At 44.8% G+C, this 64,553-nt stretch overlaps 1 protein-coding gene across 1 annotated transcript; it reads left to right on the forward strand.

Annotated features, from left to right (window-relative positions):
- Positions 1 to 18,700: 18,700 nt before the first annotated feature.
- Positions 18,701 to 49,891, forward strand: LOC310771060 (protein NLRC3-like; the record flags this gene model as incomplete). The annotated part of the gene is made up of 5 exons (XM_083663740.1): positions 18,701 to 18,953; positions 37,126 to 38,983; positions 40,627 to 40,800; positions 45,294 to 45,467; positions 49,716 to 49,891. Coding segments are annotated over 5 exons (2,635 nt in total), but the record flags the coding sequence as incomplete, so codon positions are not given.
- Positions 49,892 to 64,553: the final 14,662 nt, after the last annotated feature.

Consider the following 64,553-nt stretch of genomic DNA (forward strand, 5'->3'; position numbering starts at 1 on the left):
TCCTGAACGTCGCCTGCTTTCTGCCTCTTTCTGCATTTGGGTCCACACACCTTTTCTACACAAAACCTGACAGAAAATAAACAAATAAAATAAGATAAATATATGTTTTTAAAGGCTGAATTTGGACAGTGACAATAGGTAAGGAACACGATAAGTTAGAAGAAAATATACAAGATTTAGACAGATAACAGATAACAATATAAACAGTTTTAACAACCAACTGTGGCAAACCAGCAGGTTATATTTTGGCTGATCAACTGACAGCTTTCTTCATTTGCGAGTCATGTGGGTCAGTTCAGGACTGTGAGCAGGTCACACTGGAATCTGATGTTGGGTCAGTTCAGGACCGTGAGCAGGTCACACTGGAATCTGATGTTGGGTCAGTTCAGGACCGTGAGCAGGTCACACTGGAATCTGATGTTGGGTCAGTTCAGGACCGTGAGCAGGTCACACTGGAATCTGATGTTGGGTCAGTTCAGGACTGTGAGCAGGTCACACTGGAATCTGATGTTGGGTCAGTTCAGGACCGTGAGCAGGTCACACTGGAATCTGATGTTGGGTCAGTTCAGGACCGTGAGCAGGTCACACTGGAATCTGATGTTGGGTCAGTTCAGGACTGTGAGCAGGTCACACTGGAATCTGATGTTGGGTCAGTTCAGGACCGTGAGCAGGTCACACTGGAATCTGATGTTGGGTCAGTTCAGGACTGTGAGCAGGTCACACTGGAATCTGATGTTGGGTCAGTTCAGGACCGTGAGCAGGTCACACTGGAATCTGATGTTGGGTCAGTTCAGGACCGTGAGCAGGTCACACTGGAATCTGATGTTGGGTCAGTTCAGGACCGTGAGCAGGTCACACTGGAATCTGATGTTGGGTCAGTTCAGGACCGTGAGCAGGTCACAGTGGAATCTGATGTTGGGTCAAGTTCAAGTTCAAGTTTATTCTGGCAACAATGCAAACATCTGTCACCTGCAATGAAAATCTTATACTCAGCGCTCATTTCAACTTCGGTATTAAAGAGTTAAAAGAGGTATAAAGATAAAAACATACTTAGAAGTAAGTATAAAACAAGAACCCCAATTGCACAGCAATTCACACACGACAGAGAGTATACACACAACAAATTAATAAAGCTATAGTGCTATAGTGCAATACTAAATACGGGAAGGGGGGGGGACAGCAGCTTAACAGCCCGATGGCTGGGGGGGGGGGCGGGGGCAGTCAACAGTTCAACAGCCCGATGCCTGGGGGGGGGGGGGAGAGGGGGAGGGGCACCCAGACAGCTATTTAGGGGCCCTTTACACGAGGACAGTCTCTGGAAGAAACGACACAATAGCGTTTCCTTCACACCTTTTCCCCGTTTACATGAGCGCTGTTGAATTTTTAAAACGCCGTAATGTACATGCCAGGTCGCTAGGTGGCATTGTGATGGTCAACGGGGCGTTGCTCGTCACTCCACGGACACTTCTGCATGACGTCATTTCGTAATCGTCTTTCTGGGTTTTAGACACGGAAGTAGATTACGGCTACCGTAGTAATTTTTAGACTTGCCAAAAAGCTGTTTTCAAGCTAAAAAAAACAAACTGTTTTAATGTTGTAATATTCTTCGGGTGAGAACGTTACATAGATGTGACCAGTTTATCAGAATAAGCCTATTTGGAAATCTTTAACGAGCAGCGAGGATCAGGAGCGCTGGCTGTGCTGACACTGTCTACTGTGTAGGCTGCAGTGAGAAAACACTGTGATGTGCTTGCCTAACGTTAAATGCCGACCGGGTACAGCCATCGGCTCCTCGCAGCAGCAGTAACGCTCGCTATGAACATGTAACTGAAGTCGGCCGCAGTGTAGCTTCTGAATGTTGCCAAGCGTGTGTCGCATGTGCAGGCACGTCAGAGTTTCTGGGAAGACTATCGTTTCTAACCGATTACATGGAGCGCTCAGCGGGAAGCGTCACCAACAATTCCACTCTAGAGGGTGGTTTCAAAATGTGTCGTTTCCTAAGCGCGAATTCGCCGTCGCCGTCTTAACGGGAGGCACAAACGATAAAATAATTCCCCGTTTCCATAGGAAACCGTCCTCGTGTAAAGTGCCCCTTAGAGGCAGAGTTAAGCATCCTGATGGCTTGGGGATACAGGCTGTCTCAGGACCTGCAGGTTCAGGTGAGCTGGTCACACTGGAATCTGGTGTTGGGTCAGAATTCTGGACCGTGAGCAGGTCACACTGGAATCTGGTGTTGGGTCAGAATTCAGGACCGTGAGCAGGTCACACTGGAATCTGACACATTAAAAAACATTGCAAACAAACTATAAATTTGATGTGAGCAATAAATCCGAATTGAGCAGTAAGATTTTAGTGACACAAACTGTCTTGCTCTGGGCACTGCATATGTGTGCAAAGGAGAGACAGAAAGACAGAGAGAGGGGGACATAGACAGAGAGAGAGGGGGAGACAGAGAGAGAAAAACAGAGAGAAAGACAGACAGAGAGAAATACAGAGAGAGGGGCAGAGACAGACAGATTGAGAGGGGGACAGAGAGAGGGGCCAGAGAGAGAGGGGGGACAGAGAGAGAGGGGAGAGAGAGAGGTGGAGGAGACGGAGAGAGCGGGGGACAGAGAGAGTGAAACAGAGAGGCAGGAGACAGAGAGAGAGGGGGAGAGACAGAGAGAGAGAGGTGGAGGAGACGGAGAGAGAGGGGGACAGAGAGAGTGAGACAGAGAGGCAGGAGACAGAGAGGGGAAGAGACAGAGAGAGAGGGGAGAGAGAGAGGTGGAGATGGAGAGAGAGGGGGACAGAGAGAGTGAGACAGAGAGGCAGGAGACAGAGAGAGAGGGGGACAGAGAGAGAGACAGAGAGGGAGGAGACAGAGAGAGAGGGGGGACAGAGAGAGACAGAGAGGGAGGAGACAGCGAGAGAGGGGGGACAGAGAGAGACAGAGAGGGAGGAGACAGAGAGAGAGAGGGGGACAGAGAGACAGAGAGGGAGGAGACAGAGACATAGAGGGAGGAGACAGAGAGAGAGGGTACAGAGAGAGAGACACTGGGGCTTGTAAAAAAGAAACAAGAACAAACAGGAAAGGGAAATGACAGTTAGGGGAGTGCCTGAGCTGCTCCTGGACCTCATAATATACCTCCAAAGAATGTTGTAGACAAGGAAACACACACAGACGCGCGCGCGCACACACACACACACACACACGTCACACACACACACACACACACACACACACACACACACACACACACACACACACACACGTCACACACACACACACACACACACACACACACACACACACACACACACACACACACACACAATAAATCAAGTTTAAACTAGATATAGTAAGCCAACCTAGCCTACAGTAGCTAGCCCAGCCTACCCAAAACTGCCAGCCACTGGCCCCTGGGCAAGTGTTCAGTCGTCCCCAGAGGCTCTACAGGTGAACCAGTGCTCTGGAAGAATGACCTGTGTGAATAGAATACACTTTTGACCATGTTTCACCCCCATTTAGTAGTTCCATGTAGTTTATGACATAAAACAGAAACAAACTCAGATTTTCCTTCTTTTGGTTGAAATAGGCTACATCTTTTTTAATTTTGTTATTTAACCTTTATTTAACCAGGCAAGTCATTAAGAACAGATTCTTATTTACAATAGAGAGCCCCAGGAACGAGTCCAGAAATCATCCATGCTAACACTCCTGATTCTTCACTGTTTTCGCCTATGGGATTTTTGAATGGGTTTTTGCCGCGATGCTTCTAATAAGGTCTCTAGGCAACACACGCTTAATCAAACGCGAACCAGTGTTCAGTAGGATAATCTTCACACATGAGGACCACTTTTATGAGTTTTGAAGCTTTTACGTGCCGTTTAAAGGGCGGCTAGCTAGCAAACGGCTAAATGAGACTACACTGTTGAGTCGACGGGGATATATACGTCAATAACGTCATCACTTCAAAGGACGAACACGGAAATTCTCTTTCCCTCACCTGGTTAAGCCCATTCATTCCGGGGTAATCAGTGCACAGCAGCGCACACATCAACAACAGTCCAGGGTGGAGCACATGAGTAGCACATGCCGGCATTAGAACAAGCAAAAAAACAAGCAAGCACCACAATTTATAAACAGCCAAACAAAACAGCAGAGAGCAGAGATATCAGAGGATTTAGAAGCAGTTGCATGACTCCGAAAGAGAAACCACACTCAAGCGTTTAAATGCTGATTTGGTGATGAGGCCAACTAGTTTAAGTGCTTTTTGTAGATTGTTCCAGTCGCTGGCAGCGGCAGCACGGAAAGCCAACAGACTCAGAGCAGTATTAGTTTTGGGAGCTTTCAACAGAAAAAGGTGCGCAGAGCGGGTGTTGCAGTTTCACCCCACACTGACTACGTTTACATGCACACAATATTCCACTATATTATTCGGAAAATGACAATATTCTGAATTTGATAAGGGTCATGTAAACAGCATATTCCAGTTACATTTTCCAAATTTGCCCTTTTTCCAAATTTAGCATTTTCCGATTAAGACATCTGGGTTATTCCAGTATTATTCGGGTTTTCGGAGGATTCTTTGATCATGTATACAGCGCATTCGGAATATGTGTCTCGATCAGGGTTTTTACCGCAGTTCGCGACGCATGTTGCCTGTTTGTGGTCAACTGATGTGTGCTAGAAAGCTCTAGAAGAGGCCATATAATCATAACAATCCATCATCTCTGGCATACGAAAAGAAAAGCCCACATTTCTGATCGGCTCCGCCTACCTGCATCTCTCTCTCTCTCCCCGCCCTCCCTCACGTGTCGGGGAGGGCGAGCTACGGCTGCATGTAAACGGGAATATTAGTGGATTATTAATTTAGTCGGAATATTGTCATTTTCCGAATATGGGCAAAAAGCGGAATATTGTGTGCATGTAAACGTAGTCACTGAGAGCACGGGGGCTTGTGACCGGGAGGTCGTCGGTTCAATCCCCGGGACTGGCAGGACAAATCTGGGTGGAAAAAGTGAAAAGGCAGCGCTTGCCCCTCCCTCATTACCACCACTGAGGTGCCCTTGAGCAAGGCCCTTAACCCCAATTGCTCCATTGGAGCTGATCAGTGGCAAGCAGATCAGACTGTGGTTGTACTGATCAGCTTCCAGGTGTGAATGTGAACAGGGCGCTCCTGAAAAAGAGAGGAGTGAGACTCCCCCTGTATAAATAATGGTAAAAAAAAAGAGTAAAATTCCTTTTGGATATGTCATTACACACAGCCTTGCGACGCCAATACATCAACTTCTGCTGCTAAAATTGGGTATTAGCAGATAATTCAATGAGGCAATCAACTATAACTCACTGAGAAACTTTTATCACATCGCAAAGAGGGAAATTAATTGGGAAAACTTGTTGGACAAATGGACATAGGCTATTCATCTTCACCAATCCAATAACCACCACAGACGATCTGTCAATAAGCTCTCTCCATCTCTCTCTGTCCTCGGCACGAGTGAGTACACTCTATTATGCATGGAGAGAATTACAGCATATTGCATGCCTCGCGCAAACAGCCATTGCGAGACGGGAATCTGATTGGTTTTGATTGACGTAATTCCCAGGCCACACCTGTGAATAATTCTGGTACTTAAAGTGTAACTAACCCCCAAAACACTTTTTTTCAGCTTTTAACCAATATATATGACTTTGGGGGTGATGTGTGAAGAATGCTGGTCAAAATTTCCACATTTGTGACCAAACTGTTGCCATTTTACCATTTGTATCATTTTTCAGCAGCATAACTGGCATAAGCGCCCTCTAAGGGTGGAACACTGCTTTTTTTTGCCCTCAAATGAATGGGAGATTTGGTACAACCTGACGTCACGTTGTCCCCAAAGACTATGGGATTTCAAGATAGTTACTCCCCTACTCCCCCTGTACCCTTTCGGCTCCTCACAACTCCAAGCCTATTCCCATGATGTCACTTGACCTGTGTTGGGCCAGACATTTTGAGTAAACATAGACATTTGGAGTGGGACATGTATGTTGAATGCAAGACATTTGAGTGAACATTAACAGTCTGTGTGGAGACACAGTGAGGGAACACAACCCCCACATTCCAAGCACCCGGAACCAGGCTAGCTGAGTTCACACACCTATGATAAAACCACAGGGGACCGAGCCGACTCTTTTGTCCCCCAGCAGCGAGATAAGGTGAGCCAATTGGAGTGCCTCACCAACAACACAGACACGCCCTGCACCCCACTATATGCAGGAGAAAGTCAACCAGACTTCAGTTCTAAGTAGCTGCCCGCTGCAACAGGATCATCTGTACCACAGGGAGAGAGGGACAAGGCCCCACTCCTCTGGACCCAAGAATAGCATAGCCACCTCAGGCTAAGGCTATCTGCCCAGAGCTAAGCTAGCTCTGAGATCCTCTCCTCTCCTTCACCGAAGCCGGCATCGCCGGCCCCCAGCAGACCAAAAGCGCCTCAGCTTGGCCCGCAGAGACCGACCGTCTGTTCCTCCCTCACCTCTCCTCTTCGTCTGGACAGCGGACGCGCATCCAGACCACGGTCTCCTCCCGCTTGGAAAGAGACCCCTGCAAACCGAACTCAAACTTGTGCACAGAGTAAGGGACTGGCTCTAATTTTTCCCTTTATTAGTTCGGGCAGAAGTTAGGATTGATTAGCATGAGAAGAACTGTTGTTAATATTGATTTAATATTGTGAATTGATTTAATACTGTGAACGGAATGGTATGACTTGGAGCTATATGTGACTGTATAAATGTGCATGAAACTGTGAATCTCTGAATGCTAGTTAAGACCACCTCCGATCCTGCGTGAGCAGATCTAGGCATTAAGACTAACGGCACAATTCGTCACTAGTTAAACGCCAGCGCACAGCTGTAGTGTTGAATTGTGTCGCGTCTGTTTCCCCTGCACTACTTTCTCATCCAGGTGCACGCTCACATGCACGTGCTCACACACACACACACACACTCACAGGGTCTTGTGTAGGCAGCCATGTTGTGATGCAACCAGTCTGCCCCCCTTTAAGACCTGACCTGAGTCCCCCCCCCCCACACACACACACACACACACGCATTTCCATACCTACAGGTCAATGATTTGGAATGTAACTTAGTTATAGAAGAAATTGATTGTAATGCCCATATCCCTTTTATTTTACATAGAATAAATAGTGTCAACTTTAATTTAATCCAACTGTTTAAATCCAACTGTGCTGCCTGTCCGCCTGGGCCGCAGCAATTGGCCCCTAGCACAACGACCTCACAAGGTTCCTCCTCAGCCAAGTCACTGGGGCAATCCATGCGGCGATCCATATGGTGGAAAGGTTTTCTTGCGTTCACTGGGGGTGAGGGGGTGCCGCTGTGTCCCGGCCTGGCCTTCCCTCCCACGCCATATGTGGGCGGGGGCCGGGTCGGGGGGCATCGGTGCTCTTCATCACTGGTCGAGGGCTGCCGGTTGGTTTAGAACAGCTTAGGTAGGCGATAGATTAGCTACAGCCTAAGGCTGACCTGTTAGTGTTCAGGCTAAAATCAGACTAGAGCAGGGTAGGATAGGCCAGATTAGGCTGTAGATTAGCTAGATACTATGTCCCAGTTAGCTCTGGTTAATGCTTAGAGTAGTCAGTTGTCTGATCTTCTCCCCCCCCCCTCTCTTTCCCCCTTTCCCCGCTTCTTCCCTTCTTCCCCCCTCTTGTTCTCCTCTCTTTCCATGCTCTTTCCTCCCCCACATCCCACCGCCCCCCCCTCCCTTCTCCTGCTCTCTCCTCATTCTCCCCCCCCTCTGCTCCTTCTCCTCTTCTCCCCTATTTTCCTGAATCCCTGCCACTTCCTGCTCTCCCTTCTCTCACATTCCCCCTGCTCTCCTTCCCCTGCACCCTCCCACCTCTCCTTCTCTGCCTCTCTGTCCTCCCCCCTCTCTCACATTCCCCCTACTCTCCTTCCCCTGCACCCTCCCACCTCTCCTTCTCTGTCCTCTCCTCCTCCACATTTCCCATTTTCCCCCCACCCTCGCCCTAATCCGGGCCCGTATCCTACCCCCTCCCTCCACCCTAGACCCTACCTCTACCCTCTGTCCTCCCTCTCTCACATTCCCCCTGCTCTTCTTCCCCTGCTCTCCTTCCCCTGCACCTCTACTCTCTGTCCTCCCCCCTCTCTCACATTCCCCCTGCTCTCCTTCCCCTGCACCCTCCCACCTCTCCTTCTCTGTTCTCTCCTCCTCCACATTTCCCATTTTCTCCCCACCCTCGCCCTAATCCGGGCCCGTATCCTACTCCCTCCCTCCACCCTAGACCCTACCTCTACTCTACCTCCCCTGTACCCTTCCACCTCTCCTTCTCTGTTCTCTCCTCCTCTCTGTCCTCTCCCCTCTCTCACATTCCCACTGCTCTCCTTCCCCTGCGCCCTCCCACCTCTCCTTCTCTGTTCTCTCCTCCTCTCTGCCCTCTCCTCCCTCTCACATTCCCCCTGCTCTCCCTCCCCTGCACCCTCTCCTTCTCTGTTCTCTCCTCCTCCACATTTCCCATTTCTCCCCACCCTCGCCCTAATCCGGGCCCGTATCCTACTCCCTCCCCTCCCCCAACCCTAGACCCTACCCCTACCCTGGCTCTCCCTCCCCTGCACCCTCATCTCTCCTCCCCTGTTCTCTCCTCCTCCACATTTCCTATTTTCTCCCCACCTCCCCCCTCTCCTCCCTCCCTCCCTCCACCCTAGACCCTACCTCTACTCTACCTCCCCTGTACCCTTCCACCTCTCCTTCTCTGTTCTCTCCTCCTCTCTGTCCTCTCCCCTCTCTCACATTCCCACTGCTCTCCTTCCCCTGCGCCCTCCCACCTCTCCACATTTCCTATTTTCTCCCCACCTCCCCCCTCTCCTCCCTCCTCCCTCTCCCTCCCTCCTCCACTCTCCTGCTTTCTTCAAATGTTCAAATGTTATCTTTATTCTGTATATTCTTGTTACTGTGTGTTAGCTAGAATCAGCTAGACATACTTTCTGTGAAGCCCTCTGAGACATGCTTGTGAATTAGGGCTATATAAATAAACTTGACTTGACTTGACTTGACATGGCATTGTGTTACTGTAAATCATTCCCAACCTTTTTCATACTAAGGGGCCCTATGATGAGATTTGGTCTCATGCAAATCTTATTTTTTTATTTTTTATAGCCTAGATATGATTTTGTCCAGAATTCCATATAATTAGGTTGAGAGACAACGAATGCTGGAATCCTCTAAAGGACGACTGGTGGTCTTCTGTGCCCCTTTTCGCTGGGGACACAGAGCTGCTGCACTGACGCTCTGCCCGGAGGGAGGGAGGGGTAATTGTGTGTTTGCAGCAATCAGCTCCTCCGAGCCCCAACACCAAAGTGAGAGCCTCACTTTCATCCCCGCCCATTTCCGCAAACAAATCTCATGCAGTTTAGCGCACATGTAAAATATAACGCTATACTACGACGTGACAACGTGACAAAGCTGCTCTAAATACATCGGCTACTATAATATCGTCACTGTGCAATGAAAGCAACGCAAACTTTTCAGGAAATTAAGTCAGCAGAGCGACTGGGGACTGGGGGAGGGGTGAGCAGCACAGCAGCACACACTTCTGTCTCTGTCTGTGTGTGTGTGCTCCTCCTCCACGTGGACTCGCTGCCTTGTGTGTTTTGCTGCGCTGGGCTGAGGAATGCGCGGAATGGGTTTGATCAGGCAAGTAGGTACGCTAGAAAAAACCTGTGCTCTTAAAATACTGAACACCATATTGTCATATTTGACATATGTCTTCATTGTAGACAGTTTATCGCTGAATGTGTCATTACATTATTAATATCTTACCTGAATAAGCTCAAATGCTGTTACAGGATTATCACACCGAGTCTGGAGCACTTTCTGCCGGCCAGGCAGCAGCTCGTAGGCACCCTGCCTTTTAGAGCGCGAGCACGAGCTGCTGTGCTCCAGGCAGCGGGGACGCGCGGGCGGAGCTCTTCACATGGAGGTCTACTGTCACATACACTGCCCTGCGCTGCAGTAACTTTGAACAAGAATCACAAAAAGCCCATAAACGAAAATTTAAAACGGATTTCATGGCGCGGTTTATAGCAAGTTGGACGAGGGAATGACGTGGAGAAATCTCGCATTGTGATTACATAAGCTGAGAACGGGGCGTTTGTCCTCACTGTGCTGTGTGCTGCGGTAACGAGCCTCGCGTCACTAATCTCTCCTAACGTAACATAGACAAGCCACGCACACACATATGGGAGAAAAATAATTAAATTTCTAGTTCGCCACTGAATGGCCAAATTGATATAACTTTCAACCATTTTGAGCAACGCTGTTTCCATACAGGCCACCAGCGTTGGCTAGTTGTTGATATTTATAAAGATATTGCAGCTCTCAAATAAATTATTTTCGAGGCGGTGGGCAAACTGTAATGGCGTCGATTTCCGGAGAAAAATCCTGGGCTGAACACAGCCAAAGAGTATAGTATAGACAAGAGTATATGTCATTTCTTGGTTTTTTCCATAGGTTTTTTCAAATCACTGTTCTGATCAGTGACCACATCCCCGCCGAGGAATTGCATCCCCACCATATTTCGGGGCTGTTTTAACTTAGAAAACAGGGAGGTCACGTCTACCAGACAATTATATCACTTTTAAACAGTTCCATTTCTGTATAAAAAAATTACAATATGCTCCCGTGAGGTGGGGATGTGTTTAGCTGCTGCCGAGCGGGGGTGAAAAACTCTGCATAACACCTGGACACTGGCGCAAGGTGGACTGCTATCTTCCCTGCCTTAAGGCATGCGCAAACAGATGCGCAACCACAAATACTGTAGGGGATATCACCTGTACCAAGATAGGGCTCAAGATGTTTATTGTAGCAGGGAGAACATGTTGTTGAGTGGGTGGGTTGAGTCTTTGATTATTTTCATGGCCCTCTTGAGGCAGCGATGTGTCTACAGCTCCCGTACCAGGAGGTGAAGCAGCCGCTCAACAGGCTCTCGATGGAGCCTCTGTAGAAGTCTTTTAATATCTTGGGTCTCAAGCCGATCCTCTTTAGTCGCCTGAGGCCGTGCAGGCGTTGTTGGGCCTTTTTGGCAACAGAGGTGGTGTGGCTGGTCCAGGTTAGGTCCCGTGGATGTTGACATCTATAGCTACTTGAAGCTGTCCACTCTCTCTACCTCTGTGCTCTAGATGGTGACCGGGTGGTGGTCCCCCCCCCCTCCTGTAGTCTATAATAACCTCCTTGGTTTTGGCCACGTTCAGGGAGAGGTGGCTGTCCTGGCACCACTGTTCCAGGACAGCCACCTCTTTCCTGTAGGCTGTTTCATCGCCGTTGGAGATCAGCCCCACCACCGCTGTGTCATCCGCAAACATCACGATGGTGTTTGAGGTTTGGGTTGCCACACAGTCGTGGGTGTACAGGTCGTATACCAGTAGGTGCTGGAGACACAGCCCTGCGGCGCTCCTATACTGATGGTCAGTGGGGAGGAGGTGCAGTCGTCTGTGTTCAGCACCTGCTGTCGGTCTGTGAGGAAGTCTAATACATCAGATCTGCAATTAGGCCCCACCCCCTTTTAGGGCGAAAACACAAGCCTCTCCCCGTTGACTTTAATGTAAAATAGCACTACCCCAGAAAATTATAGAAAAATAACAGAATCAATCTCGTTTATTAACACATTCACTGCCAACAGTTTTTTTTTATTACTGTAGGTAGCTTCTGCCAAGTTTTTTTTGGAGGATTCTGGCTCATCTTTCAAGAGCCGAGGATTATTTTCTGCTAGGATTTTGTGAACACAAAATATCTCAAAATAACTAATAGAATGTGTGCTTTCTCTGTCTAAAAGAGTTAGTTTGTAGAGTTAGTACTTATGTAGGCATTAGCAGTTGAATACAGCATGGTTTCAGAGATTTTTAGAGAGTTTTGAGATAAATGGATTTTTAGAACCACCTCACGTGCCTGTGATTATGGGTGCCCTTGGGCAAGTGTGTATACTGTATTGTGTTTGTGTGTGTGTGTGTGTGTGTGTGTGTGTGTGTGTGTGTGTGTGTGTGTGTGTGTGTGTGTGCGTGCGTGCGTGCGTGCGTGATTCGATAGAACAGGCAGAACAGTCACTTTAACCATTTACTTTTGGCATCAGTGAGACATCAGACATCTAAACAATATCGTTCTGAACAGTAATTTCCTCCATAGCAGCACCCGCACCCCCCTCTCCTTCAAACTCCTCCCTCCGTAGGTGTGTCTCTGGTGGCTTTACAGTGTTTGTCACAGGCAAGTTTCTGCTGCCTGCCTGTCTGTGCTGCTGCTGCTGGCGCGGCCGCTCGTCGGGCAAGTCTGGATTAGACTGTAAAATCGGGCTCGTTCGTTTCTGGGTTTTCGGTTGTGAGCTTTGATGAAGCTGCGTGCGATTCTGGGCTTTCTGCTGGTGTTTCAAAGTGTGTTGCACCCATAATCTATTATGCAAATTTGCAATCCCCCACCGCCAGCTCCCAGCGCCAAAGCGAAAGCGTTTTCGCCAATCCATTTTCATGAGAATGGCTTCCTCACGCTGATGTTTTTTCTTGGCTTTCTCTCGTCTGGAGAGCACTGTCGCCACTTAGTGGGTCGGTAAAATAGATTATACACATTCAATACCTCCCATATTTTTATAGGAGATGTAAAAGGGTTTGATCCACGTCCCACCGTCAATTTTTTTTTTTTTTTTTTGACGAGATATCTCGTCCACGGCAGTCAACCGCTGGTTTCTGCTTGACGAGATATCTCGTCCACGGCAGTGAACGTGTTAATGACCCCAAAACACCATGACATGACAATATATTACAACTCGCCTGGCCATAGAATGGGCAAGATACTAGAGCTGCAACTATCGATTCTTTTAGTAATCGAGTATTCTACCGAATAATCCATCGATTAATCGAGTAATCGGATAAGAACCCTTTTTTGTGTTTTCAAAGGCTTATCGTAACTATACACCAAAAAATAAGATAAATATCTTCAAATAAACAACTACATTAGTTTCTTTCTTAGAAAAAACAACATTTTTATTTTTAAATTGCATAGAACTGGCAGTGTCATCTTTTCAACCTGACGTTTGAGTTCTTCCAGTGTACAGCAACCGTTAAATAATATGAATGAATGGCTTACTAGCTAGTTTACATCGTTCATTTACCTTACAGCTGCATGAGGCAACTTCACACATTGCTGCTTCCAAATGGCAGCGGGAGATAACTGAAACATTTGAACTTTAAGACCCAGAAATCCTGTAATGTGATGTCAGTAAACTGTGCACAAGCACACTGGTCGCTGTATGATAGCTTCACAACAAAGGAAAATGGAAGAGTACACACATTAGTGGTTTATATTGGAACACTTTCAAACTTGCATGCAAAAAGGGGGAAACCACAACCAAGTTAAATGGTAGAAAACTGTATTTATTAACTCAAGGTAATTGCACATATTTACTGCTTTAGTTTTAACATGAACCCAACCAGTGCTTTTTTTTTCTTTTTTCTGTCATTATTGAGCGAGGTGACGTAATCTGGGCCTTGCCTTGCTAAGCAGTGCCTAAAAAATAAAACAAATAAAAATAAATGTCTCTACACATACTGGTGTGTATTAAACTAGTGTCTTCTTCAGCTCAAGTCCAAGTCAAGTCCCAAGACTTTGAGGGCTGATTTTTTTATATAAAATATTGAAAAAAAAAAAATCCAAGTCCCTCACAACACTCTCTCTCCTTCACTGCCTACTTCCTTTAGCCCTTCACCACTTCACTTCCTCTCTCCTTCACTGCCTACTTCCTTTAACCCTTCACCACTTCACTTCCTCTCTCCTTCACTGCCTACTTCCTTTAGCCCTTCACCACTTCACTTCCTCTCTCCTTCACTGCCTACTTCCTTTAACCCTTCACCACTTCACTTCCTCTCTCCTTCACTGCCTACTTCCTTTAACCCTTCACCACTTCACTTCCTCTCTCCTTCACTGCCTACATAACCTCTTCAATCCACTCTGCAATATGTGCACCCGTGTGTCTCTCTTCAAGGGGCATGGTTGTAAGGCAGTGGGACTCCATTTCCCAATCCTCTCTCAGAAAGTGACACGTCACCCCCATATAGGCCTCTGTCGCTACACTTGCCCAAATGTCAGTAGTGAGTGCCATCATGTTTGGCGTCTTAAGCCTCTCGATCAACTTGCCTTTGACCTCCTCATACTTTTTTCTCCATCTTATTCGTGAAGAAGGTCCTTGAGGGAAGTGTGTAGTTCGGGTTGAAACTCGAAATCATCTTTCTGAATCCTTTATCTTCCACCATGGACAGAGGGCGCATGTCTGTCACAATCATATTCAAAATGCTATTGCTGAACTCAGCTGCTTGTTCACTTGAACATGATGGACCCGTCCTTATAAAGCTGTCCATTGTACGCTGTGATCCGCTGAAAAAGAGGTGAAATAATAATTAATATTGATATTTATTAGGTAAGTTCATAACAAAACTGGAGAATGCGCATTTACACACCCTAGACCTGTTGCCTATTATTGACACAAATATCAGAATAGCAAGATAACAGGTCAGGTGGTGTAATAATTGGAGCCTAAAATGCACCAATTAAATAGTTGTTTGCAATCATCATGAGAAGAGTCGACCGGTCTAGGGTGTGTAAATGTACATTCTCCACACACACACTCTTTCTCTCACACACACACACTCTCTCTCACACACCAACAGGCTAGTGTGATCACACACACACACACACACACACACACAACGCTGTTAAATTAGCCGCTAACGTTAGGTTAACGTTAGGTTGAGCTTTGTATTTCTCACAGAAAACGGCAAGCCACATCACAAAAATGCAGCGTGAATGCAGTTACTAATAGTCATATTGGCAACGTGGCAAGCCAGCAGCACAACTACTACTAGTCTTAATATCAAGTAGCAATCATTAGCATACATTTACATTAGCGTTGTGTATAGTTAACGTTACGTTACCTTGCTCCGCTCGACGTAGATGCGTTGGTGGATGCGTAATCTGGATGTTTACGGTTCAGGTGCTGAAGCATTGACGAGGTACTGTTGTGATATGAAAGTATCGTTACAGTACTTGCACACCACTGAGTTCGTGTCCTTTTTCAGCGTGAAATGATCCCACACTTTAGACAGTTTCGGTCGCTTTTCGGCCCTGGTTCTTCCCTTCCCGGCTCCTCCTGTCTGCTTTCTCCGTCGCCTCGTTCCATTTTGCGGGTCCGCTCGCTAGTTGCTATAGCTGCTCTCTGGTCTGTCTGTGTCCTCACGTGTTTACACAGGAAGAGCGCTGTGCCACACCAGTAAGCGTCCGTGAGAAACAGTCTCTCTAAATGCCGTGTCGAGGCGAATCATTTTGGCCTCGATCAATTTAATTATTCGAGTTATTCGAGGTACTCGAGGAATCGCGACAGCTCTACAAGATACATCAGAAAAATTACCTTGACCTAAAATCATGTGACTCATGTCACTATTTACATTACAGCCCCGGCTGGTCGTCATAGCGACCACACACCTGCCCTCCGCCCATAGCCAAAGCAGGCTTAAATCCATACACGGACCTTTTAAACTGGTTAGGAAATCCTGTTGCCTCTATATCATATGACCTACATGGGCAATGAGACCATCGGCCAGGGGAATGGATATCAATTTGTTGTTATTTATCCTACATGCATATGCTACGTGCAGAAGGGAAGCCAAGCCACCACGCCGGCTTGTGCTGGGCGGGGGGCGGGAGTTACGCTACGAGGAGAAGGGAAGCTACCACCCCGGCGGAGCTGACGTTACACACAACTACAAGGGGTTCCAGAGCAGCAGAATTTTTCTCTCTCAATACAATTGAAAACCGTCATGTTAAGGCTGAGCAAGGAGATTAATTTTCTTTCACCAGAGCCGAAGGCAGCAACACAAAAGACTGATTGAAATAACAGAAGATAATTAGCAACAGGTGGACACCGTGGTGGTGGTGAGTAGGTCAGAGACTGGTCATGAGTTACATGATTTTAGATGGGTCAAAGTAATATTTCCGATGTATCTTGCCCATTCTATGGCCAGGCGAGTTGTCATATATTGTCATGTCATGGTGTTTTGGGGTAATTAATAAACAAGATATATTCTGTTATTTTCTATATTTTTTCTTGGTTGTGTTAGTTTACATTGAAATCAACGGGGAGAGCCTTGTGTTTTCCCCCTAAAAGGGGGCGGGAACATGTGGCGCCTACAAAATGACGTATTGCCGATCTGACGTATATCCAGTCACATTTCCTGTCCAGCCTGGAGGGCACGATGGTGTTGAGCGCTGAGCTGTGTAGTCCACGAACAATGTTCTTACAGGTGTCCTTTCCCTTCAGGTGGGAGAGGGCCATGTGTAGCACAAGGGCTACGGCGTCTGCTGTGCTCCTGTTGGTACGGTATGCGAATTGCAGGGGGTCGTGGGGGGGAGGAGCAGGGAGCGGATGCATCTGGTGAAAAAAATCCTTCAGCTTTGAGTGACCGTCACAAGTCCGTCTGACAGCACGTGAAGCTCGGGGCAAACTGCTCATTGCAGTGCTTTGAGGCACCAGGCTGGAGCTGTTTTTTTATGGAGCTTTTTCCTGAAGGCAGATTGTTGCTTTTCTCTGCTTGCTGGTTTTGGTGGACAATAACCGTTGTTTCTGGGCAAATCTATCACATGATGGTGAAACCACAGATTGACGTGATATCACGTCAATGGCGGGGAAAGGGTTAAAGGGATAGTTCGGTTTGTTTGAAGTGGGGTCCTATCAGCTAGTTCGATACACTAACTTAATTAGGTACAGTGGTCTGCAGGCTGGGCGCATTGTGGAACGAGACCGCGCACTCAGAGCAGCACCCAAACCAGCCTTTTCTCTGTAAGTACGGGGGTCAACAACTAAAACGTAATTTAGCCACCTAAAACACCTAAAACAACGCCCACCTAAACAAATCGATATCCGTGTACATGCACGTTCTATTTTGACAATTTTCAGCGCTTTACTTTTCCGCAAAACAGCAGTTTCATTTGGCACTGCTTTTTCTCCCAACCGTACAACTACCGCATTCCTCCGCTAAAAGCCAGCACAGAGCACAGAGCCGCGGTTTACAAAACAGGAAGGCTTAGAAGAGAGATAAAACACTGACTTACTTTAGAGTCAGACAACAAGTCACCTGGCCTCTCTGGTCTGGGACGTTTTCCACAATTTATCCTGGGAATGGTGAAAAAGGTCTGCAGGGCACCCTGGCATTTAGGCAGCAGGCGCATCTCTCTGCCTGTTCACTCTCTGCAAAAGTTCCTCTTCTGTATTCTCTCTGGTTCATAATTGTATCCTCTTGTCACCAAGGTGAATGGCATATCATCCTCGCTATCAAAATCACTCATATTTTCGTTCGTGTATTATATTTGTTGTGTCTTCACTAACAAACCGAGAGAAATAAAATACCCCCAAATAACTGCGGAGTAATCCAGTGCTGCGGCTCTGTGCAGGCTTTTAGCGGAGGAATACGGTAGTTGTACGGTTGGGAGAAAAAGCAGTGCCGAATGAAACTGCTGTTTTGCGGAAAAGTAAAGCGCTGAAAATTGTCAAAATAGAGCGTGCATGTACACGGATATCGATTTGTTTAGGTGGGCGTTGTTTTAGGTGGCTAAATTACGTTTTAGTTGTTGACCCCCAGGACTTACAGAGAAAAAGCTGGTGAGGCTGCTGCTCTGGGTGCCGGATCTCGTTCGACGCTGCGCCCCGCTTCAAGACCACTGTACCTAATTAAGTTAGTGTATCTTATTAGCTGATAGGACCCCACTTCAAACAAACCGAACTATCCCTTTATTGGTACTAATTATCAGACACGCTCGCAGTCACACATCAGATTGTTTATTCCACGTGTGAAAAGCGAATCACGCCCCTGATAAATGGAACAGGCTCACGGACTCTCTAAAACTGGAGCGATTTGTCTCTATAGAGTCGTTCAGAGTACTTGAAGATATGTTACATAAGGATTGATCTTGTTTTTCTTCATGTTTTTATCTTGTTATCTATTTGTACTGTAATTTTGTATTTTCTATTTTGTGTTGTTGAAATGTCTAAATGCACTGTAACAGGGCGTCCTTGTAAATGAGAGCTTGCTCTCAAGGGCCTTCCCTGTATAAATAAAGGTTAAATAAAATAAAAATTAATAAAAAATAAAATATTTGTGGGTGGTCATGAGATGATTTTTGAGATAGGGAAATAAACTAGTCTCTTATGTAAATTTGTCACATTTATCATGTCCTGTAAAGGTCCTTACACATCAAGAGCGATGCGAATATACAGCACGAAATTGCGATAATAATTTTGGCCCCCCTATCAATCACAGCCACAGATGTGTACACGTCGGAAGCAAATTTCAGAAAAATCGACAGTGGTTCGAAAAAATAAACACCGCAATAACGTTCAGCGCAACTTCGCCGTTGGTATGCACGGTTGCATTGACTGATATAGGTTCGGAAAATATGATTGATGTGCGAATTAATCGCACGAAAAAAATGCTCCCGATGTGTAAGGACCTTAAAGGAGGTCACATGACCTCACTCTTCAGTTTTAAGTGGTCATGAGCCAAAAAGCCACCAGGACACCCCATGAGTGAAGAAATGACATAATTGTTATTTCAGTTGAAAATAACATCTGATTTGCAGGGAGCCACAAGGATCATCCTTGAAGGATGGCAGCCAACAAGCTGCGAAAAGTTTTGGATGATTTGAACGATGAAGAGTTCAAGACATTCAAGTGGCTCCTGCAGCAGGCGGACTTCCTGGAAGGCTTCCCAGTCATCCCAAAGAGCCGACTATGTAAGGCAGACAGGCTGGACACAGTGGATGAGATGGTCCAGACCTACCATGAAAACTCTCTGGAGGTGACCAAGAGAGTTTTGAGGGAGATGAAGAAGAATGATCTAGTGCAGAGTTTGTCAGAAGGTAAGTCATAGGAAGAGAAAAGTGCGGACAGGTGACAAACCTCGACCTTTTGTTCATATGCATAAATTAAGTATACTATATTATAGGAACAATAGCATGAACTGTTAGCCTATCTTGCTTGCTGATAGATGTGTGAGGAGGGAGTCCGCTAACCGTAAACTTCATGACAGCAGATAGATGTGTGAGGAGGGAGTCCGCTAACCGTAAACTTCATGACAGCAGATAGATGTGTGAGGAGGGAGTCCCCTAACAGATAGATGTGTGAGGAGGGAGTCTCCTAACAGATAGATGTGTGAGGAGGGAGTCCCCTAACAGATAGATGTGTGAGGAGGGAGTCCCCTAACAGCAGATAGATGTGTGAGGAGGGAGTCCCCTAACAGCAGATAGATGTGTGAGGAGTGAGTCCCCTAACAGATAGATGTGTGAGGAGGGAGTCCCCTAACAGCAGATAGATGTGTGAGGAGGGAGTCCCCTAACAGCAGATAGATGTGTGAGGAGTGAGTCCCCTAACAGATAGATGTGTGAGGAGGGAGTCCCCTAACAGCAGATAGATGTGTGAGGAGGGAGTCCCCTAACAGATAGATGTGTGAGGAGGGAGTCCCCTAACAGATAGATGTGTGAGGAGGGAGTCCCCTAACAGCAGATAGATGTGTGAGGAGGGAGTCCCCTAACAGCAGATAGATGTGTGAGGAGGGAGTCCCCTAACAGCAGATAGATGTGTGAGGAGGGAGTCCCCTAACATCAGATAGATGTGTGAGGAGGGAGTCCCCTAACAGCAGATAGATGTGTGAGGAGGGAGTCCCCTAACAGCAGATAGATGTGTGAGGAGGGAGTCCCCTAACAGCAGATATATGTGTGAGGAGGGAATCCCCTAACAGCAGATAGATGTGTGAGGAGGGAGTCCCCTAACAGCAGATAGATGTGTGAGGAGGGAGTCCCCTAACAGATAGATGTGTGAGGAGGGAGTCCCCTAACAGCAGATAGATGTGTGAGGAGGGAGTCCCCTAACAGATAGATGTGTGAGGAGGGAGTCCCCTAACAGTAGATAGATGTGTGAGGAGGGAGTCCCCTAACAGCAGATAGATATGTGAGGAGGGAGTCCCCTAACAGCAGATAGATGTGTGAGGAGGGAGTCCCCTAACAGCAGATATATGTGTGAGGAGGGAGTCCCCTAACAGCAGATAGATGTGAGGAGGGAGTCCCCTAACAGATAGATGTGTGAGGAGGGAGTCCCCTAACAGCAGATAGATGTGTGAGGAGGGAGTCCCTTAACAGATAGATGTGTGAGGAGGCAGTCCCCTAACAAATAAACATTAGGAATATTCAGAATCATTCGCAGGTGGAAACAAGACGCAATTTTGTGGTTAAATAGGTTCTAAACAAACCATCATGACAGGAAAAAATATAGTCAACATCAAGCAGTGATGTCTTGTGAGGAGAGGAAAGAGCATGGAGAGTTCCACTGCTTGGTACACTTTACGCTGAAGAGGTGTGGCACAGTGCTTAGCGCTTTTAAAAAACCAGGCCTTATTCACTGCGCCGGCTCCCCTACCAAAGTCACACACAGACTCACATGTGAAATCTCCCAGCATACATAGAGGCTAATACATTTTGACAAGAAATAGCAACCAAATCAGCCTAAGTAGGCTAAGTGGTAGATATAAATAATATTTATGTTAACACAACATGCAATTCTAGAACATTTCAATATTGGACAAAATGAAACGTAAAAATCAAAACACAACCCTATGTGAAACATATATGTAATCCAGGTCGTATATATATCCGTCGCAAATACAATGTGATATAGACGAGTGACGAGTTGTACTGTGATGTCCGCTCCAACAAGACTTAGTTTACTTGACACATACTTTTTCAATAAAAACACATTTATGCCATGACTTTACATAATGTAGGCTATATTTATGTTGCATCATTTAGCCTGTGCTGTGATGAGCAGGAGCAGCAGGTAGCCTACAAGTTATAAAACTAAGCCTGTCCTGAATGAGCCGAGTGCTTGTTCACTATTCACTAACTATAAAGTTATGTGTATACAACATAAAGATCATGGAATTGGATGCTATCAGGAATGTCACCGATAGTTAACCTTCTATATTGTAGGCTAGGGAGACCGCATCAGCCTTGCTGAACAGATCTGTATTTGCCTGGCTGTAGGTTGAATCGCTTTATTCAGGCTGATCTGTGATGAGATATCCAAATTGGCATGAAGAGATGACAGCATGGAGCCTCAACCCGGACTGGATCGAGTGGATCGTAGTTTGGAAAGGAAGAATGTCATAGCATAACTGCAGTTCACCAGTGACCAGAGTTGTGAAAAAGGCGTGGTTAAGTGGTTAACGCCAGGTGTAGCGCTGAGGGGAAAATAGGGACTGCGCTGACCACGCCCACTAATGGCCCAATTCCACCGCAGGTAGTAGCGCGGTCCCGCTCCGCTCGACTCGATAAATGGTCTCATTCCACCGGTAAAAACCGGTCCAGCCCGGTTTGATTTGGGGCTGAGTCGTGCTACTTTTAGTACCTGCCTCGTCGGGGTTCTATTCTGCGAACCCGGGTTCATACGTTGACGTGAAAACATTGTAGACGACTGATTGGTCAGGCAGAATCGTGTTTACTCTGTCTATCCTACTGACTGTCAATGCAGCGCTGCATACCAGTTTAGTGGGGGCTTACCTTCTCTTCTGTTATGCTTTTCCATCAGTCTTTTATGTTGCTGCCTTCGCCTCTGCTGAAATAAAATCGTGGCGGTGGTTTCAATTGTCCAAAAGTCCGCTGCTCTCAGGAAGCGCTTGTGTAGTTCAGTGCAGCGTCGGCTCCGCTAGGCCGCAGGTGCTTTGGTGAAGCTGCGGTCTTGCCTGGTGAGAGGCCGCCGGGGTAGAGGCTTCACTCTAGCGCAACCCCCGTCCCTCGCGCCTGTCCCTCGCGCAGCGCATGTGAGTTTTGACTAACAACAAAGTGATATCCATTCTCCTGGCTGATTGTCACATTTCCCCATGTACACTGTAACACCCGCCCAACATGCTGTGATGCTATGAGCTGGCTGCTCAGGCCAGGATCAAGGACTGTGGTCATGCCAGCACTGCTCTCTCTCTCTCTCTCTCTCACACACACACACACACACACACACACACACACACACACTGTAGGTCATTTAGAGGCACCAGTATTTCATAAACAGTTTAAAAGTTCTGTGTATGGATTTAATTGTAACGTCGCTATGACGACCAGGTGTGGGCGGGGGCAGATGAACGGCGGTCGAAGCAGAACGTCCATCGGGTTGAAACAAGTAGAGCCGAGTGGTGACGGGCTGTGCAGGGCTGTAAAATGTGGTGGAAATGAGCCATAAATAGCACTTGGCCTGGCGTTAAACGCTACTTTAAGGCCAGGGGGAAGATAGGGCTCTAGGTGTTTGTCTGAGGTCAAAGGTCAGAGCAGAGGCTAGCCGTGTGTCTGATGTCAAATATCAGAAGTCATAACTGAAATAAGTCCAGTTTGAACACAGAGCCAGCTGTGAGCATTTGGTAATATGAGGGCATTTGGCAAGCTGAGTGCCGGTGTTATGCCGAACTCTGGCATCCCCGGCAAGAATTGCATCAATGATCAATGATTTCTATGGCAACGTCCTGTTTAAAATATATAGGGCTCTATCTTCCCAAAGGCGCTAATTTAGCGTTTTTGCTCGTTCTGGGGGGTCAGACCAAGTGTGTAAAGTGACAGGGGTGTTTCACTGTTGATTTATTGAAACATTATTTAATACCTTTGAGTAGAAAATTAAAACAGCTGACCTCAGGCTCATTTAACGTCACAAGATGCATTTACATCTTGTGATGTAAATGCATCACAATGAAATCTAATGTTTTTCTGCAAATAACATCATTGGGAGGTAGATTCTGGCACTCAATATTAGGGGTGGGCAATATATAAATTTTATGTCAATATTGTGATATGAGACTATATATGGTCTTAGATGTTGGATTATGGTAATATGGTGATACGGCATAAATGTTCTCTTTCCCTGGCTTTAAAAGCTGCATTACACTAAGTGAAGTGTAGGCTAGTGACATTTTAAAGTAGAATGTCCTAACTCACTCACTTTTTCATGTATGTAAGTCATGGAAATCCATTGGTCAAAATGTGTATGAACCCTGATAGATGGCACTCTGAGGCCTACCAGTGGGCCACAGCCCAGTGCTTGAGAAACATTAAAATACCTAATTCGACCTCCAAAATCAGATGGACTCTCTACAAAATCACCCCAATCATTATTTTCTTTAAAATAGAGCTATTCTGGTCATCTGGTGAAAATCTCTGTATTTTTTCGAAATTTTGACGTCAATATTCACAGTTGCATTGATTGATTATAGGTTTGAAAAGAAATATGATTGACGTGTGAATTAATGGCACACGGAATTACTCTTGGTGTGTAAAGGACCTTTATTCACCTTTATTCATGTGAGAGACTCAAATGAAAACTAAACATGATGAATGTTCACTTCCTTCAGTTCTTCAGTATAAATGTAAAGAGTTGTGGGATGAATAGGAGCTATTGGCTGGTTGGCTTGTCTTAAATTCAAGCCCTTTTAAAGTTTCTCTCTCTCTCTGTCTCTCTCTCAGTGGATGTCAGTGATGTCGGGGAGCCTTCAGAGAACAGAGGAGCTTCTCCTCGTCCGCAGCCTCCCACTGACAGTCAGACTGAAGGTAAAGCTATTCTCTGGCTCCCCCTGGCTGCCATGTTGGTCTTCTCACTGACCATTGTGTGTGGCTGTTAAAATGATGAACGATTTAAGGCGCTGACAGGGTTCTGCGCACCCTCGACTTGGAGCCTTGCCGCCGACTAGAGGCGACCGCGAGACTGTGCATACTCGAACGTAACTCGGCGCGTTGGCTGCGGTACACGTCCAAAACACTAGGTGGCTTGTGGTACACTTATGTCCATTACGATGTTATCGTGTTGTTTACCAAGAACTTGCAATCATGTCGGTGGGGGGACATTTTATTGTCCCTCCATTTCAAAACTCATTCCGGTGAGCCTGCAGAAGGCTTTGCTAGAAGAGGGACAAGCACTGTTAAATAAGGAAATGGAATTTCCTCATTCCTCACAACAAGTACTTTATGTGCGCGGCCCAAGGCAACGGCCAATCACAGCTCTCGTGCTGGTCACGTCACGTCCGCGTTGATGCCACGGAGTCACATTTTCGAGGAGCTGCACCCCTCCTCCACCAAGCTGCGCCGATAGGACGCCCAGCAGCGGCGACCCCCTCGGCGCAGTTAGCGCCGGCGATTTCGCGTGAGCATAATTTGCGCTTTAGTTCATACAGTATGTTTCTTTTACTTGATGTCACAGCTCCTGAAAGCCTTATAAACTACATAAGATTATATGACCCATGAGAAGGCGGGTATTATGAACTATAGAGACACTGTGGAGCGCGTCATCATTCAGAAACCACGCCCAAAACAGGGGAAAGCAAACCCCCCCAATCCTGGCGTTCTCCTATGTTGCGTGCATGGTCGTGTGTTGCACACAAAGATCATATATACGGAAGTTGAACACTCCAACTTACTTCCTTGACAGCTAGATCCACATTTTTCTTCTAGCCAATTCTCAATGGCTTCCTTGTTTTGCTCGGGAGATGAGAGAGCTCTGTAACTTTCTGCATGCCAGTGGAGATAGAGCCAAAGATATCTTCTATGATATCCTGAAGAAACAGGAGAGGTTTCTTATGGTGGACCTCAATCAAGAAGGTTACAATAATATAATGTCTATATAAAGGTACAACATAGGTACTTTACAGTAATATAATGTCTATATATAGGTACAACATAGGTACTTTACAGTAATATTATGTCTATATATAGGTACAACATAGGTATTAAACAGCTCTGGTCATGTGACAATTCACATGAAACATGTGACACTGCACATATTTGATTGAGACACTTTGTTATGTCAATATTAGCAGGAAATCTATTGATACCTCCTTCAGTGACATTTTTAGAGCCTTATAAGCAAAACAGGTTTTTACAGGTGGGATTAAATTGAATGCAGCAGCCTTTAAACAGCACTACATTAGGAAAACATGATGTGATTTTTAAGAGAGCCCAGTTCAATGAAGTACCGCGGGACCCCGCCTTTTGTTATAGCAGGCGGGAGCGGGCGGTAATAACGTGGCTTGCAGGCGGTCAATGACACACACGTTGTGGGAGCAGGCGGTAATGGTCAGAAATCCAGTGGGAGCGGGGTTTAAAAAACAGTCCCGCGCACTCATCTACTTGGGGCTGACATTAAGCTGGAAGTGGTTGGACTCCACTTCCCATTGAGAAATCTCTCAAGGGGAAGATCATTGAACGTGAGGTCCATAGACTTCACATTGGATGCTGGTTCAGAGAGTGGTATGCTGGGTTCGATTCCAACCTGGGACGCTGTGAGCGCTGAAGGTGTGCGTGCCCGTCCGCATGTCCTCGAGTGCCCACCGCCTGGGTGGGGTCGTCAAAAGGGCCTTTCTGTGTGGAGTTTGCATGTTCTCCCCGTGCCCCCTGGGGGTTTCCCTCATATAGGAACCCCTCACCAAAACATGCAATATCATGGTCGCTGAAGTGGTGCCTCGTCTGGTCATTCGGGGCACCTGTTCGGAGGGAGGGGAACTCGTTGGAATAGCGTGATCCTCCCACGTGCTATGTCCTACCGGTGAAGCTTCCCCTGTCAGGTGAAAAGAAGCGGCTGGCTACTGCCCATGTCTCGGAGGAAGCATGGAGCCAGTTTCGGCTCTGCCCAGATCGGCAGAGGGTGGAGCAGCAACCAGGATAAATACATTAAAATTAGCACTAATGGAGGATGAAATTGGATAAAAACAAATCTGGGAAAAAAGAGAGAGTGGTATGTTCTCTATAGGACAACTGTATAATTTGACAGTCTTTATGTACAGTAGTTGGAGACCACCCATGGCACAGAGTTCATTCCCTTCTCTGGCAAGCTGAATAGCATCTTCAGTACTTCCAACACTTGTGAGATATTAGGGGTGCTCCGATCCGGCTAAGCCACGATCCGATCCGATTCCGATTCCTGGGGTCACGATCCGATTCCAGAATCGATTCTCGATTCCAACGATTCTCGATTCCAGAATCGAGAATCGATTCTCAATTATGTAGTTTTATATTGCAATAACACACAAAGGTAAATATAAGACAAAAAATGACAAATGTATTAATGCTGAACTTCAAATTCAACTTCTGTATTACAGTCAGGGCGTAAATTCATTTAGCAAACTAGGGGGGAATTCCCCCCTTATGTTCTTCAGATAAGATGGATTTATAGGCTGGGGGGGATCTGTAGACTTTTGGGGGGAATACATTAACCAGAGTTCTTAAGTGCAAGAGGTGGTGGCACCGTGGCAGTACAGTACACAAATGACATGAACATTTGGACACTTATTCAGCCGGTATCTTGCATGTTGCGTTCAGGTGCACTGTAAAAAAAATTTTTTTTTTTTTTTTTTTTACAATTTTAACTCATTGAGTGCCAATGACGACAATCGTCGTCAATTGCTTTAGTGACGTAGAGTGCCAATGACGACGATTGTCGTCAATTGCGTTTTTTGACGGTGGGACGTGGATCAAAGCCTAATATATCTCCTGTAAAATTTTGGGGCATGTTGAATGTGTAAAAGCTATTTTACCGACCCATTAGGTGGCGACAGTGCTCTCCAGATTAGAGGAAGGTCAGGAAAACAACAGGAAAAATACCCGTGATCAAAGAGAAACCGATGCATGCTGCAGCCAGAGCCATATAGATTGCTCTGACTTGCAGCTGATGTTGGCTGCGAACAGCAGTCAATCCGCGCACACAACTGAGCCCCTCTCCCTCTGTCTGTCTGTCTGCATAGTTTCTTCACACGATTAGCCGCCAGAAAGGCAGCACCCGACGACGAAGGGCCAAACCTTTCCCTGCAGTCCGGTTTGGCATTTCCTTGTCGCGCTGGGAGCCGGCGCAAAAAAACGGAGCCTCCGAAAATAGACTGGGTGCGTGAGGCTGTGTAGTGTGGGGAGGAGTTTGCAGCTGAGGGGGGGAGAGGGGGGGGGAGGGGGGTGGGGCACGCAAGCACAACACAACTACACCACGTCACTACATCAGAAAATATTATCTTCAGACTCACTGAATGTGCTTGAAATGCTGCATTTCACAAAAGGCGGAATAACTCAGCTTCTAATTTGAAAAGTGTCTTTTTGCTCAAAACAGCCTATCTTCTCCGGCTCATAACTAAAGAACGGAAAATGGGATCAATAAACTTTTTTTTGCAGATGATAGAAGAGAGTCTCATCGTTCTTTGTGCGTGTTCGGTGTAGGGATGCAACGATTATAAATTTTGATGTACGATTATAGTCTGAGAAAAAACCACGATTATCACGGTTTCACGATTATTGTTATGGACGTATAAAAATCACATGAGCATTCTCTAAATAGAGGTTTTATTGTATTTCCCCCACAATCTTAACAGTTGCTGCCTTCCGGAATACTAATGCACGATATGGATTTTTACAGCCGATAGTATAGGCCTACGCTAACCGATAAATATTCTCCTGGCCAATAACCGATACGTTAAACATACTATTGTTACTTTTTTCACATTTTTGTATTTAAAAAAATAAGTTCTTAACCTGTATTTTATGCACACCTGGGATTAAAAAAAGAAGAAAGGGCAGATGTAGTGAGCAAAGATGGATGATTTAATATTCCATGGCTCTGACCTAATCAAATCTAACTGACATCACTATTGTGAACATAAAACAAACAACATTTCTGATATAATATATATATATATATAATACAAAAAATATTTTATTATTATTTTATAGAAGCGAAAGCCTATAGCTGCTTAGTCTGCAGAAAAAAACACAAAAGGCATAGTAACTTAGACTCTTATTGGCATGTTACTGGCAACTAAATGTGCCGTCTGAAATGAATTTTGCATTGGGGTCAGTTCTATTGAAGTGATGATGGGGCAGGCATGGAAAGCCTCACTATAAGCCATCATGTGTCGTTTCACTTTTTACTGGAAAATGCTCCCTCTGGATTAAAGAAAGGACACTCTGTGGTGTTGACTGGTGTTTGTTATGTAAATGTGCGCATTTGTTTTCCTTGTCTCAGTCAGATCATGACTGCCAAGCAGCTAGCTACGTTAGCTTCACGTTATTAGGCCTACATGTAACGTTAGCGGGTTGCTTTTGGAGTTGACACAAACCCTTGATGTTTCTTTTCGTGTAAAGCATGCGGTTCTCTATGGTTTAGGCCAGCGCTGGGAGCATGAAGTGCTTTAAATGCGGGGATGTTTGGTCACAACGAGCTTGAGGAACTATGTACGCTAGGCTATGGCCAGCTAGCTAACATTAGCCACAACAGCTAACGTTAACGTCAATGACTGTATGTTAACGCTAAACAAATCCGCTGCCTCTTCCCCACGTTTGGTTTAACGTAACACCAGCTCAGACTTTCCCCTAATCTCAGAAACCTTGCGGGACATGTATTGCAACATTTATGTTGGGCATCCATGGCTAGGCTACAGACTGGCTACTACTGGGAGACATGGCAGCTGCCTGTGTTTGGTGCCTCCGCTAAATAGTCCGTGCGGAAACGAAGCGAGAGAGACAGGTTCCTCTCCTTCCAGCGCCGTCTGCGCCGCATGGGAGTTTAAACTGACGGACTGTTGTGAAACAAAACACTCGGTGTAGCGGAGCCTCTGCGGTTATATAACCGTGACGTTTTAAATCGCGGTTAATAGTCAAACCGGTTAACCCCTGCATCCCTAGTTCGGTGTTTACATAGTAATATCACACAATATTCTGTGGGCCTCGAGAAATCACTGAAAACGCTCTGAAACTCTGGCACTGGGAGCGTCCGTTCTCCAAAAGTGGCTGGCACTCAATGAGTTAAGAATCGATTCTTGGGAGTTTGGAATTGATCCAGGAATCGTGGCATTAAGAATCGCGATCCTTTCAGAATCGATTTTTTGGAGCACCCCTATGAGATATGTTATCTATATCTATATCTTAAGATATGTTAAGATATAGATAGTAGATGGCGGCCCATCTACTATCTATATCTTAACATATCTTTAACATTTCTCAGCACAAAAACAGAAAAATGTCTTTGATAACTCAACAATAGGATACAGGATAGGTTAATGACATGGGCATACATTTTAATTATTTCACCTTTGATTCTGAGATTTTTTTTGTCAGTTTTGAACAATAGGCGAAGGCTACATTAGCTTACCCATCATCCCCAGCACCCGCTACTATAGTGAAGCAAGACGCCAGCCGAAGCCATAAAATAATATAGTCTTTTATCATTCCTCAATACAAAAACACAAGTGTCCTTATTGCATCTCTCTCCCACTCTCTCTGTTTCTCTCTCTCTCTCTGTGTCTCTCCCTCCCCCTCTGTCTCTCTTTCTTCAGAAAACAAAAGAGCTTCCTCGAGTCAGCCACAGTCTGCTCCTCTTCCTCAGCTTCCCACTGACAGCAGTCAGACTGAAGGTAAAGCTCTTCTCTGGCTCGTCCTGGCTGCCAGTATGGCTGTTAAAATGAGGAAGGTCTTAACTGAGTCTTAACTTGGCCTAAAACTTCCTAGCAAGCAGTTCTATTTTAGGAGTGATTTAACACATTCACTGCCAACAGTTTTTTTTTTACTGTAGGTAGCTTCTGCCAAGGTTTTTTTTGAGGATTCTGGCTCATCTTTCAAGAGCCGAGGATTATTTTCTGCTAGGACTTTGTGAACACAAAATATCTCAAAATAACTAATAGAATGTGTGCTTTCTCTGTCTAAAAGAGTTAGTTTGTAGAGTTAGTAGTTATGTAGGCATTAGCAGTTGAATACAGCATGGTTTCAGCGTCTGAAAAGGAAAGCTGAGATAAATGCCTTTTTGTGAAATTCGATAGAACAGTCACTTTAACCATTTATTTTTGGCATCAGTAAGACATCAGACATCTAAACAATAGTTCTGAACAGTAATTTCCTCCATAACAGCACCCCCACCCCCCTCTCCTTCAAACTCCTCCCTCCGTGGGTGTGTCTCTGGTGGCTTTGCAGCGTTTGTCACAAGCGAGTTTCTGCTGCCTGTCTGTGCTGCCTGGCTGCTGGCGGCCCCTCACGGGCGAGTCTGGATGGGGCTCGCTCGTTTCTTGGGGTTTCGGTTGAGAGCTTTGATGAAGCTTTGTGCAATTCTGGGCTTTATGCTGCGTGTTTCAAAGTGTGTTGCACCCAGTCTATTTTTGGAACCCCCCACCTTTGTGCGCCACCGTTGTGCGCCAGCGCGAAAGCGTTTTCGCCAAACCATTCTACAGTATGAGAATGGTTTCCTCACGCTTTTCCCTGCAGTTTTGGCTCGGCTTTCTCTAGTCTGGAGAGCACTGTCGCCACTTAGTGGGTCGGTGGAATGGGTTGTACACGTTCGGTGGCTCCCATATTTTTATAGGAGATGTAAAAGGGTTTGATCCACGTCCCACCGTCAAATTTTTTTTTTTTTTTTTTTTGACGAGATAACTCGTCGACGGCAGTCAACCGTTGGATTTTTTTTGACGAGATAACTCGTCGACGGCAGTCAACCGTTGGATTTTTTTTGACGAGATAACTGGTCGACGGCAGTGAACGTGTTAAGAAAGTTCTTCTCAAAGTGACTCACCTCTGAGAGAGTAATGGTCAAGAACGTTGATCTTAGTGATGTGTGGTCCACTCTGTTGCTAGGTATGACACTCTTTTAGATGCTGTCATTGGTCCATTGGTCCAAATCTCAACATGCCTCTTGTAATCATTCAGAATGTACACAAGGAATCAAATAATCACACAATTTAGTGTACAGCAAATAGAACTGTACTTTACTTACTGTCAAAAATGAAAATCCCTGTTTAATGAATAGTTAGTCTGTCCCATCAGTGACCCCGACAACACTGGGCTAACCCCCTATATCCATAAATGCTCCACTCGTCACTGGTCCACTCGTCCAGTGAATGAAATAAACTGCATCATAAGTCTTTTTGGCCAGCGCACGCAGTGGCGCAGGCCCTATAACAGGGTTTGTCCTAGGGCTGGGCGATATGACCTCTAAAGAATATCTCGATATTTTTCGGCTATATCGCGATATACGATATATATCTTGATAATTTGAAATCTCTCATAAATGCTCGATTTAACCCTTCAGGGTTCCTACACATTTTTTACACATTTCCATGACTTTAAACCAAATTTCCATGACCAAACATTTTGTAAAGTCTCAGTGTATACATGAAAAAGTCAGTGAGTAAAAATATTCTATGTAATGTAACTACTAACAGATGACAATAATTGAAAAACTAACATGGGCGGCACGGTGGCTCAGTGGTTAACACTGTTGCCTCACAGCAAGAAGGTCCCGGGTTCGAACCCCGGTCCGGCCCAGGTCCTTTCTGTGTGGAGTTTGCATGTTCTCCCCGTGTTCGTGTGGGTTTTCTCCGGGTGCTCCGGTTTCCTCCCACCATCAAAGAAAGACATGTATGTTAGGGTTAATACTCCTGTCAGTGCCCCTGACCAAGGCACTGGCAAAAACAACTGGAGTTGGTCCCCGGGCGCTGCACAGTGGCTGCCCACTGCTCCTAGTTCTAGGAAGGTTCCTAGTAGAGGATGGGTCAAATGCAGAGGATGAATTTCCCCAAGGGGATAAATAAAGGATAACTTAACTTAACTTAACTTATGGTCATTTAGTACTAAAACACGTTACTAGCCCCAACACTGACGACAACAAAGATCTTGAGTAGGGCTGGGCGATATGGACCAAAAATCATATCTCAGTATTTTTAGGCTGAATTGTGAAATATGATAGGCCTATATCTTGGTATTTTCTACAAAGTGGGCTAGATTTTCAATTGTAAATTGGGCTGGGCGATATGGACTCTTACAAAATATATTTACACAATGTGATTTTTTTTTTTTAAATCATCAGTGAATAATGATATAATGAATAACGTTAAGAGGGTAAAGGCAAATAGAAAATGACTTCACTTTACTGCAGCCTTTAAAACCAGGAAAAGACGAGTATGCGATATTACGATATTGCGATATTATAAATCTAAAACGAGATCTAGGTCTCATCTGTCACAATATTGGCCAGACCTAACCTTGAGTGCCACGCAGAAACGCTGAGACACAATTTGCAGAAAAACGTTATTAAAGAATCTGTTTCTTTAATGGTGTAGTGACGATAAATTAGTTCGTTTTGAGACACGTGCGCGCACACACATGCACCTCGCTGTGTTGACTTGACTGACTGGGGTTGACTTTATTATGGAGCCGACGGGTTTGGTGCATGTTTTGCAGATAACCGTTGTTTGTTCAACATCGTCCTTGCGATAACCAAACCACTGCCAGATGATGGATCCAGTGCTGTTTCTTTTTGCAACAAATTCGTCTGCATCGGCTCCATTTTCCATAACCATTCTCTACTACTGGCTCTCAGGTTCTTGCTCTCGTCTCTCCTCCTCCACGTTTGGCATAACCACGGTGGGTTTCGTAATAACGCTGCCTTGACGGCGTCTCTTCTGGTCGAGTGTCTGTGACGTCGCCTAGCACGGGCGAGTGTCTGTGACGAGGTTTGACGCGTTTGACGTATGCATGTGATTCCCCCTCCCTTCCTGTTTGTCTGAGTGCGAGAGGGAGAGCTGACAAGAGGAAACGTGAAGCGAGTCATGCCGGCGGCTTAAGTTATAAACATTGCATGACAATTATACTCGAATGTTCATGATATAGTCATTTACTACATTTCACGTTGCACAAGTCGAGATACATCGAGTATATTCGATATATCGCCCAGCCCTAGTTTGTCCACCCAATTTACAAGCCCATTTGGGAGACCATTTGTTCGCGTAACACGTCAGAATGGAACACTTTGGCAGAGGAGGAAATGGGAGATCTCCAAAAAAACACAGAGAGGTATACACTGCGCATGTGCGTATATTACCGAGATTATTAATGATACAAAGTGGGTTAATTACCGGTAAAGCCATCCTTTAAGGCAGGGGTATTCAATTAAAATTCAAAGTGGTCCAGTTAGAGAAAATTTCCTCGAGCAAGGCTCCGTAACATCGCAACGTCTAACTTTTGTGACTATTCAGTGCCATATATATTGAAGTAGCCTAATAGTTCTATTAACATCTGCATGTAGTCAACAACTGACTGTTAAATCAAATAAAGTAATTCAGTATTTCAACAATGTTTATTTTCAGAAAAAATATATTTGAAATTAAAAAATAAAATATTTTCAGTTTTCACGTTTAACGGATATTACATGCACTGCGGCTGCCCACTGCTCCTAGTTCTAGGAAGGTTCCTAGTAGATGATGGGTCAAATGCAGAGGATGAATTTCCCCATGGGGATAAATAAAGGATAACTTAACTTAACTTAACTTAAAAATAAATACACGTTCTTTTCTCTTTCAAGTAAAATAAGGGCTGTATTGAAAAAGTAAAATACATAGCAAAGAGCTTAATTTTAGAAAAATGAAATAAAAAGTGTACCGTGAGTTCCCTTTTTCTTCTTTTAGTTAACTGCAGTTGACATTTTAACAGTCTCAACTGTCTCAAACTATCTGAGCACATTTTAACAATCCCTCCACTTTCTCTTGTTCAATGAGAGAAGTGTAGCCCAGCTGGCCCAGCCTGGTAGAATCATCTTGATAACGTTATCTCACTATCAGTGGGCGGGAGTACTTGCCATGACAGACAACTCCTTCAGCCAATCAGTGTCTCCACATGCAGTCCAGAAGAACAACGCTAAACTCTGCTGGTGCATCATAGTGTTCGTGTTTAATTGTTGTTATTGAGTCTATTTCTGCGAGAACTGCACTTATGGCTGTTTTCCTCATTGATCTTTCTGGAAATGGGAGACATCATTACTGTCCGCGATATTTTTTTTCCCATGATGGCGAAGGCATGACCCGCCCAGGCGAGCCAGAAGTCATCTCCCAAGCATTATTACTATAACTGGATAGGCTATTAGTGGTGTGTTTGCTGGACAGCTAACATTCATACTTTATTAAAATGACTATGATCGATAATTGATAATTGATCGTTAATTTTCACCGATTATCGATTATGGAAAATTTTCAAAATGAACATCCCTACTTTCTAGATACTCAAAGTGCTTCACATATCAGGGGAGGGAGGGGAGGGAACACAACTCATCCACCACCGATCTGTAGCATCCACCTGGGTGATGTGTAGCACCCACCTGGGTGATGCACGGCAGCCAGTTTGTGCCAGAACGCTCAACACACATCAGCATCACGGTGGAGAGTTGAGGACTGAATGTGTCAATTAAGTAACGAGGGATGATTAGGAGGCCATGATGGAAGGAAGGCCTGTGTGGGAATTGAGCCAGAGCACCGGGGTTACACCCCCCAGGGCACCGGGGTTACACCCCTCAGGGCACCGGGGTTACACCCCTCAGGGCACCGGGGTTACACCCCTCAGGGCACCGGGGTTACACCCCCCAGGGCACCGGGGTTACACCCCTCAGGGCACCGGGGTTACACCCCTCAGGGCACCGGGGTTACACCTCCCAGGGCACCGGGGTTACACCCCTCAGGGCACCGGGGTTACACCCCCCAGGGCACCGGGGTTACACCCCTCAGGGCACCGGGGTTACACCCCCCAGGGCACCGGGGTTACACCCCCCAGGGCACCGGGGTTACACCCTTCAGGGCACCGGGGTTACACCCCTCAGGGCACCGGGGTTACACCCCCCAGGGCACCGGGGTTACACCCCCCAGGGCACCGGGGTTACACCCTTCAGGGCACCGGGGTTACACCCCTAATCTTGCGAAGAGTGCTGATGGGATCTTTGATGACCACAGAGAGTCAGGACCTCGGTTCAACGTCTGATCTGAAGGACAGTGCTCACTCACAGGACAGAGTCCCTGTCTCTGCCCTAGAGCATTGGGTAGATTATTCATTAGATCAGATTATTCATCAGACCAGAGGGGAAGAGCACCTCCTACTGGTCCTCCAACACCACTTCCCACCTATTTCCTCCCTAATTGTACTTCGCAATTAGTCCCCCTGCTGCCCTGGTCGCTACTCCTCTGCTGATCTGGGGAGAGCCGAGACTAGCACCATGCTTCCTCCGAGACATGAGCTGTAGCCAGCCGTTTCTTTTTACCTGACAGCAGAAGCCTCACCGGTAGCACGTAGCACGTGGGAGAATCACGCTATTCCAACCAGTTCCCTTCCCTCTGAACAGGTGTCCCGACCGACCAGAGGAAGCGCTGGTGCAGCAACCAGGACAATACCCCCAATCCGGCTTCACTCCCGCTAGTCTGGCTTGCCAGACTCTCCCAGCAAAGGAGCTGGGAGAGTCTGGCTGGGGACGCTTTCTATTGTGGACTAGAGGGGAAAAAGGCTGTTTACAGCCATCCACCGAACGTACCAAGCAGGCTGCTTTATTGCATAATCCACATCAATCGTTTTCAGCATGTAGCAACGAGCTAGCGACTAGCGCTGCCCAGGCATTTGAGCTCGGCAGATTCGACACGTACAGCAGCAGAGGCGTACAGATTCGACACGGGGACATGGAAAGGAAATCCAAATATGGTCGCACCCACAGTCAGAGCGGGTCGGAGCCAATGCAGAGCTTGCAGGGAGCGGAATGGGATTTCCATCCGGCACCGACTGAAATGGTCGGCACCAATGAGAGAGCTAAGTCCATCATGCTGCTTCAACCCAGTCAGACTACCCTCCTGCAGACACCAGCCAATTGTGCCTGTATGGACACCCTACCAAGCTGGAGGTAACACGAGGATACAAACGTGCAACCCCCGTGTTGGTAGGCAGGGATTTTACCACTACACTACCCGGACGCCCCTTAATCGAGACATTATTGATTTATTTGAATCTACTGTCGTCATCACTCCACCATGGTATTGTGGCCTACACATTATTTTGCCTACTCTATCTATGTACATTCTGTTTATGTTGCAGATGAAAACTCTCAAAAATCGACCTTGATCCAAAACTTTAACATCAATATTCATGGTTGCATTGACTGATTATAGGTTTGAAATTTTTATTGATGTGTGAATTATTTGCATGAAGTAGCCTAATTGTGCTTGGTGTATATGAAAACTAAATGATGAATGTTCACTTCCTTCAGTATAAATGTAGAGTTGTGAGATGAATATGAGCTGTTGGCTAGTGTGAAATTCAAGCCCTTCTAAAGTTTATCTCTCTGTCTCCGTTTCTGTCTGTCTGTCTGTCTGTCTGTCTGTCTGTCTGTCTGTCTGTCTGTCTGTCTGTCTGTCAGTGGATGTCAGTGATGTCGGGGAGCCTTCAGGGAGCAGAGGAGCTTCCTCCAGCAGTCAGACTGAAGGTAAAGCTGTTATCTGGCTCTCCCTGGCTGCCATGTTGATTTTCTCACTGGCCATTTAGTGTGGCTGTTAAAATCAGGAAGGATTTTGTTAATATGTTGTTGTTGTTGTTGTTTTTGCTTACTTGAGTGATGTCACAGCTCCTGGAGCTGTATTGACAAACATTGTGAGAATCCTCTCAGTCTTAACTTTGCCTAAAACGTCTTAGCAAACAGTGATGGAATCGAATGGAATGGATGGAATCGAATCGGATGGAATCGGATGGAATCGAATGATCGAATGGTGGTCGTGGGCTAATTGACCTAGACAATGACACACTGGACTGGCTTGCTGCAACGGAGCTGAAGGTCTAAGGACATACGACAGAAGAAGAAGAAGAAGCAAACTGTTATAGTTCAGCTAGTTCTCAGAGCAACCTTTTCTAATGTGATATTTCACAATGCAATCAAAACAGGTGGATGGAAACACACCTACAGTCTGTTCTGCCTGATATCACAACCTATGTCTTCCACTAAGGCTGCATGTCAACAGCCTCTTTTCACAATGATGCCAGATGCTTCTTTCTTATTTTAAAAAGAAACATTGTATTAATGTTGACAGTGAGAACACGATTGTTATTTTTAAAACACCAACTTTTAGGGTGAAAAAAGCACTGAGGTTCAAATTACTTTTTGTCTCAAGCATCTGCTTATTGCTGCTACCTGCAAAATAACCGTATATACTTATAATTGTGATTCAGTTTTTCATTATTGTTAATTTGCTCTACACAGATCTGCTGGTGAGAACAGAACCTCCACAACTCATCACATGGTACCAACTAAAGCTCCAACCTAACTTTGAGGACAGTTTTGTGTGTCTACAAGAAGGATGGTTTGAGAAAAAGGATGAAAAACCTCTGGATGATATCTACACTAAGCTCTACTTCACAGACGGCTGTGTCATACACATCAACAAGCAGCATGAGGTCAGACAAATTGAGATAGCATCAAACAAGTCAGTGAGCACAGAGGAATCAATTGAACCAAGTGACATCTTCAAAACTTCTGTAAAGCAAAGATCTATAAGAACAGTGCTGACCAACGGGATTGCAGGAATTGGCAAAACATTCCTTGTGCGCAAGTTCATCCTGGACTGGGCTAAAAAAAGAAAAAATCAAGATGTTCATCTCATATTCCCCTTCACCTTCCGCCAGCTGAATTTATGGAAGGGAGAAAGTTTTAGTTTGGCAGAACTAATTCACGAATGTATCTGGGAAACCCAAGTCATCAAGGTGGAAGCTCTTAATTACATCTTCACAGAACTACAGAAGTCAGGAAACACCAGCTATGACAAGAGTAACTTCAAACTCCTGTTTGTGTTGGACGGTCTGGATGAAAGCCGCCTTCAACTAGACTTCAAAGCCAATGAAAAGCGTTCTATTGATGTGACAGAGCCAATCACAGTGGATGTGCTGCTGACAGCCCTCATCAAGGGGAAACTGCTTCCCGCTGCTCGCCTCTGGATGACCACACGACCTGGAGCAGCCAATCAGATCCCTGGAGACTTTGTTGACAGAGTGACAGAGGTGAGAGGCTTCACTGACCCACACAAAGAGCAGTACTTCAGGAAGAAATTCAGTGATAAGGAACACGCCAGCAGAATCATCTCCCACATCAAGAATTCACGAAGCCTTGACATCATGTGCCACATCCCAGTCTTCTGCTGGATCACTGCTATAGTTCTGAAGGAGCTCTTAGAAACTGGTGAGAGAGGAGACCTGCCCAAGACCTTGACTGAGATGTACACAGAATTCTTGGTGTTTCAGATCCATCAGACGGAAAAGAAGTATGGTACAGAAAACGGCAATCGGTACATTCAGTCACTTGCAAAACTGGCTTTTCACCAGCTGGAGAAAGGCAACCTGATCTTCTATGAGAAGGACATAAAAGAGTGTGGCATTAACTTTTCTGAAGCCTCAGTGTACTCGGGAGTGTTCACAGAGATCTTTAAAGAGGAGCGTGGGCGGAAGAAGGACACAGACAAGATTTTCAGCTTTGTCCATCTGAGCATTCAGGAATTCCTGGCTGCTCTTCATGTGGTCCTGTCACTCATCAACAGTAACACGAATGTAATGCATAAGCCACGACTGAGTTTCCAAAATCTGCAGAAGTTTTTCAGCAAAACATCTGCAAAAAAGGTCCACAGGATTGCTATTGACAAGGCCTTACAGAGTCCAAATGGACACCTGGACTTGTTCCTCCGCTTCCTCCTGGGACTTTCTCTAGAGACCAATCAGAAGCACCTACAAAAGCTGCTGACACAGACAGGAAGTGGCTCACAGACCAATCAGGAAACAATCCAGTACATCAAGGAGAAGATCAGGGAGAATCCCTCTCCAGAGAGAACCATCAATCTGTTCCACTGTCTGAATGAGCTGAATGACCGTTCTCTAGTGGAGGAGATCCAACAGCACCTGAGATCAGAAACCCTCTCCACAGACAAACTCTCCCCTGCTCAGTGGTCGGCTCTAGTCTTCATCTTACTGACATCAGAAGAGAAGCTGGACGAGTTTGACCTGAAGAAATACTCTGCTTCAGAGGAGGCTCTTCTGAGGCTGCTGCCAGTGGTCAAAGCCTCCAATAAAGCTTTGTAGGTGACAATTATACTGGATATATTAACTGTATTAAAATGTGTTCATAGTGATGTGAACGTTCACAATCACAACCACCAATCATTACATAAATTAGGCAAACAACAGATGACTAAAATCGATCATAATCAAAGCTTCTACTCCGGTTTATTTATTTATTTTTTCCTTCTTTTTCTTTTTCTTTTTTTTTGGGGGGGGGGGGGGTCACACAAAAATAACTAGAACGACCGCACTGCAGATTTATGCCTCCGCCATTAGTTCATTATTAAGTCAAATCGCCATTTGAGGCAAATTGGAAGAAATTCCGTCAAGGCGCCCCTGAGATGTTGCGTTAAAGAGCTTGGAAATTGGGTGTGTGAGGTCACAGTGACCTTGAACTTTGACCTTTAACCATCAAAATCTAATCGGTTCATCCTTGAGTCCAAGTTAATGTTTGAGGCAAATTTGATGAAACTCCGTCAAGGCATTCCTGAGATATCGCGTTAACAAGCTTGAAAATGGAGTTCGAGAGGTCACAGTGACCTTGGCCTTTGACCTTTGACCACCAAAATCTATCAGTTCATCCTTGAGTCTAGGTCGATGTTCGAGGCAAATTTGATGAAATTCCGTCAAGGTGTTACTCAGATATCACGCTAACGAACATCGGGACGTACGGACGGACGGACAACCCGGATCCATAATGCCTCCGGCGTGGCTATCGCCGGCGGAGGCATAAAAAGTCCAGTAGTGTTGTGCGTGTTCTCGGCTGTGGCGATCCCGCTGGGGAACAAACAAACATGTTGTAGGCTACTCACAGAGTTGAAAGCACTCTCAGCTCAGCACCATTCCTTCCAGGCTTCTCCTGACAAAACGCTCATCTGCTCCTCAACTGCTCTGAGTCTGACGTGTGAGTTTTATTTGCCATGAAATGTTGTGAATTTAACGTTATACTAACAGCACGTTCCACGTGTTGATAATCCTAATATGACCGTGACGTGCGCTCTGGCTGTATCCATGTGATAGATGGAGCCAACTTCAGTTTCACTACCAGTCATTAAGAACAAATCCATGTGATAGACAGATCCAACAGATTCACGTTAGTATCTGTGACTGCTGCTAATTCATAACATTATAAACAAATGAAAGGACTTGAATTCACTTGAACACTTGTAACGTTACTCACACTGTGTTAGAAAAGAAGTGTACGAAGATTCATGTTTACAACAGCTCTGCAGACCACAGCTCAACGTCAGGTGTGACTACTGGCTGTTGGGTGCATTTGTTTGTTCTCACAGCGTGTGCCGGTGTGAGTTCCCCGTGTTAAAAACAGTGTTGGCCTGAATGACCCACCCAGCCAGGAAACTAGAGACTGTCTCACAAAGCTACACTCCACGGTAGATATTATGGAGAGAGAAAGAGAGAGGAGAGGAGGGGAAAAAAACAATAACAACAAAGCGTCGATTGCTGATTTGAGCGTTGATTACCATGGCAATGATTCTAGCTTTGAAGCGTTGATTTTTTGGGTCAGCCCTACTAATTTTGTGCTATTCGGCATAGCACCACCTATACTGGCAAAAACAAAAAGCGCTTTATCAAAATGTGACGCGAATACTAAATGGAAACCTTTTAAAGTTGTTTGTCTCCATCACTAATTCTCATGCAGACTGAGTGGCTGTCAGCTGTCAGAGAGAAGCTGTGAAGCTCTGGCCTCACTTCTCAGCTCCCAGTCCTGCAGTCTGAGAGAGCTGGACCTAAGTAACAACGAGCTGCACGATTCAGGGATGAAGCTGGTCTCTGATGGACTGGAGAGTCCACACTGCAGACTGGAGACTCTCAGGTAAGATCCATTCACAGCTTTCCACACGTTGATTTCTCCAAAATAAGGTCCCTGCTCTCAAAACTCTCAGGTCAGTATTCCTCAATCTGCAAAGGGAGACTCTGCAAGTTTGACATCAGGACTTCAGAACATTTTGTCATTTTCACTGAAAATAAAGTTAGGATTTTCCAGAATGCGTTTTGTCTTGACCAACATTCATACACAGCTCTGAACCTGGAGGACTGAGGGAAGATCATCCATGCTTTGATCTCGTCATTTTGAATACTTAAACAAATAGTAAGCAACATTAGGAGTGACACCTTATAATTACTATATACTATAAAGCATTAATAAAGCATTAGTAAATACTTAATTCACCATGAACTCATAATTTATAAAGCATTATTCATACATTACTAAGCAATAGTAAGTAAGTCATAAACACAGTTATAAAGGTTTGATTCCCGATTAATAACCTAATCTGTAATGTGTTTAATGATTGCATTCTCATACTGTGTAAATGATAGATTCACCATTTATAAAAAGAAATGCGATACGTGCATGCCTGGAAATGGCTTTAGCGAATCTTTAATCAAACGTTTTAACGGAGGAAGACAGCAGGCGCGGATAACAGACGACTCACATCCAGAATTGACATACACTTAAGCTGTTTTCACACATACAGACAGGGAAATTACCTGTAAATCAAGACTGGCTATTTCCCGGAATTTTACCTGAGGGATCACATGATGGGACTGGAGATGAAAATTAGCCTGTATGGCTAAATTTGGCACATTTACATGATGGACTTAGGTGCTCATGTTAATTAATGTGCATTGTCCCTTTTCTTAAATAAATAAACAAACAAATAAACAAACATGTGTGAAAATAGCAGCTAAAGTACCTGTATTTGAGGGGGGTCGGGGGGGGGCACTGCAGAGTGGGTGGGGAGTGACGTGTGCACTTGGATGGTGAATCGTCCTGACTTTGGGGGGGGGGGGGGGGCAAAACGACGATGGTGAAATAAGTTTGCTTGTCACACAATAAAGGCCGTTTCACACCGGTGCGGATCTCCATGCGAATAATCGGCACGGACATTCGCAATTTCTTTTTTGTTATTAGTTGTAATTGAAGCTTGCACACCGCAGCCGAACATTCGTGTGGCATTTTATTTTTCCGGATGGACATTGACATCTGCACGGAAACGCCTGCGGAAAATACGTTTGACCAATGAAATCCTTTGTTTACAGCTGATGTCATACCTCCACTACTCTTGCCAAACCCGGCTCATCAATTTGGTTTCTCAACATCCAATTTTATATGACAAACATAACGATCAACACCGAAATCAAGGACAATAGATCTTCAGATCGCCCAGCAGCTGGGATCCACTGAAGATGGTAATGCAGCTGTTATGTAACAAATTCCTACTTGCTAACGTTGTAAACCACTGTTGTAAATGGATGAAGCTAACATTAGCCACTTGTATGCAAGTGCTAACTAGCAGTTTAGCATCAAATTTGGGGTGCGCGGCGATGCTACTGCCTCCATTTTCTCTTCTCATTGTTTTTTCAGCTGACGGAAATTTCACTGCCTCCAGTTTCTTTTCATGGCTCGCCTCGCTGCTGTGTCTGTCTGACGTTAGCCGACTAGTAGCTAGCTTGCGGGTAGGCGGTGCTGTCCTACTAGACGGGAGCCCGGGAGGGACACTAACTACTGGTTACACTGAACACTGTTTTTCCACTGCGGAAAATGAATGTGGGACTGCGAATAATTCGCACCGGACCTGTGTGTATAGGTTGCAATGCAGAAAATTCGCACAGAATTTGGTACCACATTCCGCCTCTGCATTTGCACCGCATCTGTGTGAAACGGCCTTAAATCACACTCGTTTAACTTAAGAGGGCATGTATGTTGTATCCTTCACATTCGCTAACCAGTCTTTGAACTGAAATCTTTGAAGAAGTTGGGATCCCTGTCTGAGAGAAATAGCCTGGCTGGTTCGATGTTTATCGAGACATACCGCTCTTATGACAATCTCCAAAGTGGTGAAATGTCCGCGATGACGGGGTCGCGCTTATACCGGAAAACAACTTTCACACATGAAGGCATTACACCGCTTTCTGGTCGTTTCCCGGTATAAAGCGCATGTGTGAAAACGGCTCAAGAGTAACCTCTCCGTGGATTATATAGCCTATATGCCGAATTGAAGAGTTGCGCCTGGTAATCTATTTCATGTACCTCTGTATAATCAAGAAACGTTAAATAATGTAGATGTTTTTCATAGCGAGACAACGGCACGCACGCATGGGTGGTGGTGTAGCAGATCAGCAGAGGCATAGCTTACAGCTTTTAACATCATGTTTTCCTCCTGGATCTTTTCTCTTTAGACTACCTCACATTTATTTGGAGAACGGGATTCATTCCAATGTTTTAGGGTTTGACTGGTGTCTGGCGATGTTATAATCACATCAATCAATGTGCCTCCTCTTCACTAGTCTCGCTGGCCTACCTCCTCCCCTCTCTATCTCTTCACCAACTCATGCGCATAACGTAATGACTGGAAACTCGCATAATTCAGCATTTTATTTTGCCGACTTTCTGAATACCATGATGATTTTATGATACCTTTTGGATCATGGAAGCCAAATGAGGGCGAAGACTCGTCATCTCGCTGTCACTCACCACAATCGCAGATTTAACTCCAAAACAGTAGCATTGTGGATGTGAGTGGATCTACATTTACTAGTTTAATATTATCAATTGCCTGGCCTCCCAGGATACCTCGTAATGTTGCATTTACCCCCATGCATATCGTTTGACCATTTTTTCAACTTATAAATGTATAAACCCAGAGGAAACTCGCGTTCTCTAGTGCTTCTCTATGGAGCTCTAAGCTGAGAATGTCCGAGTGTATTGTAGAGCTGCACGTGCTGTGATTGGCTCGTCTGCGTTCGGGGCGTGGCTTAGCGATAGGTCAATTGATCCCAAGTGAACCGCCCCATCTGCAAAGCCTTAGGAGAGTAACCCCACCCATCTACTGTTTAGGGATAAATAATTATTACACCTTTGACACTTAAAAACCTATAAAAATACACAAAAATGTCAATTTCACCCACTTCCCGAGGTCGTAGAGACTCATGGACAGTTTCGTTGTAAAGCCCATGCTCACTTCCTGGATAAGCGATGACAATTTCAGAAAGATCCAAGCGTCGGTTCCAGAGTTATTCAAGAAAATCCTCCTATTGGCTGTTTAAAAGGCTCTGGGAGGCTTAATTTGCATGTTCTCCCCATCATGCAATTCTGACCCTCTTAGAGACACAAAACCCTGAGTGAAACACATCTCTCAGAATCACCCCCCTGGCCGTTTGGGCATTCAGACATCTGCCTCCATTGGTCAAGGCCAGCCCAAACCTTCTATTTCATTTATTACATGCTTTATAGGGCATAGATAGTCCTCACTTTAGATGAGCTCACATGAAATACTTAACTAATGACTAGTAACTACCTTAATTAATCATGAGTTTGAGTATCAATAAGTGTTTATAAACCATCTATTAACACTCACTATCCATGTCCAAATCATATGCACAAGTGTACACATAAATGTACATACATATAAATAGTTGTTTAATCATTTACTTACACGTTCTAAATGATCTTATGAAACATTAACAACTCCTAAGTAAATGGTTTGTAATTGATATAATACGTATTTATAAATGGTGCATCTATCATTTACAAAGTATGAGAATACAATCATTAAACACATTAGAGATTAGGTTATTACTCAGGAATAAAATGTTTATAACTGTGTTAATGCTTAGTGATGTATGAATAATGCTTTATAAATGATGAATTCATGATGAATGATGTATTTAATAATGGTTTATTAATACTTTATAGTATATAGTTATTATAAAGTGTTACCACGTTGGGTGCTGCTCAGTGATTTTCACTGCACAGTGAGGTTATCGTTTCACAGCACACTGTGGGATATGTCGCTAGTAATCACAGTAACGTGAACGTTCACAATCATGACCACTAATCATTACATAATGTTAGGCAAACAACAGATGACTAAATAAATGGTTAATGATAATTGAATGACAACAATAGCCAATGAGCTGCATTGAGTCATTGGGTTAGAAATCCATGGTGCATCATGAGAATACGGCACTTTAATTGAATTAAACTTAATTGTAAATTGTATTACTAATGTATCAAACTTGGGGAGTGCGCTTAGGGGGGCCTGATGGAGTGCAGTGCTGAAATCTTGTGCAATTTGGCATAGCGCCACCTACTGGCAACACAGAATGTAGTTTATCTCAAGAACCGTTCTTCCAATTGACTTCAAACTTGGGGATTGCGCTGCTGGGAACCCGACAGAGTGCAGTGCCTAATTTAATGCTATTTGGCATATACTTGAAAACACAAAAAGTGGTTTATCATTTATGAGTGCTAAATCGAAAACATTTTAAAGTTGTTTGTCTCCATCACTAATTCTCATGCAGACTGAGTGGCTGTCAGCTGTCAGAGAGAAGCTGTGAAGCTCTGGCCTCAGTTCTCAGCTCCGAGTCCTCCAGTCTGAGAGAGCTGGACCTAAGTAACAACGAGCTGCACGATTCCGGGGTGAAGCTGGTCTCTGTTGGACTGCAGAGTCCACACTGCAGACTGGAGACTCTCAGGTAAGATCCATTCACAGCTTTCCTCATGTGATTTGACACGTTGATTTCTCCAAAATAAGATCCCTGCTGTCAAAACTCTCTCAGGTCAGTATTCCTCAATCTGCAAGTTTCACATCAGGACTCCAGAACATTTGGTCATTTTCACTGAAAATAAAGTTAGGATTTTCCAGAATGTGTTTTGTCTTGACCAACATTCATACACAGCTCTGAACCTGGAGGACTGAGAGAAGATCCTCCATGCTTTCATCTCATGTCATTGTGAATATCAATATCTGCAGTGTTCAAACTAACATTTTCCCCCACTGACCCACTTGGCCAGTAGATCAGAGTTCTACTGGCCACTTCTATATTTTCACTGGTCCGGCAGTCGAAAAATTAAAATAATTACCCCCCCCCCATGATTTATCCATAATATGTAACAGTTACAGTAGGTTCCCTTTAGATTTGGTTGTTTTCCTTTAGTTATTGATATCATTGCTGTCCGATGAAAACCACTTCAGTCCCATTTTAATTATTTTTACTTTTTACTATAGCTGGAATATATCCCTTCTCCTCTATCTACTGGTTGATTTTCACGTCTATGACCAATGAAAACATGTTTTATTGGGTAATCTGTATACCATTTGATGCAAGGCCTGCCCATCACAACTGGGCCCTGACCTTTAGGGGTGCTCAGCCCCCAATGAGAATGTGGCTGACCTCGGACCCGCTTGACCCCCCCCCCCCCCGCTTACACACACACACGCACACGCACACGCACACACACACACACACACACACACACAGAAGTACATCGTAAAGTAAAATGGATCAGGTGCATTTTGAGGGCAAAATGAAGAGGCAGAACTACACACATCACATTCAGGGTTCTTGCACTATTTCCAAAGTCAAATTTAATGCTTTTTAAGACTTTTTAAGACCTCAACAACCATAATGTTAGCCAGGCTGCCTGGTCTCTTCTGTATATCCTTATAACAGCTACGAGGAGAGGAGCTTGTGAACACCATCCCCACAGTCAAAGCACTTCTCTGATATATCCATTATAAAAACTCATGCTTTACCCCAAATAAAACCTCCAGTGTGTTTGTGTGACTCTTGCGTGACATTATAGCACACATGGGCAAAATAAAAATAAATAAAACACATATAAATAAAACATAAATAAATAAAAAATTATAAAAAATAAATAAAAATAAAACAAAAATAAATAATAAAAAACATAAATAAAACACATGGCCAGACCCGGCCCCTGGGCCATCTCAATCTGGCCCCCAATGTCCTCAACAGAAAACAAAACAACCCCCCAAAACTCAATAAAAGGCAGAGGCAGTTATGTTAATAAATGTAATCTGCTATACAGTAGAGATGCTGCGATCCGATCATGTGATCGGATATCGGCGCGATATCAGCCAAAAAACATGGATTGGATCGGATCGGATTCCAGCGAAAATGACCGATCCAAGGCTCCGATATAAGCACTCCATTCCATGACTCCGCTCCAGGATTTCTATCCAGCATGCAGCAGCAGCACACAGAGGCCGCGTTGAGCCTAGGATGGCCAGGGCCAAAACGTTGTCTTGCTTCAACATACATCGCATCGCATAAACCATTTCCACCCGCAGGTTTGAGGAGTAGCTAACATAAACGTCAGATAAATACTCTCTATAGGCTAACGTTACCCACTGAGGCAGCTAACATGGCTAATTAGCTAGCTAACACCAGCTATCTTTCTCCTCTAACTAACGTTGACTGAGCGAACGGTGCTGTACAGCAGGTCGTTATCAAAACGTATTGCACTGAAGAGAAGTAACATTAGATAATGACGAAAGACTCCTCCAATCTGGCAGTGGAAATGTATGCACAAACTTTGTGTGTAACTTTGCGAGACTCAACCGAATGACTGATGAGTCTCGCGTTGAGCCTAGGATGGCCAGGGCTTAGATCTGCGTGAGCACGACCCGTCGTAATTTGTCCAATTCAAGGTACATTAAAACGTTGTCTTGCTTCAACATACATCGCATCGCATAAACCATTTCCACCCGCAGGTTTGAGGAGTAGCTAACATAAACGTCAGATAAATACTCTCTATAGGCTAACGTTACCCACTGAGGCAGCTAACATGGCTAATTAGCTAGCTAACACCAGCTATCTTTCTCCTCTAACTCACATTAACGACACGTTAGTTGACTGAGCGAACGGCGCTGTACAGCAGGTCGTTATCAAAACGTATTGCACTGAAGAGGAGTAACATTAGAAAATGACAAAAGACTCCTCCAATCTGGCAGTGGAAATGTATGCACAAACTTTGTGTGTGTGTGTGAGAGACAGAAACAGAAACAGGGACAGGGCTGTGTGTGTAGGCTCTTTCATACACAGATCGCGCAAAAAATGCCGTTTAGGAGTCCCGTAAAGCGAGCCGCCTCGCCACAGAAATTGCTTTCACATGAGCCAAGCAGCACGGCCACATTACCGTGCTGCTCTGTACTTTCAGGTGAAATCCCCTGCTCCCGCATTGAAAGGCGAGCGGAGGGATCGGCAGATCGATATGGTGTCCTACTAAAATTGGAACGATACACGACCGCCCGCATATCAAACAGCTGCAGTCTGCATAACGTTCGTCGGGGGAATAGTATAGGCTATAAATGCACATGACTACTTAACGTTAACTAATGTCAACATCGTTTGAGCATAAATTCCTCCTGGCGTCCCTGCAGTCATGATTGTATAGGCTACTTTTTTTTACTTTCACTCGTGCACTTTCTTGATCACATGAGGTGATTTCCCCTGTCATTTTTTTATGAATGAGCTGACCATTCGCACCTTTTCCGGCTCGCTGCGACGACCTTTCAAGTGGAGGCGGGTTGTCCGCCAATACGGCGATGTTACAACCTTTGGTGCCGGGACAAAAGGCGTACAAGAATTACCCACCAACGCGCATTCATGCCTTTCACATCGGAGCCGCGATTCCTATTTTCCGTGCATTTTTCGGCTTTCAAAGCCGGTGTGAAAGACCCTTGTGTGTGTGTGTGTGTGTGTGTGTGTGTGTGTGAGAGAGAGAGAGAGAGAGAGAGAGACCGAGACAGGGCTGTGTGTGTATGTGTCCTGTGTGAGACAGAGTGGGGGTGTATGTGTGAGGAAACAATAATTATTTGTGTCCAGTGTTCACCCATTACAAAAGAAGTGTGTATTTGATTGTTATGTTTTAGTTTTACATCAAATTAATTAGATTAACTAAATCGTTTACATACTATATATTACCAAAGCACACACATACCTAACCCTAAAAATGTTTGTTGCCTGCTAGCTATCAGACAGCATAGAGAGGCTTAAATATGTGCTGTATCGGTATCGGATCGAAATCGGTATCGAATCGGGTATCGAAATTTGATCGGAATCGGATCGGTTTTGAGGCTAAAATATCGGAATCGGATCGGAATTGAAAAATCTTGATCGCAGCATCTCTACTATACAGCCATTTGATTTGTATCACTATTATATTATATCAGGGGATTAACAGGAGAAATGACCAATCACAGCGGGAGAGAGGGTTAAAAATAGACTCCCATGAAAATCATGTTGGCAGGTATGATGTCCAATGTGTGGCCCTAAGCTTACTTTATGTAAACCAGTATGGTCCTCTGGAGAAAACAAAATGTTGCCCACCCCTGCATTATAGTCAATGCTTCAATAGCTAACAGCTAACGTTAGCTGATGATCACACATCAATCAGAACCCGTCTGGCCATAACGTTATGCAACTTACTAATCCCCAACACACATACACAAGGCTGTGATGAGGGGAGAAGCCAGTGACGGCTTGAGACTGGCTGCCACAGCTGTCAATCATCCCTTTGTATATCGTCAAATAACTACTTAAAAACAAACTGATCACAAACATGACCACTTGAACATGCATTAGCATGATAAGAACCATCTGAAATGATAGAAACCACCTTTGGGAAATAATATCTGATGTGTACGTTGATTGTTTAGTTTGGCTCATTTCCCACCCACTAACATGGCGGAGGCGGGACTTGTGACCTATACTGGGACTGACCACCAGGGCGACGATCTAAGATGATTTGGCCTCACTGAAAAGAGCTGATATCCTGTCCATTATTTTTACAGTCAATGAGCTATACCTCCATATAATGAAACTGTGTGTGTGTGTGTGTGTGTGTGTGTGTGTGTGTGTGTGTGTGTGTGTGTGTGTGTGTGTGTGTGTGTGTGTGTGTGTGTGTGTGTGCAGGCTGTCACGCTGTCTGCTCTCAGAGGAAGGCTGTGATTCTCTGGTCTCAGCTCTGAACTCCAACTCCTCCCATCTGAGGGAGCTGGACCTGCACTACAATTATCCAGGAGCCTTTGTTTATTCCTCCAGTGTGGACCATGGTGGAGTGCAGAGGCTGAAACCAGGTGTGAGGAAATGTAAGTGTGTATTTAGTTTGATTCATTAACAAACTAACTTCAATGTCAGGTCTTTAATCAGAATCAGAGTTATTTTATTCACCAAGGTATGTTTTCACTTACAAGGAAACTGACTTGGTGTGACCGCCTCATTTTAGTTGTATGAACGACCGTGGACAATAGCTCCCTCTTGAGGGACTTTCTAAGAGACTTAATGTGAAAGCAGCTGTGAGCCTATAACCATTATGACTTATAAGCATATTTATAAAACGGCTCTCTCAACTCAAGCAATCTGATTGGTTCACAGCCATCGTATAAATCCCGTAACCCACTCCAATAACCCATGGCCACGCAACTCATAACCCATGGCCACGCAACTCTCTTACTAAAAGGCTTTGGTTACAATGACAATGTAAAAAAAAACAAATGGCAGAGACAGCTGTCAGATCCTTGTGAATCGATCTTCGCTTATAACTTTACTAATACTTCGCAGAAAATTATGTTTTGTACAAGAATAGATGCGGGCTAATGTCTTCTTTGCAAAAAAAAGGCTGTTAACCCCGCATTTAACCCCGCATTTAACCCCGTAACGTTAGTTGGTGTCGGGCTTTGCAGAAAGCACTCAGCTTCTCAGCAAGCGCTGAGAATGCAGCGCTGCAGCTCGAGCTGCCTGTCGGGCTTTCCAGAAAGCTCTCAGCTCTCAGCTCAAGCGCCAGGATTGGCCAATGTCAACTTCAGTCTCCAGAACGATCCAATCAAATCACCCGCACGTCTATCTTCTTGCTAGAGGTCCCGCCTTACAGTAGTGTTTCAACTGACTCTATCAGAATACCATGCCAGTCGGACTTATAGTATTATTATCATATTTATATTATCATACTTGGAAACCGTTTTATAAAAGGAATATAGCACTCGAGCAGCGTGTGTTGTGGCATATATCCCGCTGATAAGCTGTTATCCCACGAGGCCGTAGGCCGAGTGGGATAACACCTTATCAGCGGGATATATTCGCCACAACACACTTGCTCTCATGCTATATTGCTTAAATAACCCTAACCCTCCTGATGGACTTTCTAAGAGAGAACAGTTCAAGTTAAAAAATATAGCTGCAAGCGCCAATTGAGGCGTCCAGGCACAATTTGAAAAGACAGACAGAGAGACAAAACATTACTATACTGTAGGTAGAAAGACACATATAGAGATAGAGAAATACAGATAAGATATGAACTTTTTGCATTTTTAGCACCCACTAGTGGTAGTTTGGATGTGTTCCAGCAACACTGCTCAACATGTCTTACTTTTGGTGGGATTTGATGAATGGATTATGAGAGTTAGGAGGACATGTTTCGTTAAAGCGTTGGGGCCCTATAGCGTACACCGGTGCAGAAGGCATCTGCGGTAGCGTTTGCGTCTGTGCTGGCTCTCTTTCCTATCGTCCACCTGCACACCTGCAGGCCGTGCGCCCGGTGCCGGGAAGATAGCAAGCAGCTTTGTGCTCCCAAACGCGCCCGTGGGCGTGCTGCTCTGAAAAGTAGGTGTGTCCATGGAAAATCCTGACGCACTGCCATCGTACAGATGAGCACAAACAACTGTGTTTAGACGAGCTGAGACCACTTCTTACCACACCTCTCTCTCTCTCTCTCTCTCTCTCTCTCTGTTTTGTCTATGTCTCTCTCTCAGGTTTATAACTTCATAAAGAAATTAAAGACCCACTTATTTAAAAAACCCTCAAATAGTAATATAATATTACAACTACTACTAATAATAATAAATAAATAACTATTTATATAGGACGAATCAGCATGACATCACAACAACAAAAACAGCACTTAGTGAACTCAGTTAACTAGTATGAGTTGTGCCAAACAAACGTTAATATCTCAAAAACTATCCATCACATCACTTATATTTAGACTTTGTGAGTGAGAGCAGAAGTAGCTCAAGAGTTTGATGTATAATATATGTATGTTGTGTTAAAGTTGTGTGAACTGTCACAGTTTTGTGTGGATTTAGTTTAAAGTACAGCCTGCTATGTGAGACACACTTAAGGCTGGTCCCATTATAAAGGCTGAAAAAAGCATCAAACATAAACTGTGATTTCTCAAATAGTACAAAAGATAAATTAAAGCTGAGTTAAGCTGATACAGTCCTAAAAGTGCTGACTCGTTGAAAGTTTAAATGGAGTGTTAAAGTATGAAGGAGCAGTTAGAGGTCAAAGAGGGCGTGGTTTCACATTGAACTCTGTTTAAAACCAACAGCAGTTTCCTCCAGAAGCTGTGAAGCGGTTTGTTCCAAACAGCCTGATCCCTCATCCAGCAGCTTTCATCAGATCAAATACAGCTCAAAGTGCTTCACACACACACACACACACACACACACACACACACACACACACACACACACACACACACTAGGGTTTAATCCCGGGAAACGGGATTCCCGCGAAATGCCATCCAACCCATTTCCTGTTTTCTGGAAAATGAATGACGGGAACCCGGAAAGAAATGTTGTTGTATTTTTACATGCAGAACATATTGGAATAGGCCTATATTTAGAAATATGCAGACAGTTTACTTTCTTAAATGATGTAGCCTATGTTTTAAAAGAACATGTAATATATATATATATATATATATTAGGCTACTGTAAGCATTGTAAAGTCATTAAATGATCACGATGTACATGTATAGACCTTATTCTCTAACCCTGGACAGCACCATATTGTTGACATACCGTCCTGCGCGCACACAGCGCTGCAGCTGACAACTAGTAACAGCCTTATTGTCGTTTCTGTTCCAATACAAAATAGTGATGCTAATGACACCAATAAAAACCCCACAGTTGTTATTTGTATGCTGCCGACGGCAAAAGAACGAGGTGAACAAAAGAACGAGGTGAACAGACTTTGCTGTGAGGAGCTGTCAGAAAGTTTCACCTGTCTCAACTAACTATCCACACCTCTCCTGTGCTGCTGTCTGAGGACGGTAGAGATAGAAACAAACCACGGGGACTTTATTGCTGTCATTACTACAGCCGTGTGTAACGCAGGTCACCATCCGAACACAATTGGAACGATACAGGTAACGCTAACGGCGGCTAGCTTCCTATAAACGCTGCTTCACATAGGCTGTCACTTTGAGAGCTGCTGCATTATGTCAACAATATGGCGGCGGTGGGCGTGCCAGCACGTGAGTGACGTCAATCGAATAAGGTCTATAGGCATTTCAGAGACATCAAAGTGAATCAATCAACCAACAATCAATCAATTTTCTATTTATATAGCACCAAATAACGAGGTATTGCAGGCAGATTTTAATACTATCTTCTCTGACAACAATGCTATAGCCAGTCATTTGAAATTTGATATCCTTTGCAGAGTGGAATTAATTTCTGATTTTATTTCGGCGTGTTTTGGCCATGTGCCTTTGTGCGCTGTGCGCCGGTGGAACACAGACTGAAAGCTTATTGCACAACATAGCCTAATAAACACAAAGCCCACGATGTTTCTTTTCTTTTCTACACTTCTGACTTGCTTGAGGGGATTGTGCCATGACCGTTAATGCAGTAGCCTACGAGACGGAGATTGAGCACCGTGCAAACTTCACCAGCTGTGAAAACGACAATCAGCCCAGCCGTGCGTCCTCGGTTCGTGTGCCCCAGGTTGGGCAATGGGCATGATGGTCTGGTTGTAGGCGATGTCCGTGCACAGAGGGGTGGAGATAGTCTGATACAGCCGTGCTCCGGTATGCGGTATGGAGATGTCTGGGCACGGCTGGAAGACGAGCAGTCCAGCCGCCAGAGCGCAGCGCAGCAGCCCATATAAAAGCACACGTTGACAGGTATCAGACTAGGGCTGCACAATATATCGTTTCAGCATCGTCATCGCAATGTGCACATGTGCAATAGTCACATCGCAGAGCGTGCAATGTCAAGTAAGGCAAATTAACTCATAGCCTACAGTAATGCACGCCCTCTCTGTTACGTTCTAAGCTCTTTTCCTACTAAGTAAAGTACCTTTACTCACTTAGCATCCTGCAACTGCAGCTAAAAACACACTCTCCTACTACGTCAACCATGCAGGTTACCCACTAGGCCACCTTCTTAAACGGGCAAGGCTTGATAGACCTACCGTATGCAAGTCTTTTGGTGAAAATTCCTGTATTTTTTCATATCGCAATATATATCGCAGAATAAAAGAATATTGCAATGCCAGTTTTTTCCAATATCGTGCAGCCCTATATCAGACAGCATTGATGTTGTGCGTAAAAGAGCGTGAAAACAGGCTGATCGACGCATTTACGGCTCCTTTCTTCCACGGCAGTTTCCACAACTCTCTAAGAAAATATTTAGCCTAGGCTACTACAGGATTTATTCATACGTCAATCCAGGCGATTGGTGAATTATATAAACTCTAACGGCACTATATAGCCTAATACCTATATAGGTGCAGCCTACTAAAAACAGCCTAAAAAGTTAGTTAAATTGTGATGTTTTGCCTTAGTTAATTAATATTAATGGCACCAAATAATACATTCATCATAGGTATATTTCTCCTTATATTTCTCCTACTATAAAAAAAAAGATACACGACAAATTTCCCGGGATTCCCGGGAAAGAGGTCTTAATTTCCCGTTTCCCGGTATGGCTCATTTTCCGGAAAAATATGAAACCCTAACACACACACACACACACACACACACACACACACACACACACACACACACACACACACACACACACACACACACACACACACACACACACAGTGCTTCACACAAGACATTATTCAAACCATAAGGAATAAGATCATAGAAAAGACAAACCATCTCACTCTGCCCATTGATTGAGACAATTATGCATGAGGAGATTCTGTTCCAACACACACACACACGCACGCACACGCACACACACACACACACACACACACACACACACACACACACACACACACACACACACACACACACACCTAGACACACACGCACACACACATGCCCACACATAGACACACACGCACAGACACAGACACACACACATGCGCACACATAAACACACACACAGACACAGGCGCGCACACATAGACACACACACATGCGCACACATAGAGCAGGGCTCGACATTAACGGATGCCCGGTTCCGGGCAACCCAAAAAATTGACAACCATTTCTTGGCCTTTGGTTGCCATAGTGGCAACCATGTTTTAACATGTAAAAAATGAGCACAGCAGCAAACAGCAAAATATGCACCAAATACATATTTTTTAATACTTGAGTGACACGCTGACATTTTATTGCTGTTACAATGGGAACGATGTTGCTAATTACCAGAAGGAACCCAGTAGACACGTGCGGTGTGTTTACTCAGGTCAGACGCTGCGCGCACACCGGCTCAGCTGCAAGCACACGTTTGATATGGCCAAACAGATAGAAGTTGTCTGGCTGTGTGAAAGCCCCAACTAACATTAACCTGGTGTGGTGTCAACATCACAAATGAACAAGCAAGAAAGATGATTCAACTGACAAATAACCAGATGAACCACTTGCACGAAAAAACAATGGCATTTGAGAAAAAGAGGACAACCGTGTCAGGGGAAACACACCTACTCGTAAACTATGTATGAATGTAACGAGGCGAAGTGCGTCTGAACTGCACGCGGAAAGTATTCCACGAGAAAACACCCGCGTGTCATACATACTGTACGCAGCCCATGAGATCGGGTTGGAGAGAGAGGGATTGCGGCGGGGACAGAGCGGGCGGGCCAAGGCCGCTTCTGGGCCTTTTGGGGCCATCGACATAAAAAGAGATATCATTCATATATATCTCAATGTTTGGGGCCCCATGCAAAATCTTCGAGTGGGGGCCCCAAACCACTGTCATCATAGTATGAACATGAATGAGAGGCATAGGCTACTTCATTATCAATAACGCGTTTAATTAATAAATTAGGCACAATATGAACAATAACTGCTAAAAAATATATGAAAATGAAAGTTCACAAATATTAATTAAACAAATCCTTTCAGTGCAAATGCATTATAAAAACAAAAAATAAGTAAGATTTGTTTAGAAAACGAAATTACACAAATGTATTATTATTATTATTATCATTATGTAACCTCCTCTTGCCCCCTGTAGGCTCTGACCAGCAGAGTCACATACACAGCAGTATCTAGAATGAGCTGGATGTTATACTGGCCTAAGTATATCATTTCAATAACAGGATCCTGAGTTTCTAGCTGTTGGTGTTGAGCTGGCTAGATCTCCTATTTATCAGTAAGAGTCAGTTCAGTAGCCTGTACTACGAAGCTATCTTAACAGACCCGCGATCTGTCACTTTGATCTGGTTTGACTGAACAGGATCAAAGCTATCTAGTTTAAGGATACTACGACGCTGGTTTTCTACTGGATAACTGAAGCTGGCTTTATCTGGGATCTGCCTGTGCACGCGCACGTTTTTCGCTCGTGCACAGGCGCGCGTCCACGCGAAAGAGGTGCGCTAGCCAATCACATTATGAACAGCTGAGTTGATCCACGCCCACACCCATTTCCTCGTTCAATGAAAGCGCAGTGCATGATCAGAGTTTTAGCGGATATTTAAAGGTCCCAATTCGTGCAGCTGTAACCTCTTAAAAACGTGTGTCTCTGGTCCATAAAACATGATTCTGGATTAATCTGTCGAAAATATAGCAACCCCGTTTGTTGTGACGGAGTTCTCACTTCCTCATCTCGTCGCTTCCCAAGAATGGCCTGTTTCTATAATATATTCAGAACTAACAGTTCCCATTGGCCGCTGAGGGAGAGCCCGCCCCAGGCTCCCAGCGGCCAATCAGATTAGCGTCTGTGGACCAGCACGCTAGGTTGCGAGTTATCGTTAACTTAACGGTACTACGCTAAAGAGGACATCTCAAAATGCCTAGACTTACCGAATGCACCTCTGCAGTTGCTGGATCACGTACAGTTGGCGTCGCTCCAGCCAGAAGTGTTAATTTTGTGGCTATAGACTAAATGGTGCAGGTAGCTTGTGTGAGAGAGACCCGCGCAGTATGCAGGAGGAAGCTAGTGACGTCCCAATTCCCCTCTGGGCAAACGAATGGGCAAACGAAGCGTTTGGGGGTGTGGCTTGGAGGAGACTGCAGGGGGACGCTGGATAGGGACAAATCCAACTGTGGCAGTTCTGAGCGTGTGACCACTCATTACAGGGAGGGCTGACAGCAGTATATATGCATTTACAAGTAAAAACAGCTTTTGCACGGAATGGGACCTTTAATGTATCCGCGATTTAATGTCAGAATGAAAATCCGCGTTGGATAGTCTGCTGAAGGGCTGTCTAAAGCAGCAGCTTGTATTCACATCAGTCATTTGATTTACTTTGATCAGCGATTTCTGTCTGATACAGCTGCATTGATACAGCAGCAACAAATGTAAATGTGTAATCTCAGTCTATACATTTCCACAATCTGTAAGCCTATTTAGACCATAGATTTAGAAATGCATGCTCAATGAATAATGATCTCTATCACTCATGTGTGTGGTTGCACTGATCGAATAATTCATATATAAAATAGCCTAGTATAAAGCCTAATAGCCTACTATAAAAGAGAAAACTGCTGAACTGAATTGAGACGATGCGGGCATAGTTATCATTGATAAAAACTAGCCTATTTTTGCTCATATATTGGCATACAGCCTACAGGACACAGTTCCAGCCGAAAGATGCAAGAATAGCCTGCATATTTAGTATTGGGGCTATCCCATATTTATCCCATATCTATATTATATGTATAGGCTTTTCTGGCATGTAGCAGAATATCACCCTCACTCCATTTGAGGGTCCGTTCATGATATGCGCCGCGGTGATTAATAGTGATCATATTTCTCCACGCATCGTTGAGCTGTTAAGACATAAAGTGGTAAGTAGGCTTAATTTAATTATGTAGCCTACAGAGCCACGAATGTTTTGCTTGTTCTATTCTCAGTTGACTGCAATCTATTTTTCATATGGCGATCTTATATGAATGGTGAGTGACTCCAGAGAGCCGATTATATGGGTCTCTCATGGATTTTGATCTTATCCTCTGAAGCTAACCTGGTCGCGACCAGGTTAGCTTTGCAGCGTCAGTTGCCATGGTGATTGAAAGTTAACTTGCTTTGTAGTACGGCTAAACCAGGTTTAAACTCAAACTTACTCGGATAAGGCATTAAACTAGCTTCGTAGTACAGGCTACAGGCTTGAATAAATGAATAATAGCGCGGTGCCTCCACTGTGGAATTACTCAACTCTATGAGCTAAATGTGTATTCCCCAGAAATAAAAGTAAGTATGTGTGTATCAGTATGTAAGTGTAAACCTAATAATAATAAATTGTTCAGGACAACAAGATAAAAAGGAATAACAAATATAAATGTATTTAGATTGTGTTGTATTGGTTTAACACAAAATAAACACAAAATTCACAATACCAGGAATCTTAAAATAACAATAAACGTTTCAAGTTTACCCAATAATAAGATAAAAGTTCCAAATGTACCTTGTGTTAATTTACCTTATAGTGCAAAAATACCCCAAAGAAAATATGTAGGCCACTCACGATCCAGCCACGTTAATCCTCTTCTCGCGATTTTGCGGCGTTATTTAAGCTGACTGTCCCTCACGCGGGTTCGAAAAGAGGGGCGGCTTTAGCTCAGGAGGTAGAGCGGGTCGGCCAATGACGCAAGGGTTGGCGGCTCGATCCCCGCTCCCTCCCAGCTGCTGTCGTTGTGTCCTTGGGCAAGACACTTAACCCTCCTTGCTCCCGATGGTGTGTAGGCACCCTGCGTGGCAGCCTGCCGCCATTGGTGTATGAATGGGTGAATGTAGACTATCTACTGATTGTAAAGTGCTATATAAATGCAGGCCATTTACCATTTACCATTTCGAGCAGAAACGTCCGTCTTGATAGTAAGTTACGAGACTTGCACGTTATCACTTTAGTCATGAAAACAACAAAACGGCTCGGCTTGGCTTCACTTCACTTCAAACTGTAGAAAAGAGTTTCGGACTGCGACACGCACACGAGTCTCGACTGCACAGTAATATTTGTGCCAATACCTTGACGTATTTCAGTCAACAAATATTATTATCTCCAAACGTTAAACTTTGTTTTATACTGCACGCAGCTCAGTTCCCAAACGTCTTCACATGTGTCTCTCTCTGACCAGACTGGTGACAGCCTAGTATGCTTTCCGGATTCCTCCTAGCCCCACCCCAGTCATTTTTCATTGGCTTAGAGCACAGCAGCGCGATCCCCGATTGGCTTAGCAACATGTCACTCAACAAACAATAAGAACTTGGCGCAAATAGGAAAATGAACATTCACAAGAAAACAAGCATCACAGTGAATGTAGTTTCTCATTAAATTCACCCATACTGGAATAAAAACACTCTAATCACATTTCCCATAAGAAAGAAAACACTGTTATCACGTTTCTCATTTACCTATATTTCTGAGGTCTCTACAATTATTACTACTACACCCGGTGCGCGCACTGAATAGGCCTATTATACTATATACTATAGACTATTATACTTTTCTGTCACATCGTCATTATTAAGCCGGCTTATCAGAATCAGAATCAGAATCACTTTTATTGCCACAGTATGCAAGTTACATAGGAGGAATTTGTCTTAGTGTCTGTATGCAGCGTAGTGGTCACATCAATATACAGAGATAAGAAGTAGGAAGATAACTAAAGATAATCACAAAGTTGCAAGTGCAATCAAATCAAGTAAATATATACAATATGTACATGAGTGGTGAAGTGTTCTGTGGATGATAAATATGAATTTACGTTGGATTTACATGCGATTTACAGACTGAGTTAAATAGACGTTAAAGGATGGGTTTTCCGTGGGGAATATGAATATATATTAAATCTCACGCCCCTAAGGTTTTCGAATCCGTTGAAATTTTTGAAATTGGTGGTTTACTCACAGAGATATCAACCGAAATCCACTCTGTGTGTGGGGGGGAGTGGTGGGGGGGAGGTGCGGGTGCGGGGACTCGAAATACTACATTTCCCACAATGCACTGGGCTCGCGTGGCCTTCGTTTTCATGCCCACCCCTCAGGCATTTGGCTGATATCAAACTCCAGTAGGTGGCGGTAATGCACATATATGTTTGCCAACCGCCATAAAACTCAAAGAAGAAGAAGAAGAAGGCTTCGACAATAAAAGATACAAAGAAGAAGAAATAAATCGAAAATAAAATTGCCTCCAAATTGCACCAAATGTAAACGGTAGTATATATGTCGGGAGATGTCTTCATAAAAAAAAATTCATGCATTTTAAGGCATTTTCGGAGGAGTTACGCGCATCTGATGTAACTATTTTCTGTAAAAATGTGTAAAAACGGATACATTGCTCATTGTTGATTTCGTTACTTCAACCCACCTACTTCTAGATGTAAAATTTGACGATCTTTCCAATGCCGCCAGTCCCGTGTCTATTAGTGCTTCCGTTCCCGAGATATGGTCTCTTTGCAAGGAACTATGGGAAGCTAACCTAGCTACAGTAGGCTAGTGGTGGAAAAAGATGGCTGTCTTTTTGTTTTTGTCAAGGCCTCTGAAGGGGCGTGGAGGACCTCTAGAGGCGGGACCATGGCCAACAACAGTTGTAGTTCATAGGTGCACGACTTCCGCAAGGCGGGGATTGTCGCTCTGACGCGTTTTGCGTCAGAGCGACATGGAAATAATGTGAGAGATGCTTGATATCTCTGGTTGTGAACAACCAATTTCAAAAATTTCAACGGATTCGAAAACCTTAGGGGCGTGAGATTTAATATATATTCATATCCCCCACGGAAAACCCATCCTTTAAATAGGCAGTGGATTTACATGAATTTACAGTCAGAGTTAAATAAGAGTTTACATTGAAATGTACAGGCTAAGTTAAATAGGCATTCAATGTGCAGGGAGTTCCAGTTTTATGGGGGGGGGGGGGGGTTCAGTTGAGTTTAGGAGGAGGTAGTGGTGAGTTTGTGTGTGTGTGTGTGTGTGTGTGGGGGGGGGGGGGGGGTTGTTAGTGAGGTCCTTGGTGGAAGGGGTTTCCGGGCCTTGTTGGTGAGGCTGATGGCGGTTGGGAAGAAGCTGGTCTTGTGGCGGGTGGTTCTGGTCTTGGCAGACCTCAGTCTCTTGCCGTGGGGGAGTGTCTTAAAGAGTTTGTGGCCAGGGTGGGAGGGGTCAGCCATGATCTTGCGAGACCGCTTCAGTGTCCTGGCTGCATGCAGGTCCTGGAGGGATGGCAGGTTGCATCCGATTATCTTCTCATCGCAGCGGATGATGCGTTGAAGTCTGTTAGTGTCTTTGAGAGTGGCAGCAGCATACCAGACAGTGATGGAGGAGGTGAGGATGGACTCAACGATGGAGGTGTAGAAGTGCACCATTAGTGCACTGCACACAGCTGCCGTACAAAGTACATCCTCTGCTGTGCCTTCTTGGTGAGAGCTCTGATGTTCAGCTCCCATTTTAGGTCCTGGCTGATGATGGTCCCCAGGAAGTGGAAGAACTCCACAGTGTTGACTGGGGAGTCACCCAGGGTGATGGGGGAAGGTGGGGCTTTGTTCCTCCTTATGAATGCATAGTATCTTTATTACTCAAAATATAAGGCGACCAAAAATGGCAACCATATTTTTAGTCGGGCAACCAAAAGCTCCTGCCAGGTTGCCACTCCGGCAACCACTTTTAAAAGTTAATGTCGAGCCCTGTAGAGACACACACACACACACACACAGAGGCGGACACACAGACATGCGCACACATATACACACATGCACACACACACACACAGACACAGGCACACACACATACGCATACAGACACACAGACACAGGCACACACATTACATTACATTACATTACGTCATTTGGCAGACGCTTTTATCCAAAGCGACTTACAATAACACATTTTTTGTCAGCAATAGAGCCAGGGATCGCGGAACCGCCCGGGCCACCCGGGCCGCGGCCCGGGTACTTTTCAGTTCCCAAATTTTTTTTTTTTTTTTTTTTTTTTTTAGATTTTTTTTTTTTTTTTTTTTTTTACAATTAAACCTCATTTACTTATTACACTCGACTGGTTGTTTTTCAGATGTGATGTGAATCTAAAGTGAACTAAACAAGTCAGATCCACTATAAATGTTTTTCAGTAGATGCTGTGATGTAGCCACAAGAAAGGTGCAATATTAATGTTTTTCAGGAGATGGCGATGTTGCTAGCTATAGGTTCTAAACAAGAAATGTGGTTCAAATGTTTACAGTAGTTTTCCTTTCTTGCTGCACTACAATGTTACAATGCTGTGAGACAGGCCCGGCGTTGGAGGGGGGCCTGACCGGGCCGGGCCCCCCCATTCCCTAAACTGGCCCCCCCATTCAATTTTTTTTTTTTTTTTTTTGTGTGTGCTAAAAACGTTTTTCCGTTTTTCTGTTTTAAAGTTTAAAACGGAATCTGGCTGTCATTAGGCATTGATTAACTGAATGCTATTGCTAACTGTTACTTTGAACCTCCATTTGCAATGATTCTGGCTGGATATTAATTAACTATTGTAAATTTGTCACAATGAATGCAATTTGTGCACAATGTGTAAATACATTTAATATTAATTGTTTAGGCCTATTTGTAAAGTCACAACACATTAGAGATGTGTGTAGTTCCTCATAGATTTAGCCTCTTCCTTTTGCTCTCAAATGCACCAGTTTGACGAATTTTACTTTAAAATGTACAAAATCTTCTTCCGGGGGAGAATCCCCCCGGACCCCCCTTGGCCCCCCCAAGCTAGGGGCAGGCCCCCTCTGTAATTTGGTTCTGGAGCCGGGCCTGCTGTGAGACGGAGCTAAACACAAAAGATGCAATATTAATAGTTTTTCATGAGATACTCAGTATTTAATATTAATACTAATACTAATAATAGAAAAGGAGAAGATACTGAATAATGACATCACAACAGTATAATCCTAATGTTAATTTAAAATTAAATATTCTTCTAAATATGGATAAAAGTCCAAAAAACATAAAATTTTCTTCGGCGCTGCCGAGATTCGGGGGGGGGGCTCGCCCCCCCCGACGGGGGGACACGCCCCCCTGACACGCCCCCCGGCCCCCCCAAGTTCAGATGCGTTCCGCTATCCCTGAATAGAGCAATCAACTATGGAGCACAGTCTATGACAACTACAACTTCTGAAGGAACAGTGGTACAAGTTTAGTTTAGTGGTACAAGGTTGGTTAGTTTTTTTTTTTTTTTTTTTTTTTATTAACACGAGTGCCATGGACGAGATATCTCGGCTTACATAATCCAAGCGTTGAGTGCCATGGACGAGATATCTCGGCTTACATAAACATTTTTTTTTTTTGACGGTGGGACATCGATCAACCCCTTTTACGCCTCCTATAGCAGAATTGGAGGAAGAGAATGTGTATAATCTATTTTACCGACCAGCTAGGTGGCGAGGGTTCCCTCCCGACAGAGAGAAAGTCAACCAAAAGCAGCAGCCTCAGACGGGTGCTTCCTCCATTCACAAGGAAATGGCTTGCCGATTTTACAGTCATCAGTCACCAGACTCGCCGCTCTCGGCCCGCGCCAGCAGCAGCACACGGGGGATTGCAAATTTGCATAATATATTATAGGTAAAACACACTTTGAAACGCCCGCAGAAAGGCCAGAATCGCACGCATTCCGAAAACCCAGAAACGAACGAGCCTCATTCTCATACACTTGCTGCCAGGGAGGGAGGCTGCTCATACTCGCTGCCTGCCAGGGAGCGAGGCTGCAGCGAGCACTCGCTTCTGACAAACGCAGGCTGAAAGCCACTAGACACGCCCACGGAGGGAGGAGTTGAAGGAGAGGGCGTTCGGAACATTGTTTGGATGTCTGATCTCTCACTGATGCCAAAAAGAAATGGTTAAAGTGACTGTTCTGCCTGTTTGATTGAATTTCACAAAACTGCGATTATCTCAACTTTCACTCTCAGACAGCTGAAACCATGCTGTACTCAACGGCTAATATCTACATAACTACTAACTCTACAAACTAACTCTTTTAGACAGAGAAAGCACACATTCTATTAGTACTTTTGTGAACTTCGTGTTCACAAACTCCAAGCAGAAAAGAATCCTCGGCTCTTCTAAAATGAGCCTGAATCCTCAAAAAACGGCCTGGCACAAGCTACCTAGAGCATTGAAAAAAGGGCTGGCACTCAATGTGTTAAGAAAGAGAGAGAACGAAGTTAGATCAAGAAGGGCCCAGATGGAGCCTGAAAAGGTGTGTCTTTAGTCTTTTCCGAAAGATCGGCAGTGATTCAGCTGTCCTGACCGAAGGTGGAAGCTCGTTCCACCATTGAGGTGCCAGGGACGAGAAGAGTCGAGATCGGGATGAGCGACTTTTGAGCCCCCGTAGCGAAGGAGGGGCGAGGCGACCTGCACTGGTGGAGGAGCGAAGGGAGCGCTGAGAGGTTTGGAACCTGACCATGGATTGCAGGTACCGGGGAGCTGACTGGTGTACTGCCCTGTAGGCCAGTACCAGTGTCTTGAATTTGATGCGGGCCGAGATGGGAAGCCAGTGGAGCTCCTGGAAGAGGGGAGTGACGTGAGAGAATTTGGGTTGGTTGAATATCAGACGGGCTGCAGCATTCTGAATGAGCTGAAGCGGTCGGATGTCG

The sequence above is a fragment of the Poromitra crassiceps genome (assembly GCF_964638095.1).
Source record: "Poromitra crassiceps genome assembly, contig: HAP1_SCAFFOLD_324, whole genome shotgun sequence".
In the NCBI taxonomy this organism is placed as follows: Eukaryota; Metazoa; Chordata; class Actinopteri; order Beryciformes; family Melamphaidae; genus Poromitra; species Poromitra crassiceps.